The sequence below is a fragment of the Homo sapiens genome, chromosome 14 (assembly GCF_000001405.40).
Source record: "Homo sapiens chromosome 14, GRCh38.p14 Primary Assembly".
Classification (NCBI taxonomy): Eukaryota; Metazoa; Chordata; class Mammalia; order Primates; family Hominidae; genus Homo; species Homo sapiens.
Genome location: NC_000014.9, coordinates 43231903 through 43292850, shown reverse-complemented (window position 1 = coordinate 43292850; position 60948 = coordinate 43231903). Strand labels below are relative to the sequence as shown.

At 34.1% G+C, this 60948-nt stretch overlaps 1 pseudogene, besides 1 other annotated feature; it reads right to left on the bottom strand.

The window, feature by feature from the left end:
* Positions 17002–17883, bottom strand: TUBBP3 (tubulin beta pseudogene 3; annotated as a pseudogene).
* Positions 34662–34831: an enhancer, noted in NCBI's record as "experimental_33920 CRE fragment used in MPRA reporter constructs". NCBI's record gives its function as "activates a minimal promoter by MPRAs in K562 erythroleukemia cells, with activity observed for both the introgressed and non-introgressed 14:43727308 variant alleles {active_cell/tissue: K562}" and the evidence as "EXISTENCE:reporter gene assay evidence [ECO:0000049][PMID:34662402]".

Sequence of the window (60948 nt, the reverse complement as noted above, 5' to 3'; positions counted from 1 at the left end):
TTTTTAAATTGCAAATATACTTCCTTTGACAAACGGAAACACATATTCACTTGCGTACAAAATCGTTTAATCCACCTCATTTTTCTGAAACATTTATAATAGTCTGGCATAAATTATATTTCACTCATTCGCTTGTATGTATTGAGGGGTAGCACTTTTATTATTTATTTATTTATTTTGAGATGGCGTCTCACTCTGTAGCCCAGCCTGGAGTGCAATGGCTCAATCTAGGCTCACTGCAACCTCTGCCTCCCAGGTTCAGGCAATTCTCCTGCCTCAGACTCTTGAGTAGCTGGGATTACAGGTGCCCACCACCACCCCCAGCTAATGTTTTTGGTATTTTTTTAGTAGAGATGGGGTTTCACCATGTTGGCCAGACTGGTTTCAAACTCCTGACCTTAAGTGATCCGCCTGCCTAGGCCTCCTGAAGTGCTGGGATTACAGATGTGAGCCACCGCACCCGAACCTTGGAACATCTTTTTAAAGTCAGATTTATGGAGGCATAAATTGCATACTTTGTATCTGTACTGTACACTGATTTTTGATGAGGTACATAATCATGTAACAATCATCACCACTGTCCAACATTTGGATAATTTCAAAACTTCCCTTTTGGAACTATTAACTCACACCAAGCTCCTAACAGCCACTTTTTGGAAGTATTTGTATACATTTGTCTTTCAATGAATGGAATTCAATAGAATAATTCAGCATTTAGACTTCTTGTTTCTGTACCTTTTCGTTTAGATTAACAAATGTTCTTGCTCATATATATAGTTCATTTGATTTTGTTGCAGAAAACAATTTCATCACAGAGATACATCACAATATATTTATCAGTTGAACATTTGGGCTGATACCACTTTTGTAAATAAAACTCCTATAATCTTTCTTGTACAGATCTTCATGTGACAAACAATTTCTATTTTTAATTAATAAATATCTAGGAGTGAGATGACTAAGGCCAATGGGAAATATAGGTTTAACTTAGTAAAAAACTGCCAAAATACCTTTTAAAGTGGCCCTACAATTTTGCATCCCACCATATACATATAGAAATTTTAGTTGCTTCATAATTATCCCTATACTTGATAATTTTCATAACTTAAAGTGTAGCTATCTGGGAGAAGAATGTACCTGTATTTCCCTATGATTTAAATTTGTCTTTTCCTAAAGATGAAATTTTTGAGCATTTTTATATGCTAATTTACCATCCTTGTTTTGTAGTAAATTTCCTGTTTCAATCTTTCACCCACTTATTGATTTTTATGTTTGAATTAGCATTCAAAATATATTCATATAATCTATATATAATTAATGGAAGTATAATTTCCATACAATAAATTTAACTGTATATAAAAGTATACAGTTTTATGACCTTTCACAGATCTATAAAGTCATGTATCCACCACTATGTTTAACTTGTAGATTATGTCCTACAAAAATATCCCCATTCCATTTTGCAATCTGTTCCCTTTTCCCAGCTCTAGTCTCTGGCAACAACTAATCTTATTTATCTTTGTAAAGTTTGCTTTTAGAGAATATTATAAAATGGTATACAAATGAGGTTATATTGGCTTTTCTAGCCATTATATTTTACTCAGCATAAAGCTTTGAGATTTATATTTTTGTACATATGAATAATCCTTTCATTTTTATTGTTGGTATGAAGGTAACATAGCTTTTAGCCTATTAGCCAATTAATAGATATTTGGTTTTTGTTTTTATTATCATTTAGAAACTTGTGATAAACACTGACTAAGGTATTTGTGAGAAAATGTGCTTTCAATTCTCTTGGGTAAACATCTAGATGGGGGATTGTTGGGTCATATGATAAGCATGTATACATTTTTACAAGAAATTTATAATTTGTTGTACAAAATGGCTATACCATTTAGCCTTCCCACCAACAAAAAATGCAGGTTTTTAATGCTTTTCATCCTGTTGATATTGCCAAATTTTTTTGTTTGTTAAATATTTCTTGTTTTTAGCCATTCTGATTAGCATTATTAATCACAAAGTAATGTAGTCTGCATTTTCTGTTGTTGCTATTTTTTGGTTTTTGGTTTTTTTTTTTTTTTTGAGACTCACTTTCTTGCCCAGGCTGAAGTGCAATGGAGCAATCTTAGCTCATTGCAAACTCTGCCTTTTGGGTTCAAGGGATTCTCCCACCTCAGCCACCAGAGTAGCTGGGATTACAGACGTGTGCCACAGCACCCGGCTAATCTTGTAATTTTAGTAGAGACAGGGTTTCACTATGTTGGCTAGGCTGGTCTTGAACTCCTGACCAGGTGATACACCTGCCTTGGCCTCCTAAAGTTCTGGGATTACAGGCGTGAGCCACTGCACCCAGCCTGTAGTCTGTATTTTTAATGACTAGGGAAGTTTAGCTTATTTTTATGTTTTATTTGCTATCCATAGCTTTTTTTCAGTGAAGCGTCTGTTTAAATTATTGATTCCTATTTTTATTATCACCTCATTATTAACTTATATACTCTGTCTTTATATATTTGCAACACAGTTTTTTAGAATATATTTGTTTTGCAAATATTTTTACTAAATCTAGGCATATATTTTCATTTTTATAAAAATCTTTCAAATAACAATTTAACTTTTAATGAAGTCTAACTTATCATAATTTCCCCTTATTATTTGTAGTTTTGGCTCCTTTCTAAAAACAATGCATGTGTAACTCAAGATCACAAAGATTGCTAAATGGAAACGTTTCTATAAGTTTTATAGTTTTATACTTTTGTTTTACATTTGTGCTCCTGACTCTTTCAAGTTAATTTATTATGTGGTCAAAAATAAGGTCTTACATACTTTTTATGTAGATGTCCAATTTTTTCTATGTTGTTTTTTAAGAACATTATCCTTATACATCAAATTGCTTTGGCATCATTGTTGAACATCAATGAGTCATATATGTTATGTGTGAATCCATTTCCGGCACCCGATTGGTTTCTTTGACCTGTCTATTCTTATGCTAATATCGTGCTCTATTGATTATTATACCTTTACAGTAACTCTTGAAGTTTGCTGGTGAAACCAAGATAGGTAAGATAAACAGAAAACAAATGGTAAAAAGGTAGATATAAGCCTAATGTATCAATAAATATATTAAATATAAATAGACTAAATAAGCTAATATGTGCAAAAGTATCTGATAAAAGTTTAAAAACTATATTATTTATAATGGACAAACTGTTCAAACACATAGACACAAAAAGATTAAGAATACAAGGGTAAAAAAAGTTGTGTCAGAAAAAAAAGAGGCTAAAATAGTGTTGATATATTTGTATCAGGTAAGGTAAACTTTAAGGTAAGAAAATTTAATACAAATAGATAACATGTTATGATAAAATGGTCTACCTACCGCCAAGGTATAACATTTTTAAATATTCAGACACCAGTATCAATCACTTATGGCTTCAGTAATATTGTGAAACAAGCAAAAACGTAGTGGCACAAAGCAAAATAAAACACTAATGATTTCTTTCAACTCCATGGATTGGCTGGTGGTTATGAGTACTTCGCTGGGTCAACTCATCTCTAGTGGGCTTACTAATGTATTTGTGGTAAAGTTGAGGGGTTCTAATGGTATAGAGTGGACTCTGCTGAGTCAACTCAGCTCTTGTCCATGCATCTCTAACATCCCTCCAGCATGCTAGTTAATGTATATGGTCATGGTTGTTTCAGGGGACCAAATGAGGAAGAAAAAAAGCACAACATTTTTAAGCTCCTGCTTATGTCATGTTTGCTAAATACCCATTGGGTAAGTGATGGCCAAGCCAAGAGTCACTGTGGGAGAGCACTACAGAATTGTGAGGATACAGAGAAGTCTGAAAATATGGGGTCATGAGTGTAATCTACCAAAGCATTTAGTGACATAGCTTAACTTTAACACACAACTTTAATACCTGTGGAGAAGAAAGTAAGGAATATACCATACAAAATGCAGATAGCTTTTTAAATTCTGTAATAAAGCATAATTGAAAGGAACAGAGAACATTCTTCACAAGTTCTTCATACTGTAAAAGAGTATAATATAAGTATTAATTTGACAATATTCTGTAATACACAAAATATGCTAAAATGGTTAGGTAGCAAAGAGATTGAAAATAAAATGGTAATAAATATATTATTATGTTCAAATTCAAAGTGTTTTTGAAACAGGTAAACATAATATAACACACTGGATATTTTTATCCACCCAGGATTACATTGAAATCCTAACTCCACAATATGATGATATTAGGAGGTGGGATTTTAGGAAGTAATTAGGTCATAAAAGTGGAGCCTTCATGAATGAGATTAGTAACCTTATAAAAAATATTCTGGGCCGGGCGCGGTGGCTCACACCTGTACTTTGGGAGGCCAAGGAGGGCGGATCACGAGGTCAGGAGATCGACACCATCCTGGCTAACAAGGTGAAACCCCATCTCTACTAAAAATAAGAAAAGAAATTAGCCGGGGGTCGTCGCAGGCGCCTGTAGTCCCAGGGAGGCTGAGGCAGGAGAATGGCGTGAACCCGGGAGGCGGAGCTTGCAGTGAGCTGAGATCGTGCCACTGCATTGCAGCCTGGGCGACAGAGGGAGACTCCATCTCAAAACAAAAACAAAAACAAAAAAATTCTGAAGAGCTCTGTCTTGCTCTGCCTTTCAACCATGTGAGGATACAAAATGTTGGCAGTCTGTAACATGGAAGAGGCCCTAACCAGAACTCTACCATGCTGGCACCTTGATCTCAGACTTCCATCCTCCAAAACAATGAGAAGTAGATTTCTGTTGTTTATAAGCCACAATGTCTATGTTAATTTTTTATAGCAGCTGAACTGACTGAAGTGCAGTCTAAATAAGCGCATGCTCACATAAAAAAAAGCAGAGTCAAAATACATAAACAGAAATAGAGATAAATACATTTAACATCAATGAGATATATTGGAAAGTCAGTGTCTGATTATTTTCATAGTATTGAGCAGAAAAAACAAATAGTTTGCTCACAATTAACAGAACACAAATAAAACAGATCAAGAAAGGATTGTACAAATAACAAAATAACCCAGAATCCATCCATTCTATTAATTATAAACACATGGCAATACAAAGAGATTATTTACAAGCTTAATTTAGGCATGGGGTTAGCAACATTCTGATACTTTCCATCGGTGCAACAGATAGTCCCTAAGAAAAAACTGGGTGACAACATGGGTGGTAAAAATAAATGAAGAAAAAAGGACTTTTAAGGAGGAAATAAATAGCTTTTACCACTGCACCCTATTACCCTATTCAAAGGACTAACAGTTCAGAATCTGGCTGCAGATAAAACAGGTAAAGGGAAGCACAATTTACTTATGGTGAATCTTCTCCAGTGGAAATCAGAAATCCCTATTCCTAAGTGGGAATAGAAAAAAATCTGGCAGGTGCTCTGTGATTCATATTGCTTTACATTCCCAGTCATCTTTATTCTACCCTGGATTAGCTAAAAATCATAAATATATTGGCCCCAAAATGGAAGTTTCCTACTGCTTGTACTAAACAAACATGTTATGTAATAGAGAAATTAAAACCATATTCATTTACAATTGTTTCTATAATTTTAGTATAAATAATGTACAATGGAGGATTGAAGAGCTTCCTGAATCTGTCTGGAGAGGTCATGTAAACTTCCAAGGAGATATCAATATTGATATGAGATATAAAAATAAGAATGTACTTTAACTTCAGACAAGTAGCGTCTGCATAATTCGGATAGTGGAAGTATCAAGTTCAGGGCACAGAATCTACAGATATGGAATATTTTGTTTGTTACAAATGCTTAATTATTATAGGAATACATAAGGCAAAGAGGCTATAAGCAACAAAAATGTGATTAGAAGTCAGCAAAGACTTCCTATACTTCACTTTCCCCATTTGTAAATATGAGAAAATAACATTACTTCCTCATAGTGTTCAGTGTTAAACCTTAAATGAAGTAATATTTATAAGTTAAAACAGTATGTAAAAAATGTTGATAGGCATTTTTTTGTTAATAAAATCAGAATAATTTTAAAACCATATTCTATAAAGGATGCATGTTTCATGTAGTCAATAAATCTAGCATTTCTGTTCAGGAGAGTAATAAGTTGAGATTTGTTGTATATTAGGCAGTTTTACACTGATAGTTGCCTAGAATTCAACATTTCTTCTTTTCTCATCTGTGTACATTTTGTTCGTCATTAAATAATGCCACTTAAATTGCAAAAATTATGAACAGTTTAAATTCATCATAATTTCTAGTGTGAGGAAAATGCATTCCAGTGCATAATACTAAAAGTACAATAGGAGAGTAATATACGTAATTAAAATTAAATAATAATGTATGTACTAATTTTTAAATGTTTTAACATTAGAATATATTAAAATTAATGTATTTTTTCTCTAAGAATATCTCATTGTTTAAGATATGCCGTGAACCGTTAGTGACATATATTGTACATTGATCCACTAGATTAAGTTAGCATGCAAAATAAATATGTATATAAAACACTATTTAAAACAGTAACTATGGTGAAATTACAGTTTTGTAGCCCTTCAAAATCTTGCTCTTTCCTACTGACTAAAGTAGTATCGTGTGTGTGTGTGTGTGTGTGTAAAAATGAATAAATGAATTAATGTATGAATTAACGAATTGTCTTGAAAGTTCCTAGTTTTTTAAAGGGATTTTTGGTCATGTTATTGATTCAATGTAGAATGAGTTTGCTTTTCTTAAAAAAAAAAAGTGAATTGCTGAAGATTAAATTTCATTGGTCAATACCAGTTACCAGCTAATGTAATGAATCATCTTCTTTAAATATATCATAAAGATAAAATAGACGTCAATAAAGCCTTTCTATTAATCAAGAATCATTTTATTTTTTCTATAAGATTAACTTTTATTTTCTAAAAAGAATAGAAAAGATTTTGCATCAGCATTTGGTTGTTTGGAGCCTCTGGGGAAGTAGCCATATTATTCCTGAGTACTAGTTTGGAAATAGAAAAAGACTATTTTTTTGGATCCTGTTAAAATGTAGAGAGCTTAAATGTAAGAAGTGCAGAATATTTAATGCATATGATAAACTCCTCTTTGACACAAAATTAAAGAGTAGAAAAATATATTTTAATGAAATTGGCTCTTGTTGCCATCTGTTTTTCAAACTACTTTAAAATACACTGTTCAAGATCATATTACAAATTGCAGTGCAAGTAATTTGCACTTAATTTTCTTCTTTATTTCTCCATGCTTTACACATTATCTAAAGTAAAATAGATTCTAATTTCAAATATGAACTCCCAAATTTATTTTCTGTTATATATTTAAAAAGTATAATATATACTCACTTATTTTATTTACTTCCAACTCACTTTGATGCAAATATGGTTTCTTTAAATGTTTGATATCTATGAATCTCTGGGAACTTGATCTATTTACTTGAATTTAATAATATATCCTAAAGCTTGCTGATTAACAAAATAAAATCAGTAGGATATGGATAGTTTGTTCCAACTTCTCTATATCATTTTCAACCCCCTTTTATATTATCTCCTAACTGTGATAATGTTTTCAATCCCCTCCTTCGATTTCATGACTCTCCCAACCCTTTTTTTGCAGCCCAAAATTCTACACACCAATATACATGGTTCTAGTATACACATGCTCTGAGCTTTTCCAATAGCTGAATCTGGTTAAATTAAAAGCAATACAAACACTTTTTTTAGTACTATCTGAACATTTATTTAATATAATTTTCTGGAAACTCTAGGGTTATGGCACTACTCTGTGGAAACCAGATCTTTCTCATCAAAATAATACTTCGCTAAGGAAAAATAAATAGCCTTCCACAACATAATTGACAGGGAGAGGGACAAAGATTATAGTGCAGGGCACAGAAAAAGAGAAAAAAAGGGAGAGAGTTCTGCAAAATGACATTAAAAACAATGAGGAAAAACAAACCACTATACGAATTACAGGAAAATGATGAATAGTTTAAGAAAGGGCAACAACTGATCTGTTTTTATTTGAATAAATAGGTTTGGTTATGCGTACACAATTTTTATACATCACAGAGATGTGATAATTACATATAATTCCTTTACGTTGTTTTACATTTATGGATAATTCCTATTACTATTATGGGTATAATTCTTTCTAATATAGAAAATGTTATGTGATTTCTTCCTCAATTTTTATCATTCTATTGATTTTTTAAAATTATAGACAACTTAAAAACACGTTTTAGTGGCCTTTATTGTATGCATACATGTTATATTTATACCTTCATAATCTTATACGTAAGAAGTATGACTATAAAAAAGGGAAAAAGTTGCTTCAATTTATTTTTACCTTGGAATTCCAATAGAAATATGAGAATTTACCTTAGTTTAGAATCTATCTCCTAGAATCCACTCAGATAAAATAAAAGAATGGGAAGAGACTACATATTTTTTAATGAAACAAAAAATTAAATATAAAATAAAAAAAATCAAACTGTTATAAACCCCAAATAGCTGCTGTGTAAGAACAGCAGTAGCTTGAAATAGCAGAGTATATATGCAGCCACTAGAGAAAATTATAGTGGGAAGAATAGAGAAGAATGGTGACTTGAGATACATCCTGTATGAGTTAGATGTCTTTTTCTCCATCCCTGTCCATAGGGCCACCAGAAGCAATTTGCCTTCAGCTGTCAAACTCAGCAATACACCTTTACTGTTCTAAATCAGTGGTATGTTAACTCTTCAGCTCTAAGTCATAATCTTGTTTGCAGAAATTTTGATCGCTTTTTCCTTCTGTAAGATATCACAATGGTCCGTTACATTGGTGACATTATGGTGATTGGACCTAGTAAGCAAGAAGTAGCAACCACACTGGACTTATTGGTGAGACAGTCACATGTCAGGGAATGGGAAATAAATCTGACTAAAATTCAGGGGCCTTCTACCTCAGTGAAATTTCTAGAGGTCTGGTGGTATAGGGCCTGTCAAGATATTCCTTTTAAGGTGAATAATAAGTTATTGCATCTGGCCACTCCTACAACCAAGAAAGAAACACAATGCCTAGTGGGCCCATTTGGATTTTGAGGACATCACATTCCTCATTTGTGTGTGTTGCTCTGGCCTATTTATTGAGTGACTCAAAAGGCTGCTAGTTGTGAGTGCAGGAGAAGACTCTGCAACAGGTCTAGGCTGCTGTGCAAGCTGCGCTGCCACTTGGGCCACATAACCCAGCAGATCCAGTCATGATTGAGGTGTCAGTGGTAAATAGGGATGCTGTCTGGAGCCTTTGGCAGGTCCCCATAGGTGAATCACAGTGGAGACCCCTAGGATTTTGGAGCAATGCCCTACCATCTTCTGCAGATAACTATTCTCCTTTGGAAAGACAGCTCTTGGCCTGCTACTGGGCCATTGTAGAAACTGAACATTTGACTATGGGTCACCAAGTTACCAAGCAATCTAAACCGCCTTTTATGAACTGGGTGCTTTCTGACCCACCTACCAATAAAATTGGGCATGCACAGAAACATTCCATCATTAAATGGAAGTGGTATATATGTGATCAGGCTTGAGGAGGTGCTGAAGGTACAAGTTACATAAGGAAGTGGCCCAAATGCCCATGGTCCTCATTCCTGCTACCCTGCCTTTTTTCTCTCAGCCTGTTCCTATGGCCTCTTTGGGAGTTCCCTATTATTAGTTGACAGAGGAAGAGAAGACTAGGGCCTGTTTTACAGATGGTTCTGTAAGACATGCAGGCACCACCTGAAAGTGGACAGCTGTAGCACTATGGTTCCTTTCTGGGACATTCCTGGAGGACAGTGGTGAAGATAAATCTTCCCAGAGGGCAGAACGTCAAGCACTGCACCTTGTTATGCACTTTGCCTGGAAGGAGAAATGGCCAGAAGTATGATTATATACCAGTTCGTGAGCTATAGCCAATGGTTTGGCTGAATGTTCACGTACTTGGAAGGAGCATGATTGAAAAATTGGTAACAAAGAAATTTGGGGAAGAGGTATGTGAATGAACCTCCCTGAATAGTCAAAAATTGTGAAGATATTTGTGTCTCATGTGAATGCTCACTAAAGGGTGACCTCAGCAGAGGAAGATTTTAGTAATCAAATGGATAAGATAACTCATTCTGTAGACAACACTCAACCTCTTTCTTCAGTCACTTCTGTTATTGCTCAATAGGCTCGTGAGCAAAGTGGCATGGTAGAGGTTATGCATGGGCTTAGCAACATGAAGTTCCACTCACCAAGACTGACCTGGCCATGGCCGCTGCTGAGTGCCCAATCTGCTAGCAGCAGAGACCAACACTGAGACATAGATATGGCACCATTCCTCTGGGTGATCAACCAGCTACCTGGTGGCAGGTTGATTACATTGGACCACTTCCATCATGGAAGGGGCAGCAGTTTATCTTACTGAATAAACACTTCCTCTGGATATAGATGTGCCTTTCCCACATGTAATGCTTTTGCCAAGAGATGCTTACAAAAAGCAAAGGAAATATAGAATGGATAGTAGAAGAAGGTAGTTATCAAATACCAGCTGCAACCATGCAGCTAATTAAAGAAATGAAGATGGTAATTTTTATGAGTATTTCCTCCTTATTTTGTTAAGAATAAATTTGTGCATATACACACCTGTATTAAGTAAATATATTTGTTTTATTACCTTTATTATTATTTATTATGTAACAGATTTATTGACTTCAAATCAGCATTTAAGTATTGTTAATTTTATGTAATCATATTTAGGTTAGTGTATTTTTGGTTGTATGAAGGATAATTTTATTATCTTAGCAGAATTATGACCTTGTTATTGTCTTTATTTGGAGATTGAGTATGATTTAAGAAGATGTGTATGGGTGCCAAGCTGACAAGGGATGGACTTGTGATAGTTAATATTAGATGTCGACTTGACTGGATTGAGGGATGCCTAGATGGCTTGTGAAGCACTGTTTCTGAATGTGTCTGTGAGGGTGTTGCCAGAGGAGACTGGCATTTGAGTCAGAAGACTGGGAGAGGAAGACCCACCCTCAGTATTGGTGGGCGCCATCCAATGGGCTACCAGTATGTTAGAACAAAGCAGGAGGAAGAAGAGGTATAAGCTGGCTTGCTGAGTCTTCTGACTTTCTCTCTCTTTTCATGCCAGATGTTTGCTTGCTCTCCTCCTTCTCATGTTATTTGGCATTTGGACTCTGGGACTTTCACCAGGAGCTTCCCAGGGGCCCTCAGGCCTTTGGCTTCAGACTGAAGGCTGTGCTGTTGGTTTCCCTAATTTGGGGGCTTTTGGACTTGGACTGTGCCATGCTACTGGCTTCTGCTTTTCCCAGCTTGCAAACAGCCTGTTGTGGGACTTCACCTTGTAATCGTGTAAGCCAGTTATCCCTAATAAGCTCCCTTTTATATATACGTATATCCTATTGGTCCTTTCCCTCTGGAGAACCCTGACTAATGCAAACCACACGTAGCTGGTGTTTAAGAACAGCAGTAGCTTAAAACAGCAGAATTATACATGCAGACACTGTAGAAAATTTTAGTAGGAAGAACAGAGAATGGTGACTTAGATTAGAGTTATGATTAGATTTAGATAACTAATTAAATCTGATTAAAATGATTAAAACTGATTAAATGATTAGAGTTAGGTAACTAAAATACCCAGCAAACACACCTTCCCAGAAGTCTCAACCTATAGTGGAAGTTACTTTGATCAGATATACAACTAAACTGCATGCAGGCACCTGGGAGGATTGAGAAAGAAGGGATACAAGTTACTGTGGAGTGTGCAGAGATGGTTAAACTCAAGAATATTAGTAAAATGCACTTTCTAAAAGTGAGAGGATCATTTTAGAGGCTAGAAATTGGTAGGGGCTAGTAAAGCAAAGATATAGTCTCAAAAAAAAAAAAAGGCGGAAACAAAGAAAGTACCAAGTAAACGGCACAAGTGGAAGAAAATTTAACCAAAAATTTCATGATGAAATTAAAACCAGCAAACTCAATGAAGAGAGCCCAGCAAACACACAGGAATTCAAAGACACGGCCAAACAAGTGAGGGTGCCACACATAGGAAATAGCAGACGTTAGAAATGAGCACTAGATTAGAAGGCACACAGAGCAAATAGACACCAGACAAAGCACAATAAGAGGCAGAGAGGATAGAAATGGGAAAAAGAAAGAAAATAAGGCAAAATTAAGGAGACACTTCAAAATCATTTAAAATGCTAGAGGACTCCGGCATAGAAAATGTATTGTAATCATAGTCGGAATCCCTAAAAAATAAAATCAAAGATACAGACACCTTGTTTTGTTCTTGGTCAGGTTTTTGGAATCTATTTGAAGCAAAATCTGCCCATTTTAAAAAATATAATCTGAGCTTTAACAAGCATATACGGTTTTTAAACTTATACTAACAACATAATTTATACAAGTTCCGTCACCCATGATTAACTCATGACCCCCTGGTGTCAATATCCTCCCCAATTCCTGGTTTCTGGCGAACACTCATCTATTTTTAGTCCCTATAAATTTGCCTGTTTCAGAGGTCATATAAATAGAACTTTATAGCGTGTGGTTTTTAGAATCTGGATTCTTTCACTTAGCATAATGCTTTGAAATTCGTCTATGCTGGATGCATGTATTTGTAGTTCATTTTTTTAATTGCTAATTAGAGCTCCATTGTAAGGCTGTATCATTGTTTATCCACTCACTAGATGAAGAATATTTGGGTTATTTTCTGTTTTAATTATGTACAAAACCTCTATCATCATTAGTATACATGTTTTTCTGTTAACGTAAGTTTTCATTTTTCTTCAAGAAATAGGTATTTCTTGAGTGAGATGGGTGATAACATTTAACTTAGCAAAAGAGAAAAAAACTGATAGCCAGGATATATAAAGAACCCCCACAAATCAGTGTAAGTAAAAAAGGCAAAATTTTAATTAGGCAAATAATATGACTAGATTTTTTAGCAAAGAATGTATGTGTGTATGTATATACGTATACATACATATATAATAAACACATATGGGTGCTCAACATCATTAGTTGTTAAAGAAATGCAAAGTAAAACAAAATGCCACTATGCACATCTATTAGAATATATAAAATTTAAAAGACTGAGAATATTAAAAGCTTATAAGGATGTAAGCAATGTGAACTCCCATCAACTGTTGCTTGAAATGCAAAATGGCACCGTCCCTTCAGAAAAGTTTGGCAGTTTCTTCTAAAACATAAACTTATTATATATTTATTGTGATTCAGTTGGTTGCACAACCATATAATTTAGAAATTTAAAGAAGGCATCATTTATTATATAACTAAATACGATAAAATTATGAGAAATAAATCTGACAAAATTGCAAAATCTACATTGATGTGATAAATATATAAAGACTTATGCAATTTTTATGGTTAGAAACTCTTATAAAGTTGTCAGTTTCTCCCAAGTTGATCTGTAGTTTCTGTGGAACTCTTACTAGTATACCTAAAGAAGTTTTCTAGGCCGTAGAATCTGAAATTTAAATTTGACTCAAGATAAGCTAAAATGCATCTGAGGAAGTGCAATAGTTTGGAGATATTGCCCTATTACAGATCAAGACTCACTAAAACATTGTAGAATTGCAAACAATGTGGAATCACACAGAGAAGACAGATGTATCAATTTAACAGAATAGAGAAGCAAACATATATTTACACTTATCAAAGTTTTATTTATGGCAAATATTGTATTACAATTCACTAGGCAAAGAGTTGAATATTCCTGAAAATAGTACTGGGATAATTAGGTGACCATATAGAAGATCTTGCCTGAAAACTAAACAAAAACAAATCTGTTTAGACTGATTAAAAAATTAAAATTGGCTGGGCATGGTGGCTCGGCTTGTAATCCCAGCACTTTGGGAGGCTGAGGCGGGCAGATCATCTGAGGTCATGAATTTGAGACCACCCAGGCCAATATGGTGAAACCTCATCTCTACTAAAAATACAAAAAATTAGCCAGGCATGGTGGTGGGTGCCTGTAATCCCAGCTACTTGGGAGGCTCAGGCAGGAGAATTGCTTGAACCTGAGAAGTGGAGGTTGCAGTTAGCCGAGATCATGCCATTACACTCCAGCCTGGACAATAAGAGCGAAACTCTGTCTCAAAAAAAATAAATTAAATTAAATTAAAATTAAAAGTCAAAAATATAAAGCTCTTAATAGAGTATAAGGGACAATAAACTTATTAACTGTAGGTTGGAACAATTATTCAAGTAAGAAAATATATAATTTATAAATTAAACAATTTTAAAATTTATCTACTTTGAAATCAATAAGTTCTGCTCATCAGAGACCACCTAAAGAATGATACAAGGCAAATTACAATATAGAAAAAAAATTAAAATATAAATATACTAAATTCATAAATATCTCCTATGAGTCAATGAAAATAAAAAAAGGAATTATATGAAAAAGATTTATATATAGTGCCTATTGAAAAGAAAATAAGGAAATTGCGATAATTTAACAAAATGAAATTCTGTATATAACATTAAGAGAAAATGAACTATAGTAACATAAATCAACAGATATTTTCAACCACACAATGTTGTAAAGAGAGCATGTTCAAGGACTTCATACACTATATATAGAGCTCAAAAAATAAGAAAATATGAACAACCTATTTTTTGAGAATGTATGCACATATGAGAGAATTAAAGGTATAAAAAATAAGGCACAGGCTAATCATATCAACCTGATTAGTGGTTACTTCATGAGTTTTGGAGAGTTGGAAGGTGAAATAATTAGGAAAAAGACATGTAGATTAACAATGTCGGTGATATTGAGAGAGGAGGAAGGAAGAAACCAGTCAGGCGGGCAGTTAGGGTGGCTCCTTGGCAAAAGTCCTTCCAGCCAAGGACAGCCTAAAAATCAAGCTGCAGGCCTCAGATAAGAAAGAGCATGTGTCCTTCAATGGAAAGGCCTATTTTGTGAGCTGAGATGAACAAATTCCACTTATCTTTTGGATACATTTCTCTCTCTTTGGTTCATCTTTGTCTTGCTTCTTCCATATTGGTCCTTACCTTTCACCCATTTTATATATGCCTATCTCCTGTGATTGTGGGCCAAATCTTCATTTGCATAAAGTGTAAGGTCACATCAGCCCCTGATTGGTCCAGGGCCAAGGCCCTAGGCCAAACCTTCACTTCAGCCCCTGATTATTCCTGGGCCAAGGTCTCAGGCCAAGCCTTCACCTCTGCCTCAATTGATTCTTTTCACTATCATGTCTGTTTCTGAGTGGTACTTTCTTCAAGACAGCAGGCAGACCAGTCAGCACACACTTCCCCTGTCCCACTCCATAAAAACCCCTGAACTTTGCCCTGCAACTGGCAACCCTCATTTGGGACACCACTTTTTCTTAGAGCATTTCTGTCACTTAATACATTTGACTCTGCCTTACTCACTTTCTGGTGTCCGCCTGCCTTATTCTTCTTGGTCTTGAGACAAGAACCTGGAGTTTGCCAGTGGTGAGTGTAACCAAAAAACAGGAGTGAAAAAGCTGCAACAACATCCCAGTAATTTCAGTTGTTGGTGTTTCCCAGGTTACTTCCAATATGTTCTTTTTCTTATTATACTTAACATTTATATAATTATGTAAAATGATTAAATGAAATATGCTTTGGTTTCATATCATCCTTAGTTAAAATATCAAGGTACAATACATGTAAAGGGCATAATTTATTTTTAATACTAGTAGAAGATTACTCAGAAATTCATATTTCAGATAATCTTTTGATGATGCCAAATGCTGTATCTCATTGCCACTTTTGATATTTCAATTTAGATTGCCATTATTTTTATACCATAATATGGCTGAGAAGAACACTTTAAGGAGTAGCAATACCAGCTGTATCAATTATTTTTGCTTCTTCATATCAGTATCATCATTACATTGAGGCCTCAGTTTCTAAACAGGAATCATTGAAAACTACTCACCTACTATTTAAGGCCAAATTTCAGTATTGTAGATAATGGAACCTATAGTCAATTGAAGCAGTCTTAGGGAGAGAAAAGAAGCATGATAAATTTCCACTGCAATTGTCTATCTTGTAGATCTCTCACTTTACTTTTATTTCATTTCAAGTGTTAGTGTGGCCATGGATTCACTTGCTACTATCAGTTAATGCATTACTCATTTATAAAATTATTGCCTTTCTTATTCCTTAGATAAAAAGATGACTATAAATAAGATCTTTAACAATTTGTTTTCAATCCTCAACAAATCATCTTGAGCACTCTGCTCTGGAGACCACTGATATAGCAGGTTGAACTTTTTCATTTATCAGAATATCTTTACAATTTTATTTTTATTCAGCCTTCGTCTCTGCCTTCTTTTCATGTTTCAGAACTGAGGATAAATATCAACTCAGTAGATGAACTTGTGTGACTACACTAAGTCAGGGCCTTCCAGTTTTGCTATGATTTTCATAACACCTTGTTTATTTGTCATTACATTTCAAAATCCCAAATTATTCATGTGTTTTTTTATTTTTGCCCATAATATGTCTTTCTAATTGGATTACATAATATGTGAAGACTAGAACCATGTTTAGTTTATCAACTTTTGTGTCCACAGGACCTAGGTCAATGCTTGGCACATGGAAAACATTTATTACCTATTTATTGGAAATAAATAAATGAACAAAAACATTATTCTCACTGGGAGGCCACTCAAATTTCTTAAATTAGCTAAACACTCAGTGACATAATGCCTGGATTTTTAAAATGAAATTTGACTTTCTGTAATCCTTATGGTCTAAGTAAAATTTGTAATATAGATGAGAAATAACCTGATTTTCTTTAATTACAGCTAGTCTATAAAATTGTTTATGGGGCAATTTTACATGTAATACCCTATAGTTATCTTTTAAAAAAGCATACCACACTTTATATTTTTCAAGTAACCTTCTTTTTTTTTCCTATGAGAATGCTTTATTAGGCAAAACCACATACCATGAAAATGCTTTAAAATGCAACAAGTTGTGAGGTAAAGACATGAACAACAAGTGCACAGTGATACATGGCTATCCCAGAACACACTGTGAGTAAATAGAGAATCCCCATACTCCTTCTACTATTACCCAGTAACAGAAGGATCTAGGCCACCTCCTCCTCAGCACACTCCTCAAACTCTACCTCCTCCTCAGCTGTGGCATGCTGGTAGTACTGTTGGTACTTGGACACAAGATTGTTCATGCTGCTCTTGGCCTCAGTGAACTCCATCTCATCCATGCCCTCACTCATATAGCAGTGCAGGAAGACCTTGCACCTGAACATGGCTGTGAACTGCTCCGAGATGTGGCCTGAACAGCTCCTGGCTGGCCGTGTTGTTGCTGATAAAGGTGTCAGACATTTTTAGCCCCTGGGGTGGGATGTCACAGACAGCTGTTTTCACATGGTTGGGGAGCCAATAAGCAAAGTAGCAGCTGTTTTTGTTTTGAACATCGAGCATTTGCTCATCCACTTCCCATGTGGACATGTGGCCTCTGAAAATGGCAGGAACTGTTAGGTAGCAGCCATAATGAGGTGAGGTGTCACAAGCAGCTGTGATATTCTTGGTGTCAAACATCTGCTGAGTGAGTTCAGCCACGGTCAGGGCCTGGTACTGCTGACTGCCCTGGCTGGTCAGTGGGGCAAAGCCAGGCATGAAGAAGTGCAGGTAGGGGAATGGGATGATGTTCATGGTCAGCTTCCACAGGTCAGCATTCAGCTGGCCTGGGAATCACAGGCAGGTGGCGAACCCATTTATGGTGGCAGATACTAGGAGGTTTAGGTCACTCTAGGTGGGCATGGGCAGCTTTAGGGTTCTGAAGCAGATGTCATAGAAGGCTTCATAATCAATGCAAAAAGTCTCATCTGCATTTGCTATGAGACTTGGAGGGTGACATTGTGGGGCTCTAGCATGGTGCCTGACACCTTGGGCAAGAGCAGAATGCTGAATGTGTTTATGATCCTATTTAAATGGTCTGAATAACTGTGATGAATTTACTTGTATAATCAGAATTCAGATTAAAAATTAAGACAACTCTTTTGTTTCCAACAGAAAGAAAAGTAAAATAAATGAAAAAAAGGAAAAAGGCATTTTTTAACCACCTTTGAAATGTTCCTTGCTCTAGGTTGAAAGTCTTGTTTTTAGATTGCATAATGACTGATATTTCTTAAATTTCTTTTCCTTTCATTAATATTGCTGTTGTATATGGGTAAACATTGTCTTGCTTTCATCTTAAAGAACAGATATAGATTACCAAGTATCTGCATTCTATAAACACAGATTTGTATACATAGTGAGTATACATGGAAATGTAATTGCTCAGAGAACTTGTTAATTATAATTTACTTTTTATGCAGAATTAAGATAAATTTATTGTATCTGTGTTCACATCAAATGCCTTGCTACCTTTCATAACACTGGCATTATTGATTTCAAAACCAAACAATTATTTCTTGGGGTGGAGCATCTTCTGTTTATTGTAATATGTTTCATAGTATCACTGGGTCCAATCTGTCAGATGCCAGTAGCAATCTTAGCCCAAAGTGTGACAAGCCAAATTTTCCCAGATATTGCCAAATGTGCACTGTAGGGCACAATTGTCCCTAGTTGACAATTGGGGGCTGATTTATATTTATATTTATATTTATATTTATATTTATGTTTATATTTATATTTATATCTATCTCTGTGTATTCATTTATGTCTGTCTATATATCCATCCATTGAGTAAAATTATAAATGTAGAAGCAGGTTGCTTTCATTTATTTCTATTTTTAGTTTCTCTCTATTTCTTTACTATATTCTAATTAATTGTTGGTGAGTGTAGGTCACCAAAATATAAAGTTAAATTCCTCATTTCACAAATTTGCTCAGGTTTACTCACCTAGGTATATGCTAAGATAAGTTTTGAGTACTAACTCTGCATAAGCCACCATTATAAGTTATAGAGATACTTTAAATATTACTGAGAAGTAGTTGTTCCAATCCAGGAGTTTTTAACATGGTGTAATTGTTGCTATCACTTGTCTTTCCAGCACCAGTCAAGGTGTATGTAGTCTAACAGAAAGATGAAAAGTTTAGACATATTTCCACCAATACATTTTTAACTTAGAATAAATGCCAGTATGTAGGGAAACTAATTGAGAAAATATAAAAATATAGCTTTACTTTTTCTGAATATTCATAATAAAGAATTTAAAAGTTAGACTCCTTGAAAATTATCCATGTGGTAATTGTGTTTGCATGGCCTCTGAAATGTGGATAGGCTATTCTGCATACTGTAAGATCCACATGAGCAGGGACCACATCTGCAATATAGTCTTAGCATTTTAACTTTGAGATCTGAACAAGGCCTCAAACATAGAATATTCTCAAATTTTCTTGAATGATTGAATGAATAAATGAGTAAATTAATAAAACAATATTCAACTTAAAAGAAACTGAACTTGAAAAGAAAGGAATGCTTCTACAGATCTTAGAAAATATAGTTAATTAAAGATATAATTTCCTGTGAAAATTATTGAAATACAAACAATTTCAAATCCCCCCCAAATTTTTTTATCTGAGCAAAGATTTTATAAAAACAGAATTAATGGAAAACAATTGACAGTTTTTACATAAGTTTTATACAGCTATTTCACTTACACAGGAAAGCCTTATAAATGACTTTTTTAGTATACTATTATATAATGATTTTCACAAATGAAATAGTTACATAATTTCAGAATCCTTATGGATTTTATAGTTTTATTATAATTGACTAATAACATTTCCCTTTTATTGTTTTACCCTTTCTTAAAATATAGTATTTTTATTTGCCAATTTTCATGAGGCTAAAAATATAAAGTTCAGCTACTGTTTAATTCACAGTCATTAACTCTATCATCCCCCAAGCCAAATTTTATACTAAGGACTTAAAAATTTGTTGTTGAATTAATAAATTCCATTCAAACAGAACTAAACTATTCTGCATTGAATTATTTCTTATGTTTCCTGGTTCCTGAAAAATTTACATTAAGTAGATTTTTACTTCTTCTTACCCAATTTCCATCCATTCTTCTCAGCTTCTATTTCAGCATACTCAGTTTATTAACTTCAGCTTGAAATTAATCTGTTAGATTGTTTAATTTGGATAAAATATTTGCTTTTTTTTCTTGTACTTGAGCATATACAAGGTTCTTAGCACTTCCACTGGGAAACATCAAGCTAAGTTCTTATGATTTAAACATTGCAGTATCTGTGCAATATACTGGTCACTTTAGAAGTTGTTTTAAAACTGACTTCTCATTGCAATCATTATATTTCAGTATCTCTGCATTATATTGTTCACTTTAGAAGTCCATTTATGACTTTTCCATTGTGAAAAATAAACTGTATATTCAAGTAGTCAAATAGCTAAAAACATAAAACAGCTATAACTGAAGAGTAGTGGAGACAAATAGTCCTTTACATTTTTTTGTGTGTAAAAGTATTCATTCAATTAATTAGAAAAAAAAATGAACGTTTGCAACATATTAGGATATAGATAAATTTATTTTATTCCAAATTACCAAGTCTAAAAATATTGTCATTGTTGCAATTTACCACTAATGAAATAATATATTTTAATTTTTTTTTCTATTTTCCCCCTTCCTCCCGTCTTTTCTCTTTTTCTCTGAGTGTATTACCTCATGGGGTCACATCCTATAGAGATTTGCCACAAGAAAACACCCTGTGTAAAGGGCTGCTTCCTCTTGTTGCCTGCAGTTCCAACACACGTTGAATCTGTCTGCAGTGTTAAAGCACTTTGTTAAAAAACTTTTAGGACTTTCTTGTGGGCTTCAATAATTTCTTATTAAAAAAGACTTACTATGTGGACCTGAAGAAATCAGAAAATGAAGCAAATGCATTTAAACTACTTAGCAAGAGTCATACTCCTCCCAGCCCTATCCCAATGGCATAAATCAATAGAAGTTTATTTCTCACTCTCAAAGTGTCTGATGCAATTCTTGTGCCCTTCCTTGATTTTAACTGGATAGTCTGGACCATTTGTGTCTTAAAGGCAGTGTTCCAGCAGAAAAGAGGTAGGGATGAGACATGCACACATTACTTCAACTTAGAGGTGACTGGCCAAAATTAAGCCCATGGTTCCAAGACTTCTACAAAGAAGGCCGAAATACACAGCAATAGCATATCAAATATTTGGCTTAGACCGTCAATTCCATATAGGGTTTAAACAAGTTATGAATAAAATTTATGTATTAGCAAATTTTAAATTGGTTTTAAACTGACAGTAAAATAGCATTGTTTTAAAGAAAATATTGATCTCATTTGTGTATGTGTTTATGTATGTAATACAAGGATGATACTATCATGATGTTTCTCAAAGTTCTTTGGGATCCAGGCTTCTTTCAGCTTACTGCACAATTATCCTTATTATGTGACCAAAATCACCAACATGGTAGAGAAAGGAACAAAGTAATAGAGAGAAGGGTATGAATGCCAACTAGATTTTAAGAAAGTCTGTTCAAACTGATACATGACATTTCATTTTCATCCCATTGTTCATTGTCTTGTCACATGACCAAATCAAGAAGCAAAAGTGTTTTGCAAACAGATTGTTGGCTAAAATTTCTATAATTATGTAGAGGTAGAAACAGACACTTAGGAAAAAAGCAATCTCCATCACCATTAATCATAAATTAGTAGAAAATGCAGGATCAAATTATAAGAGGCAGGAAAATCAAGACATTAAGTTTTAATTTCTGAAAAGTGTGAAGATTATTATATTAATTAACAAAAAATTTTCATATACTATGCAAACAACTAAAGATGTTTATTCCTTATATTTTCTTCTGTGGATGGACCAATGTTTTTCTTTGACTAAGCTGATAAGTGGTATACAAACTTAGAATTTACTAATTATTTTGTCTTAATCTTGAAATTATCAATTTCATCTATGTCTGTATTTCACTTTACTTCTGCATTTTATTTTCTGTACTTACTCTTTAAAATAGGGAAATACTTACATAATGGCAATCTTTCCTTTCATATATTTGTATAAATCTGTTTTTTGAAAGTAGTACTTTTAAAATAACATTACTATACAAACCATTTGAATATCAAGTCTTTTTTTAAAATAATGAATGAAAATATTTTTAGTTGTTTTCAAAAGGTTACATTTCTGTAAGAGAATAAAGAACATTGATTAGCGTTCCTTTGCTTTACAGATATATGACAGATTAATTACAGAAAATTCATGTAAAAACCTGCTATTTCTGTTATTATAGTTGAAATTATGACACCAATCCTATTTTATTGCTTTATTTTCAAAGGACAATAAGTCTAGAAAGTCACAAAATTTGTCAAAGTTGTAAAGTGATATATGAATATAGAAATTCTCTTGGCATTATCTAGCACTTATCTGAGCCAAAAAAAGATTTAAGCACAAAAACAATAGGGAAAACATAAATGATGATGATGGTAGTAAATACATGGAGCAGTTAATTTCCATTAGGCACTGTGCTAAGCATGTAAAATGTATCAATTATTTTAATACATTGCATATATGGTGGGAAAATTTAGACTTCTGTTTTATGTTTGTTATATTAAAGCACATATAAGTAATTTTTTTCAAATTCCACAACTAATAATTAAGAAAAAAATGAATAAGTTTGAAGACTAGCCTAGAAAATATGGTGAGACCCCATCTCTATGAAAAATTTAGAAATTAGCCAGCTACTAAGGAGCTACTACTTAGTAGCCAGCTACTAAGGAATAAGCCAGCCCAGGAGTTGGAGCCAGCAGTGAGCAATGATTTTACCACTGCACTCCAGTCTAGGCAACAAAGTCAGACCCCCATCTCTAATGTATATGTCTGAATAAGTTTCAGAACACAATGGTATTATCTAAGAGACAATAAAAGACCAGAATATGAAATGCATGTAAGTTGGGAAAATGGTTCAAAATATGTACAGCAAAACAAATGTTTGAGTATTTGTGCTTGTATGCACATATGGTACAACTTTTAATTATTGTTATTATTATTTTTTCTGAGACAGAGTCTTGCTCTGTCACCCAGAGCTAGAGTGCAATGGTGCAATCTTGGCTCCCTGCAACCTCCACCTCCCGGGTTAAAGCAATTCTCCTACTTTAGCCTCCCAAGTACCTGGGATTACAGGTGTGTGCCACCACACCTGGCTAGTTTTTTTTATTTTTAGTAGAGACGGGGTTTCACCATGTTGGCCAGGCTGGTCTAGAGAAACTTTTATTGTTAATATACAAAAATATCATTAATAATATAAAAAAATAATTACTTGGGAAAAAAAAGAATTGTATGACAAAAAGAGTGTGATATAAAACAGTTCTAACAAAAAGCTGAAGTTTTCCAAATATGTGAAAAGTTTCTCAGAGAAATAAAAAGAGTAAAAAATAAGTGAAATTTTAAAATGTTATTGTTAATAAAATAAAAAATAAAAATAAGATCTTAAAATGTTAAGAAAATAAAATAAAAATAAACAATAGTAATAGGTATGATCAGAGACTGGCAACTTCACATAGGGCTAGAAGTAAACTGGCTGACAAATCCAGTGACTACATATACCTTTGATTATTAATTTTGTATTCTAGGAATCTAATGTATATAATCACTAAACAGAGACAAAAAGATAAATAATTTTTAATTAGCATGTTAGTTATAATAATTATATATAATCTTTTACATATTCAAAAACAAGGTAATAAAATTAAGCTTTATTTATACAATTGATTCATAGTATTTCACTTTACCTTTAATAATATGTAAAAGTGTTCTAAGCCATAAGTGTTCTAAACCACATATTAATATGAAAAGATAATCTTTCAGTTAAGATGTCAAAGTAAGCCATGTGTTTCACACACCACTGGCTAATTCATAAATAACTAAATAATAGCTGGACACAGAGATAGTTATAAATATAGGTAGATAGATATCTAAAGGTTTTTTTCTTTAAATATGAATCTAGTTCATTGACATTGAATATAGGCTATGGTTTATCCTCCTACCAAATGCATCTCAAAAAAATACATAATATAAATATATGTCCAGAAGAAAAGAAGGCTGTATATGCAAGTAAAAAACATAACTTCCAAGAAAAAGAGAGTCCCTAGAAAATAATTTAAGAAGACCCACACTATTAGTATTTGTCCCTTGCATTCAATGACTGAAACATTGTTAATATTACTTATTACAAATTTTTAAAAAGTTATATATATGTCCATAAATATTTCCATTGTATGTCTCTATATCCTGCAATTGAATGTATAAAATATATACACATTTTATATATAGGTATGTGGGAATTTATACGTACATGTACATACATATGCTCTAGTTTGACTTGCTTTTTATCCCCATAGTGCAGCCCTCATCAAGTGTGCTTGATACTCTTTTCAAGTAATTCTTTTTCTTAACTTAAATATATCACGGCTCCTCATATGTTTCAGTATGTCTTTTGTCTTTATTCATGAAAACCTGTGAGTTGTAGCCAGCTTCACTAACAAACATATCTGGTTCTCCTTTTCTTCCTATGCAAAAGGCAAACTTCTTAGCCCTATTACAATTAGATAGAGCTAATTCATTTTTCTCCGGACAAGGAAATGTATTTGAAGTGTTGCATGTCTTTTGGAGGGTAAAACTATAAAACCCCCAGTGAATAGTCCAGTTCCTTTCTTCTTCTTCTTTTTTTTTTATTAGTTTTCTTTTTTATTTATTTATTTATTATTATTATACTTTAAGTTTTAGGGTACATGTGCACAATGTGCAGGTTAGTTGCATATGTATACATGTGCCATGCTGGTGCGCTGCACCCACTAACTCATCATCTAGCATTAGGTATATCTCCCAGTGCTATCCCTCCCCCTTCCCCCCAACCCACAACAGTCCCCAGAGTGTGATGTTCCCCTTCCTGTGTCCATGTGTTCTCATTGTTCAATTCCCACCTATAAGTGAGAATATGTGGTGTTTGGTTTTTTGTTCTTGCGATAGTTTACTGAGAATGATGATTTCCAATTTCATCCATGTCCCTACAAAGGATGTGAACTCATCATTTTTATGGCTGCATAGTATTCCATGGTGTATATGTGCCACATTTTCTTAATCCAGTCTATCATTGTTGGACATTTGGGTTGGTTCCAAGTCTTTGCTATTGTGAATAATGCCGCAATAAACATACGTGTGCATGTGTCTTTATAGCAGCATGCTTTATAGTCCTTTGGGTATATACCCAGTAATGGGATGGCTGGGTCAAACGGTATTTCTAGTTCTAGATCCCTGAGGAATCGCCACACTGACTTGCACAATGGTTGAACTAGTTTACAGTCCCACCAACAGTGTAAAAGTGTTCCTATTTCTCCACCTCTCCAGCACCTGTTGTTTCCTGACTTTTTAATGATTGCCATTCTAACTGGTGTGAGATGGTATCTCATTGTGGTTTTGATTTGCATTTCTCTGATGGCCAGTGATGGTGAGCATTTTTTCATGTGTTTTTTGGCTGCATAAATGTCTTCTTTTGAGAAGTGTCTGTTCATGTCCTTCGCCCACTTGTTGATGGGGTTGTTTGTTTTTTCTTGTAAATTTGTTGGAGTTCATTGTAGATTCTGGATATTAGCCCTTTGTCAGATGAGTAGATTGCACAAATTTTCTCCCATTTTGTAGGTTGCCTGTTCATCTGATGGTAGTTTCTTTTGCTGTGCAGAAGCTCTTTAGTTTAATTAGATCCCATTTGTCAATTTTGGCTTTTGTTGCCATTGCTTTTGGTGTTTTAGACATGAAGTCCTTGCCCATGCCTATGTCCTGAATGGTAATGCCTAGGTTTTCTTCTAGGGTTTTTATGGTTTTAGGTCTAACGTTTAAGTCTTTAATCCATCTTGAATTGATTTTTGTATAAGGTGTAAGGAAGGGATCCAGTTTCAGCTTTCTACATATGGCTAGCCAGTTTTCCCAGCACCATTTATTAAATAGGGAATCCTTTCCCCATTGCTTGTTTTTCTCAGGTTTGTCAAAGATCAGATAGTTGTAGATATGTGGCGTTATTTCTGAGGGCTCTGTTCTATTCCATTGATCTATATCTCTGTTTTGGTACCAGTACCATGCTGTTTTGGTTACTGTAGCCTTGTAGTATAGTTTGAAGTCAGGTAGTGTGATGCCTCCAGCTTTGTTCTTTTGGCTTAGGATTGACTTGGCGATGGGGGCTCTTTTTTGGTTCCAAATGAACTATAAAATAGTTTTTTTTCCAATTTTGTGAAGAAAGTCATTGGTAGCTTGATGGGGATGGCATTGAATCTATAAATTACCTTGGGCAGTATGGCCATTTTCACGATATTGATTCTTCCTACCCATGAACATGGAATGTTCTTCCATTTGTTTGTATCCTCTTTTATTTCATGGAGCAGTGGTTTGTAGTTCTCCTTGAAGAGGTCCTTCATGTCCCTTGTAAGTTGGATTCCTAGGTATTTCACTCTCTTTGAAGCAATTGTGAATGGGAGTTCACTCATGATTTGGCTCTCTGTCTGTTGTTGGTGTATAAGAATGCTTGTGAGTTTTGTACATTGATTTTGTATCCTGAGACTTTGCTGAAGTTGCTTATCAGCTTCAGGAGATTTTGGGCTGAGACAATGGGGTTTTCTAGATATACAATCATGTTGTCTGCAAACAGGGACAATTTGACTTCCTCTTTTCCTAATTGAATACCCTTTATTTCCTTCTCCTGCCTGATTGCCCTGGCCAGAACTTCCAACACTATGTTGACTAGGAGTGGTGAGAGAGGGCATCCCTGTCTTGTACCAGTTTTCAAAGGGAATGCTTCCAGTTTTTGCCCATTCAGTATGATACTGGCTGTGGGTCTGTCATAGATAGCTCTTATTATTTTGAGATACGTCCCATCAATACCTAATTTATTGAGAGTTTTTAGCTTGAAGCGTTGTTGAATTTTGTCAAAGGATTTTTCTGCATCTATTGAGATAATCATGTGGTTTTTGTCTTTAGTTCTGTTTATATGCTGGATTCCATTTATTGATTTGCATATATTGAACCAGCCTTGCATCCCAGGGATGAAGCCCACTTGATCATGGTGGATAAGCTTTTTGATGTGCTGCTGGATTCGGTTTGCCAGTATTTTATTGAGGATTTTTGCATCAATGTTCATCAAGGATATTGGTCTAAAATTCTCTTTTTTGGTTGTGTCTCTGCCCGGCTTTGGTATCAGGATGACGCTTGCCTCATAAAATGAGTTAGGTAGGATTCCCTCTTTTTCTATTGATTGGAATAGTTTCAGAAGGAATGGTACCAGTTCCTCCTTGTACCTCTGGTAGAATTCGGCTGTGAATCCATCTGGTCCTGGACTCTTTTTGGTTGGTAAGCTATTGATTATTGCCACAATTTCAGCTCCTGTTATTGGTCTATTCAGAGATTCAACTTCTTCCTGGTTTAGTCTTGGGAGGGTGTATGTGTTGAATTTATCCATTTCTTCTAGATTTTCTAGTTTATTTGCGTAGACATGTTTGTAGTATTCTCTAATGGTAGTTTGTATTTCTGTGGGATCGATGGTGATATCCCCTTTATCATTTTTTATTGAGTCTATTTGATTCTTCTCTCTTTTTTTCTTTATTAGTCTTGCTAGTGGTCTATCAATTTTGTTGATCCTTTCAAAAAACCAGCTCCTGGATTCGTTAATTTTTTGAAGGGTGTTTTGTGTCTCTATTTCCTTCAGTTCTGCTCTGATTTTAGTAATTTCTTGCCTTCTGCTAGCTTTTGAATATGTTTGCTCTTGCTTTTCTAGTTCTTTTAATTGTGATGTTAGGGTGTCAATTTTGGATCTTTCCTGCTTTCTCTTGTGGGCATTTAGTGCTATAAATTTCCCTCTACACACTGCTTTGAATGTGTCCCAGAGATTCTGGTATGTTGTGTCTTTGTTCTCATTGGTTTCAAAGAACATCTTTATTTCTGCCTTCATTTCGTTATGTACCTAGTAGTCATTCAGGAGCAGGTTGTTCAGTTTCCATGTAGTTGAGTGGTTTTGAGTGAGATTCTTAATCCTGAGTTCTAGTTTGATTGCACTGTGGTCTGAGAGATAGTTATAATTTCTGTTCTTTTACATTTGCTGAGGAGAGCTTTACTTCCAACTATGTGTTCCGTTTTGGAATAGGTGTGTTGTAGTGCTGAAAAAAATGTATATTCTGTTGATTTGGGGTAGAGAGTTCTGTAGATGTCTATTAGGTCTGCTTGGTGCAGAGCTGAGTTCAATTCCTGGGTATCCTTGTTGACTTTCTGTCTCATTGATCTGTCTAATGTTGACAGTGGGGTGTTAAAGTCTCCCATTATTAATATGTGGGAGTCTAAGTCTCTTTGTAGGTCACTCAGGACTTGCTTTATGAATCTGGGTGCTCCTGTATTGGATGCATGTATATTTAGGATAGTTAGCTCTTCTTGTTGAACTGATCCCTTTACCATTAAGTAATGGCCTTCTTTGTCTCTTTTGATCTTTGTTGGTTTAAAGTCTGTTTTATCAGAGACTAGGATTGCAACCCCTGCCATTTTTTGTTTCCCATTTGCTTGGTAGATCTTCCTCTATCCTTTTATTTTGAGCCTATGTTTGTCTCTGCCTGTGAGATGGGTTTCCTGAATACAGCACAGTGATGGGTCTTGACTCTTTATCCAATTTGCCAGTCTGTGTCTTTTAATTAGAGCATTTAGTCCATTTACATTTAAAGTTAATATTGTTATGTGTGAATTTGATCCTGTCATTATGATGTTAGCTGGTGATTTTGCTCGTTAATTGATGCAGTTTCTTCCTAGTCTCAATGGTCTTTACATTTTGGCATGATTTTGCAGTGGCTGGTACCGGTTGTTCCTTTCCATGTTTAGCGCTTCCTTCAGGAGCTCTTTTAGGGCAGGCCTGGTGGTGACAAAATCTCTCAGCATTTGCTTGTCTGTAAAGGATTTTATTTCTCCTTCACTTATGAAGCTTAGTTTGGCTGGATATGAAATTCTGGGTTGAAAATTCTTTTCTTTAAGAATGTTGAATATTGGCCCCCACTCTCTTCTGGCTTGTAGAGTTTCTGCCAAGAGATCTGCTGTTAGTCTGATGGGCTTCCCTTTAAGGGTAACCCGACCTTTCTCTCTGGCTGCCCTTAACATTTTTTCCTTCATTTCAACTTTGGTGAATCTGACAATTATGTGTCTTGGTGTTGCTCTTCTCAAGGAGTATCTTTGTGGCGTTCTCTGTATTTCCTGAATCTGAACATTGGCCTGCCTTGCTAGATTGGGGAAGTTCTCCTGGATAATATCCTGCAGAGTGTTTTCCAACTTGGTTCCATTCTCCCTGTCACTTTCAGGTACACCAATCAGACGTAGATTTGGTCTTTTCACATAGTCCCATATTTCTTGGAGGCTTTGCTCATTTCTTTTTATTCTTTTTTCTCTAAACTTCCCGTCTTGCTTCATTTCATTCATTTCGTCTTCCATCACTGATACCCTTTCTATCAGTTGATCACATCGGCTCCTGAGGCTTCTGCATTCTTCATGTAGTTCTCGAGCCTTGGTTTTCAGCTCCAACAGCTCCTTTAAGCACTTCTCTGTATTGGTTATTCTAGTTATACATTCTTCTAAATTTTTTCCAAAGTTTTCAACTTGTTTGCCTTTGTTTTGAATGTCCTCCCATAGCTCGGAGTAATTTGATCGTCTGAAGCCTTCTTCTCTCAGCTCGTCAAAGTCATTCTCCATCCAGCTTTGTTCCGTTGCTGGTGAGGAGCTGCATTCATTTGGAGGAGGAGAGGCGCTCTGCTTTTTAGAGTTTCCAGTTTTTCTTCTCTGTTTTTTCCCCATCTTTGTGGTTTTATCTACTTTTGGTCTTTGATGATGGTGATGTACAGATGGATTTTTGGTGTGGATGTCCTTTCTGTTTGTTAGTTTTCCTTCTAACAGACAGGACCCTCAGCTGCAGGTCTGTTGGAGTATCCGACCGTGTGAGGTGTCAGTGTGCCCCTCCTGGGGGGTGCCTCCCAGTGAGGCTGCTGGGGGGTCAGGGGTCAGGGACCCACTTGAGGAGGCAGTCTGCCCATTCTCAGATCTCCAGCTGTGTGCTGGGAGAACCACTGCTCTCTTCAAACTGTCAGACAGGGACATTTAAGTCTGCAGAGGTTACTGCTGTCTTTTTGTTTGTCTGTGCCCTGCCCCCAGAGGTGGAGCCTACAGAGGCAGGCAGGCCTCCTTGAGCTGTGGTGGGCTCCACCCAGTTCGAGGTTCTCGGCTGCTTTGTTTACCTAAGCAAGCCTGGGCAATGGCGGGCGCCCCTCCCCCAGCCTCGCTGCCACCTTGCAGTTTGATCTCAGAATGCTGTGCTAGCAGTCAGCAAGACTCCGTGGGCGTAGGACCCTCTGAGCCAGGTGCGGGTTATAATCTCCTGGTGCGCCATTTTTTAAGCCCGTCAGAAAAGCGCAGTATTTGGGTGGGAGTGACCTGATTCTCCAGGTGCCGTCTGTCACCACTTTCTTTGACTAGGAAAGGGAACTCCCTGACCCTTTGCGCTTCCCCAGTGAGGCAATGCCTCGCCCTGCTTCGGCTTGTGCATGGTGTGCGCACCCACTGACCTGCGCCCACTGTCTGGCACTTCCTAGTGAGATGAACCCGGTATCTCAGATGGAAATGCAGAAATCACCCATCTTCTGCATCACTCATGATGGGAGCTGTAGACCGGAGCTGTTCCTATTCGGCCATCTTGGCTCCTCCCCCGACTTCTCCCTCTTCTTCTTCTTTCATAAATATGGAGACCATATGTGATGGCTAAACTATTATCAACATAACATGCACAGTATGTAATGCTTTGGTCTTGATTATCCTCTTTGCCAACTGTCCTAGAATTGCTGTCATGTTTAATTATTTTTAAACACTCACATTAATGGAAAGTCAAGCTCTGTCAAAATGATCTTACCAATGTTCCTTACATTTCCCCTCCTTTTCTCTTCCAGAGATACTGATCAGATTATTGAAATTATTACTTGCTTTCCAATAGACTCCTCACTATTCAATTCTTTCAATATATGGCTGTGAAAATAAAATTTCCAGACATTGATGTTGAGGTGTTTGTCTCATACTAAAGAAAATTTTTTATGGCTTCCTATTGATTATAATATACAACTCAAATTCCCAAGTGTTCATGATCTTCTCAATGTGGCCCCAGTCTACATTTCTAATCTTATAATAACTCACTCCCCAAAAGCCCGGCTACTATAATCTTTACTGCACAAGAGACTGCTTTATATTCTATGGAATTGCTGTGCGCTAATACAGTTTCAAACCTTTCTATTTCCTTACGCAGTATGCTCCTGCTTCTTTGATTTATCAGTTATAACTCTCACATTCACTCAGATGTCACTCTTTCTGTTAACTTTCCAAGGCTCCAACTCCCACTCCAAAAACTAGTTTAAAAAATTTTCCAGCAGTCCACATATTTAAGAGATGTACATGGTGAAAAGGATAATAAAGCACAGAATTCCATTTTTAGTTTATTTTGAAAGATAAAATGAAGTTCTAAATTATTTTTAATAATTTGATACAATAATTATTGGAACAAACATAATTTCATGTAGAAATTCAATGTGTAAAAAGATAGAGTGAAGAAGTTGTAACAAAATTAAAGCTATGCCTTGGCCCTTAGTAGGATAAAATAGTATGACTTGTGTTTATAGCATAGAGGATGTTTTATCATAATCTCCAACGTTTTATCACAAAAATAAGTGAAGCATTGAAAGATTTAAACTACAGTTATTCATTCTCTTTCAGGAACATATTGTCAGACAATACTCCATATAATAGAAACAACTGTGAATGAGAGTAATAAATCTTCATCCTTGTAATGAATTCTCACTATATTAAAAGCTGATAGATTAAAATAATATAAATATTTCACTTGTCTTTAAAAATCATTGCAGATCCTGTGATCAAGATATGGGATGTGATATACAATATAAAATAATACTGCTATGCAGATAAACAAAATTTGGTGTAATTCCCAGTTTGGCAGCTTTTTCATTTGGTCTCTCTGGTCTTATTTTTGTTTAAATCTGACTATCATGAAGTAACTGCTAACTATACCTATCTGTTGTTTTTGTTTTATAAAGCACCACATTTAATTTCTATAACACAGCAGTGAGTCTAAGTAGCTACTTCAAGTATCTGTGCTTTTACAATTTTTTTTTACTTCAGCAGGCTTCTTTGGTGCTGTTCCATCTCAGAAGTCCTTGCAATCTTTATAATGTTTTCAAAGAAGAAACAAACAAACTCAAAAAACTTTGAATACACTTTAAGAAAAATGCTTATTCTTAAAAGAATGCAGACTTTTGAATTTGGTTGGTCTTTAAAAATAAGATAAGTTCTTTTTCATATAATAACCTGACTACAAAACTGAATGTAGTTTTATATTGTTGTAAGAAAAAAAATAACTTAAAATGCCTTGTCACTTCTTCTAAGATAATGAAAGGAAAGTTCATAGAAAAGTTTTCTAAAATAAAAGAACACATTAACAGCTTGTATTTCTCACAGGCACACTCAACGGCGCTCTCTCAAGTATTCCTCTGTCATAATGTTTGTATACTGGTGAAAATAGTTGTTTTTAGAGGATCTTGTTTTGTCCCCATTGAGCAAGTTTGCCGCAGTGAAATAGGTGCAGATAATTGTAATGTAGCATAAGAATCACTGTCGCATTTGTGGATTTAAGATAATTGCATAATTAATGCAGAGTTTTAGCTTATTAAAATTTAAAAGATAGTGGGGAAAGTGAACAGAAATACTAACATTTAAAAAGTTGCTCCCTCTATTTATATTTTTCTACCTTAAGTTATATAAAGACAAGTCCTTGATTTACAATTAATTTCAAAAACAAACACCAGTACATCAAAATGTATGTTAACAAGAAAATACGCATGCTATTAAATGACATTAGTACATAGAAAATGAGACACCAGAGAAGATATTATAACCTATTTGAATACTACACACTGATATTTAATACCTCTGTAAGTAATAAAGCTTATAAATAAGTCATGCATAATTTATTTTCAACAAAGACATTTCTATGTAATTTCATTCCACTATTGCAAGCTATAAATGTTCATTTCTACTAAGAAGGTAATGGCATTTATTATTTCCATAAGTGAAAGAGTATGCTTGATGTCATCTAGGAAATAGATAAGTAAAGGTAGTGCTTTCATGGTATGCTGGGCCTGCATGTTCCCTTTTGAAATAACACCCTACTTTCTTAAGTTTCAAAGTACTTGACATGATACTCAAAATTTGCAATGTGGAACACCATTTTATTTTTTATTCTCATAACCTATAATCACTGTATATTGTTCTTGATTCAAAAACAGTGTTGCAATTACGTTATTCAGCTAAGCTGAAATACACTGAACATCTACTATGCTTGCCAGTCATGTGGTTCAAAGTAAACAAGATATTGTTACCCATTAGAGAGATGTAATTTAACAGGGAGACAGACATCTAACTAAATTATAACTATAAAATTATATGTGTTATAGTAAAAATATATTAAAAATTACAGTATAAATGTGGGGGAAAAAACCCGTAAACTTTCTGTGGTAGTTTATATCAGACTTTACAAAAGAAATGGATTTTGAGTTGAGACGTGAAGTGAAAATTCATGAAGAGCATGAACAGCTGCTTTATCAAGTTGGAATCCCTATGAAGGAGAGATGCTTATACAGTGGCTTGACGTTATCAAATAAATTTCCTTATTTCTCAAACTGCTATAATGTTAATTGCATTAAGTGGCATATTTTTAAAGATTAGGCTGAAAGGGCAGGGAGCAAACTGCAAAGCCAAATCTCCTAGACCCCTTCTCTTCCATAAATTAAAAAAAAAAATTAGTCTGGGTAGGTAAACTAAAACAAATATACCTATTAATCATTCAATTTAACTTTATGGTTTGTGAACACTGTTTTCTTTGACTTCTACTACTCCTATCCTGGCCAAGCTGTCTCCGAAACATATAAAGGTTGTTTCTATCTCAATAATTTGCATTTGTGCTCTCTGTACCTGTTCTGTTCTTACATCTGAGAGTCATGTGTCTGGCTCTTAATCACCATTAAGCTTTCTCTTGCCCAATATCTTCTGTAGTTTTCCACAGACAAGCATACACTATTGTATTCATGGTTTGTATTTTCTTAAGAGTCTCTTACCAGTGAATCCATTTTATTCATTTGTTTGTGAAAATGTGTATTGTCTACATCTTTGCCCTAAGCAAAGGGAGAAGCATATGCTTAGTGTCAGTAGGTGATTAGTTTACATCATTGTCATGTATATTAGACAGTCAAACGTTTCTGTTGATGACATTTTGGACAGAATAAAATCAGTTTTTTCCGTTAAATTTTTAAGGTCAATATAAAGATAAGTATATTATTCCTTAACCTAATGAGAATAAATTTAAAATGAAAAATATTTTATTTTTAATCTTTTAAAAATTGTTTTTCAATTCCTAAAGGAACATATGCAAGTTAATGACTTACTTCTACTAAAATTCATAATAGAATATATCAATATTTAAATGATAGTAACGTAAAATGTATATTAATAAAATGTTTTTAACATATTGTAAAAGCATTTTAATTCATTTTCATTGCCAATCAGAAATATAATTCTAACAAGCTTTATGTTTCCCAGAAGCATATCATACATATTAATATTATTATGTATGAGTAGTCAAGTCTGATGCCATTTCACACATAAATAATTGTAATCAGGAAATCAAAATTCAGAACAAAAATATATCCTCTTCCTTATGCTATTTTAAAGAAGAAAATCAAGGGAAACATCATTTATTCCACATATGACCTTCCCTTCATCTATGAATATATGTATTGCTTAAGAAGATATTAGGATTCTTTTTTTTATTATTATTATACCTTAAGTTTTAGGGTACATGTGCAAAACGTGCAGGTTTGTTACATATGTATACATGTGCCATGCTGGTGTGCTGCACCCATTAGCTTGTCATTTAGCATTAGGTATATCTCCTAATGCTCTCCCTCCCCCTCCCCCCACCCCACAACAGTCCCCAGAGAGTGATGTTCCCCTTCCTGTGTCCATGTGTTCTCATTGTTCACTTCCCACCTATAAGTGAGAATATGCGGTGTTTGGCTTTTTGTTCTTGCGATAGTTTACTGAGAATGATGATTTCCAATTTCATCCATGTCCCTACAAAGGACGTGAACTCATCCTTTTTTATGGCTGCATAGTATTCCATGGTGTATATGTGCCACATTTTCTTAATCCAGTCTATCATTGTTGGACATTTGGGTTGATTCCAAGTCTTTGCTATTGTGAATAGTGCCGCAATAAACATACGTGTGCATGTGTCTTTATAGCAGCATGCTTTATAGTCCTTTGGGTATATACCCAGTAATGGGATGGCTGGGTCAAACGGTATTTCTAGTTCTAGATCGCTGAGGAATCGCCACACCGACTTCCACAATGGTTGAACTAGTTTACAGTCCCACCAACAGTGTAAAAGTGTTCCTATTTCTCCACATCCTCTCCAGCACCTGTTGTTTCCTGACGTTTTTATGATTGCCATTCTAACTGGTGTGAGATGGTATCTCATTGTGGTTTTGATTTGCATTTCTCTGTTGGCCAGTGATGGTGAGCATTTTTTCATGTGTTTTTTGGCTGCATAAATGTCTTCTTTTGAGAAGTGTCTGTTCATGTCCTGTGCCCACTTTTTGATGGGGTTGTTTGTTTTTTTCTTGTAAATTTGTTGGAGTTCATTGTAGATTCTGGATATTAGCCCTTTGTCAGATGAGCAGGTTGTGAAAATTTTCTCCCATGTTGTAGGTTGCCTATTCACTCTGATGGTAGTTTCTTTTGCTGTGCAGAAGCTCTTTAGTTTAATTAGATCCCATTTGTCAATTTTGGCTTTTGTTGCCATTGCTTTTGGTGTTTTAGACATGAAGTCCTTGCCCATGCCTATGTCCTGAATGGTAATGCCTAGGTTTTCTTCTAGGGTTTTTATGGTTTTAGGTCTAACGTTTAAGTCTTTAATCCATCTTGAATTGATTTTTGTATAAGGTGTAAGGAAGGGATCCAGTTTCAGCTTTCTACATATGGCTAGCCAGTTTTCCCAGCACCATTTATTAAATAGGGAATCCTTTCCCCATTGCTTGTTTTTCTCAGGTTTGTCAAAGATCAGACAGTTGTAGATACGCGGCGTTATTTCTGAGGGCTCTGTTCTGTTCCATTGATCTATATCTCTGTTTTGGTACCAGTACCATGCTGTTTTGGTTACTGTAGCCTTGTAGTAAAGTTTGAAGTCAGGTGGTGTGATGCCTCCAGCTTTGTTCTTTTGGCTTAGGATTGACTTGGCGATGGGGGATCTTTTTTGGTTCCAAATGAACTATAAAATAGTTTTTTCCAATTCTGTGAAGAAAGTCATTGGTAGCTTGATGGGGATGGCATTGAATCTATAAATTACCTTGGGCAGTATGGCCATTTTCACGATATTGATTCTTCCTACCCATGAGCATGGAATGTTCTTCCATTTGTTTGTATCCTTTTTTATTTCATGGAGCAGTGGTTTGTAGTTCTCCTTGAAGAGGTCCTTCACGTCCCTTGTAAGTTGGATTCCTAGGTATTTCACTCTCTTTGAAGCAATTGTGAATGGGAGTTCACTCATGATTTTGCTCTCTGTTCGTCTGTTATTGGTGTTTAAGAACGCTTGTGATTTTTGTACCTTGATTTTGTATGCTGAGACCTTGCTGAAGTTGCTTATCAGCTTAAGGAGATTTTGGGCTGAGACAATGGGGTTTTCTAGATATACAATCATGTCATCTGGAAACAGGGACAATTTGACTTCCTCTTTTCCTAATTGAATACCTTTTATTTCCTTCTCCTGCCTAATTGCCCTGGCCAGAACTTCCAACACTATGTTGAATAGGAGTGGTGAGAGAGAGCATCCCTGTCTTGTGCCAGTTTTCAAAGGAAATGCTTCCAGTTTTTGCCCATTCAGAATGATATTGGCTGTGGGTCTGTCATAGATAGGTGTTATTATTTTGAGATACGTCCCATCAATACCTAATTTATTGAGAGTTTTTAGCATGAAGCGTTGTTGAATTTTGTCAAAGGCCTTTTCTGCATCTATTGAGATAATCATGTGGTTTTTGTCTTTGGTTCTGTTTATATGCTAGATTCCATTTATTGATTTGCGTATATTGAACCAGCCTTGCATCCCAGGGATGAAGCCCACTTGATCATGGTGGATAAGCTTTTTGATGTGCTGCTGGATTCGGTTTGCCAGTATTTTATTGAGGATTTTTGCATCAATGTTCATCAAGGATATTGGTCTAAAATTCTCTTTTTTGGTTGTGTCTCTGCCCGGCTTTGGTATCAGGATGATGCTGGCCTCATAAAATGAGTTAGGTAGGATTCCCTCTTTTTCTATTGATTGGAATAGTTTCAGAAGGAATGGTACCAGTTCCTCCTTGTACCTCTGGTAGAATTCGGCTGTGAATCCATCTGGTCCTGGACTCTTTTTGGTTGGTAAGCTATTGATTATTGCCACAATTTCAGCTCCTGTTATTGGTCTATTCAGAGATTCAGCTTCTTCCTGGTTTAGTCTTGGGAGGGTGTATGTGTCGAGGAATTTATGCATTTCTTCTAGATTTTCTAGTTTATTTGCATAGACGTGTTTGTAGTATTCTCTGATGGTAGTTTGTGTTTCTGTGGGATCGGTGGTGATATCCACTTTATCATTTTTTTTTGCGTCTATTTGATTCTTCTCTCTTTTCTTCTTTATTAGTCTTGCTAGTGGTCTATCAATTTTGTTGATCCTTTCAAAAAACCAGCTCCTGGATTCATTAATTTCTTGCAGGGTTTTTTGTGTCTCTATTTCCTTCAGTTCTGCTCTGATTTTAGTTATTTCTTGCCTTCTGCTAGCTTTTGAATATGTTTGCTCCTGCTTTTCTAGTTCTTTTAATTGTGATGTTAGGGTGTCAGTTTTGGATCTTTCCTGCTTTCTCTTGTGGGCATTTAGTGCTGTAAATTTCCCTCTACACACTGGTTTGAATGTGTCCCAGAGATTCTGGTATGTTGTGTCTTTGTTCTCGTTGGTTTCAAAGAACATCTTTATTTCTGCTTTCATTTCGTTATGTACCCAGTAGTCATTCAGGAGCACGTTGTTCAATTTCCATGTAGTTGAGCGGTTTTGAGTGAGTTTCTTAATCCTGAGTTCTAGTTTGATTGCACTGTGGTCTGAGAGACAGTTTGTTATAATTTCTGTTCTTTTACATTTGCTGAGGAGAGCTTTACTTCCAACTATGTGGTCAATTTTGGAATAGGTGTGGTGCGGTGCTGAAAAAAATGTATATTCTATTGATTTGGGGTGGAGAGTTCTGTAGATGTCTATTAGGTCTGCTTGGTACAGAGCTGAGTTCAATTCCTGGGTATCCTTGTTAACTTTCTGTCTCGTTGTTCTGTCTAATGTTGACAGTGAGGTGTTAACGTCTCCCATTATTATTGTGTGGGAGTCTAAGTCTCTTTGTAGGTCACTCAGGACTTGCTTTATGAATCTGGGTGCTCCTGTATTGGATGCATATATATTTAGGATAGTTAGCTCTTCTTGTTGAACTGATCCCTTTGCCAGTATGTAATGGCCTTCTTTGTCTCTTTTGATGTTTGTTGGTTTAAAGTCTGTTTTATCAGAGACTAGGATTGCAACCCCTGCCTTTTTTTGTTTTCCATTTGCTTGGTAGATCTTCCTCCATCCTTTTATTTTGAGCCTATGTGTGTCTCTGCCCGTGAGATGGGTTTCCTGAATACAGCACAGTGATGGGTCTTGACTCTTTATCCAATTTGCCAGTCTGTGTCTTTTAATTGGAGCATTTAGTCCATTTACATTTAAAGTTAATATTGTTATGTGTGAATTTGATCCTGTCATTTTGGTATGAGAGCCCCTCGGGGCTCGCCCCACCCACCTCACCGGGTCAGTGAAAAAAGAACCTTTGAGATTTTTACAGAGAGATGCACTGTTATGGAAGGAGAAAAGCATTTCAGTAGATTTAAAAAAGTATCTGTCTTTCTCTACTAATAGAAATTAGCATCCTTGGAGAAATAACTGATCCCAAGGCTGGGACATGGAAAATATATGAGTTGGTAACATATCTTGTGACACAAAGTATGGAATTATTCAAACATGTTGAATGCATTTTAAAAAGACATAAAAGTCAGCTTGAAGATGTGCCTATGGTGAAAAAGGAACACTTTGAATAACTAAAAGAATATAGTGAATAATGATGTATAGTGGTAGATTTTTGAAAAAACTGTAATTATACATCCAGTTCTGTATAAAAATATAATTAGGTTGGTAGATATGAAGGAATGTAGATATATATATATATATACATACATACATGGATAATAGGTACATGATGTGTAGGTAGATATAGAGTGGTCAGAAAAGAAAGTGATTATTTATAATCAAATTTTTGCACTGTTTTGTAATCATAATGCTACTTGATTTAGGCAAGGTTGTTGTAAGGATGCTGAAATCATTTTGTCTTAGTTTACTGAAGAACAAATTATTAACATGGTTTGAAAATCTTTCTAAGTCGATTATGTATTAATCGCAAACGTTTAACAAAATCTTTTCTATAAAGTCATTTGGGCTTTATTGAAGTAAATCTCATACCACGTGATTGAAGTTAATATCGTCAATAATGGGGCAAACTGACATCCCGTGCTTCTTTGTGTGACACACTGAGAAATGCAATATATCAATCACTTAGGTCAGATTCCTGCTCAGAATGCATTATCTGAATTTCTTTATAAAGAAGCAATTGATCAAAACCAAATTGATGAAATTGGACTCAATTCTTAAAAAATACTAATGTCTTGAAAGATGAAGAAAGAATGAAGAACAGCTCTAGATTAAGTGAGAGTGAAAAGTTACAACTGAATGCAATTTTGAATTAAGTTTGGGATTTGGAAGCAGGAAAATAAAGTGTTAGAGTATCATTAGAATGAATGATGAATTTGAATATTTACTATTTATTAGGTAGAAGTATTGTGTTGATGTTAAATTCCCTGAACTTTTAAATTAATGTTGGCGATGAAAGAGAATGCTAATATTATAAGAAAGACCTGCTGAAATAGGTTAACAGTCATGACATCTGCAGTTTACTTTCCAATGATTTAGCGCACACACACACACACACACACACACATAAACACAGACACAAACATACCACAGAAAGCAAATGTGCTATGTGAATGTAAATATATCAACATATACATAGCATATGTACCATTGCATAATTATATAATGCATTAGATGTTTTAATATTATTACATATATTATATGAGGTGTATGATATATACTACCTGATATTATATATTCTATTTCTATATAAATATAGAAGCAAATATAACAACATAATAACAACTGATTAACAGGTTAAAATCATACAATACTGTATCAGTATTATTTCAAGTTTTCTGCTAATGTAAAATATTGTTTTCAAAATTAATTTGTAATAGATTAGGAAAGAAAAGGAAGAGTGTGGATTGTAGGTGAAACTATGATGACAATTCAAGTGTTGTATAAGTTTTGTTATTAAGTTTTCTGGAATATTTATGTATTATTTTATTAAAATATTTTTATAATAAGTGTTTCTTTCTACTTTTAGTATATAATTTACAGCTCCTTTATATGCATAATCAAGTTGCTGGAAAAGTAACATTTCATTCAGTTTCAAATTTCTTATCTTCTGTTCACTCTTCAGCACACTGCACTATGAATTTTTCCCTAAATATTCGGCTTAAAATGCTCTCACTAGTTCTTACAAGTAACTTCCTTTCACATCATCTAAATTGCTTTCCTTTTTGAGATCAAAATTTTAGATACACTTCACTCCACCAAATCATATGATTTATATTGGATAAAGTAAATATAATTTAAGGAAAAGCACATTTGGGAAGGCAAACTTTTTAATACCAAATACACATATTTACAATACAATATGTGTGTGTACACAACACATTTGTACTTAAACTATAATGTCAAAATATTTTCAGCTTTGAAAAAAAATTCATAAACTTATTGATGTAAAATAACTTCCAGATGAGCATACATTATCCTTTACACTTGCAAAGTACATGATACATTTTCAAGCAAAATATAAGCCAGTCTGTTCTATTTTACGTGATAAATGGCCCAAAGCAAGTAAAAGGTATCTTCAGAGTATAGATTATAGTGCTCCTCATGCCCAACAGATAGCATTATTGGTCAGGAAAATCAGAGAAGTTACAGAAGAAACTTTCTTTTAACCATAAATTTGCTATAACAATTTAATGTATATGCCATAGCATCTATTCTAAAAAATCAGAGACACCTGTATTTATGCCAATATTTAATTTAAATAACGTTTGGACTATTCACTAATTTTTATTATGCATTGCATGAATTACATAGCACCTTAACACAAATAACAAATAATTGATTGTATTTTTATTAGGACTTATGCAAAGTTCTAATTTGGGTATTTAAAGCAGGAAATGAAAAATTCAACCATTTACTATTTCTATTATGACTATGAAACTTTGCCACAAAATATTTTATCTTATGTCCTATTACAAATAAATAAGCTAAAAATACATAACAGCTTCAGAATCACAAGGGTGCCAAACAACCATTCTCTTGATTTCAGAAACCATTCTATTATTTACTTGCTATTACCTCCCATTGTATATGTCCATTCTGTGAGAATACATGACTTCATGTGGTAGACCTAATGGGACTATCGATAAGTGGGTGATTTTTCAATGTTATGTTATGAGTGATAACAGCCTGCTAAATTGTTTAAGAAAGCTGGAACAATAGACTCCTGTCAGCATGAGTTGGATGCATTGATGAAATCTACATATCAGCTTTAGAACACTGAGTAATGAGGCAAAAGAGTAGTTTCCAACCCCTAATGGACTTAATTATAATTTGTTTTAGATTCCAGATTAAACTCCAGACCAAAACATGACATCTAAAATTTTATTCCATGAGCAGCTAGAGACAATGGGAAATGGTGTGCATTCTTTTTCTTATTTCTTCCATAACTAACTACCTAAAACTTAGTGTTCCTTTTTTCTTTGCTGACTGTCCTCACGTGGCTATCCTCAGCACCAAGAGCCTTCTCACCATTTTTGTAGCTTGATCTTTACAGTTCAGAGCCAGCAATAATGCATCAATCCTCCTTGGGATAGTTAAGTGTAAAGTTTGTGATATACTGTTATTCAAGATTATCTTTCATTTAAAAATTGTTGAAGATATGATATTCTACACAGTTTATGTATAAAAATCAAACAAGGCACATCAATGAAAGTCATTTTATATTCATTAACATCTTCCTGATGAAATAAATTGCATATATGTCGTAAAAAAGGTTTTAGTTACTTAATGAGTAATTTGTTTTAAAATGTAACTTTATATTATTTTTCTTGACAAGATGCAGTAACAGAAAACTGATTTACACTTCTGTTGGAAAAAATTGTAAAATAAAAGTATATATAAAGCAACAGTATCCAAAATATTTAACATCAGACAAAGAACAATGGTTGCTGACAGACAGCAAGCAAAGAGAGCAGTATGATTGCTCCGTTCTTGGCCTCCAGTTTACTAGGCAGAGTCCAGGAATATTCCTGAGTTGAAAAGACATTGCTGAGAGTATGAAGAGGCCAAGGAGGAAAAAAAAACTTAATGCAGAGAGTAATAGAAGGAGAAAACTGCACAGAGAGAATCTTTCACAGATTTGAAAATTTTTCTCCCTCTTAATATTAATTGAAAACTTACTGGAGCATATATGCCAAAAAAAAAAAAAAAAAAAAAATACCCAAGGCAGGAGGTAGAAGAATGAAAAAACTCCAGAGCTTAGTAGCTTGAAAAAGTTGCTCGTCCCAGCAGCCAGTTGGAAACCCTCTTAATTAATGAGGCATCAGGTAGAATAAACACCACAGTTTGGCGTCAGCAGTAAGCCAAAGTTTTCTCGAGCAGATATTTCTCTGGTCCCACATACCACAACTTAAGAGTAAGACCAAAAAGAAAAAAAAAAGTAATGGTAATTAATCCAGAAATAGTATAGATGACATAATTAGTACATAAAGACATTAAAGCAGTTAAAATAACTTTATTCTGTGTTGCCAAAAAGCTGCAGAAAGTTTGACCGTGCTAAGTCAATAAATAAATATATTTAAAAGACCAAAATCATATCCTGAGAGAGAAAATATCATATTAAAGTACATGAAAAATAAAAATTATAAAATTTATTCCATATGAAATATTCCAGATAAAAATATTAGTAATTCTGAAAATATAGCATCATAAACTATACAGACTGTAACCTAGAAAAAAAGAAGAATGAAAAAAAATAAACAGAGGTTCAGTGAACTGTGAGACAAAGCATGCAAAGCAAGTAGCCTAAGGCATGTGCAATTGGATTCCCAGAAAATAGGGTGTGGGCAGAAAATGCCACAAGAAATAATGGATATTTTTGCATATTTTATTAAAACTGTAAACTCTCAGATCCATGAGCTCAATAAAATATGACATAAACTAAAACAAAGTACATCTTTATTGAATTGCTTAAAACTGGCATTAAAGAGGAAATTTTAAAAGCAATCAGAAAAAAAAATACACAAGACACAGAGAGAAAGAAATTAGAATGATAGATTACCTCTCATCAGAAAAAATGCATGGTGGACAGTAGGAAAATATCTTTAAATAACTGAAAGGAAAATAACAAAAATGAGCAAACAATACAAGTCAACCTAGAGTTGTAGATTCAATGAAAACAATTATTCACAAAAAATAAAGGCAAAAACAAGACACAGGCAATTGATGAAATCATTAATTACCAATCATCTTACATTATGAAAAATGTGAAGAAAAGTCCCCCAGGCAGAAGGAAAGTGAGGAAAATGATAACAGATTGAAATCTGCATTTATTAAAAAAAAGAGCCTCAGATGGCATGCCTTAGGGCTGATATAAAAGACTTCTTTCTTAACATTATTATTTTTATCAAAAGTAATATAAAATGTAGATTGTCTAAACAACAAAACTAAAACTTGTGGATTGTTAGAATGAATACAAAAGCAAAATGTAATTATCCACTACCTACGAGAAACTCACTTTAAAGAAACAAAGGGGTTCAAGCGTAAGAACAGATAATGACATCTAACAATAATCATACTAATACTAATTTTTGAAAGTTGATATTAAAAGAAAGCTGGAGATGCTACGTTACTGCTTAACAAGTTTGATTTCAGAGAAAAAATATTATCCGGGAAAAAAATGTATCCTTTAATAATATTAGAGGGTAAATTCATCAAGAGAGCATAGCAATCTTAAGCAGTATACACATAGTAACAGAGACTCAAAATATCTGAAGCAAAATCTAATGGAATGTCAAGAAGAAATGCACCAATCTGAAGTTGCAGTGAGAGTTTTTAATACTCTTCTATCAATAATTTTAATTAGAAAAATTAATTCAACTTTAGTAGACTACCTATTATTTTCAAGCACAAGTGAAATGTTTATGAATATAGACCCAATTATGAGCAATAAAACAAGTCTCAATATATTTGAAGTGAATTAAATCATAGAAAGGAAACAAAGAAGATGGAAGAAAGAAAGGAAGGATGGATGGATGGATGGATGGACGGAAGGAAGGAAGGGAGAAAAGTAGGGAAGGAGGGAGAAAGGGGAAGAGAGAGAGAATAGGCCTTACTTTGAAGACCCAACAATTATTTTTGGAAAAAAAATAGAATTTATACATTGCTGGACTAAAAGCAATATATAATCTGAGGGAAATATAAACTAATTGGCATAAACCTAGTACTACCAACAATAAGGTTGGTATGAGGGAAGAAATCTTAAATAATCATTTTGAAGACTCATGTCTCTAATGAAATATCATGTCAGGATAGGAATCATTTTCTATTTTATTAAATATTTTTTAAAATTAACCAAAATATAAAATGATTAATATTTTTTGAAGCAAAAGAAAATAATCTATATAAAGATAATTCTCTCAGGTACCATGCAGATGTACATTTCAGTTAACAATTTATCTGAAGTTCAATTACATAATAATGTTGTTTATATGAGTTAATGTCTAAATATAATTTCTTATCTGATTCTATCATGTAGATAAAATAATGCAAATAGTATACCCTCATTGGTAATGCAAAATGGTACATTCTTAAACTTAATAAACCCTTATGAAAACAGGCTTCATTCAAAACAAATTGTAAGTTAATAAAAATCTAGAACTTTTTCAATCCTGTTTCTGTTCCATCATTTTCACATGTACAACACATTCACAGTAACATATACACTTTTCTTTTTTGATATGGAGCCTTGCGTTTTTGCCTAGGCAGGAGTGCAGTGGTGTGATCTCTGCTCACTGCAACCTCCGCCTCCCAGGTTTAAGTGATTCTCCTGCCTCACCCTCTTGAGTAGCTGGGGTTACAGGTGTATACCACCACACCCAGCTAATTTTTGTATTTTTAGCAGTGATGGGGTCTCGCCATGTTGGCCAGTCTGGTCTTGAACTCCTGGCCTCAGATGAACTGCCTGCCTTGGCCTCCCAAAGTGGTGGGATTACAGGTGTGAGCCACTGCACCCAACCAACATATAAAATTAATGGGGGAATTATCAAGGGAGAAGAATAGCCTTTAACTAAGTAACAGAGTAAAGTAGTCTGACTATAAAAAAAAAATTGTAAGGTTTTCTGACATCCTCATTTAAAATGAACTTATATATAAAAAGCAAACATTTTCTTATTACTTTTTATTTAATTTTATATTGCAAGTACAAGTCATATGCTTTATGGTAAAATAATACAGAAACATGAGAAAAAGTTAAAAATAGTCTTTTCCTTCAATGTTTTTTACTACACAAATTAACATTTATTCACCTTTTGACAATTTTCTCTATGATTATGAAAAATATAAATCTACTACAGATATAAATGCTCTATGTTAATATATGAACATAAATGACTATATAGATATACATATACATGTACATACATATATAAAAAGAAGTTTATACCATTGTAACGCCTAAGGTTCTTGCCTAGCCATGCTAAAGAACTGGTGTGGCCTCTGACTGCATTGAGTGATAGAGACGAACTGAGAGAGAGAAAAAGCTGTAGGCTTTATTGAGCAAAGTGAAAGGACAAAGCTTCCGCAGCATGGAAGTGTGTCCTGAATTGGTTCCTTCCGGTGGGTTCTTGGTCTCACTGACTTCAAGAATGAAGGCGCGGACCCCACAGTGAGTGTTACAGTTCTTAAAGATGGTGTGTCTGGAGTTTGTTCCTTCAGATGTTCAGATGTGTCTGGAGTTTCTTCCTTCTGGTGGGTTCATGGTCTTGCTGACTTCAGGAGTGAAGCCACAGACCTTCTCCGTGAGTGTTACACCTCTTAAAGGTGGCGCGTCTGGAGTTGTTTGTTCCTCCTGGTGGGTTCGTGGTCTCGCTGACTTCAGGAATGAAGCCGCAGACCCTCGTAGTGAGTGTTACAGCTCATAAAGGTAGTGCGGAACCAGAGTGAGCAGCAGCAAGATTTATTGTGAAGAGTGAAAGAACAAAGCTTCCACAGCATGGAAGGGGATCCGGCTGCTGCTGGATCTTGAGTGGCCAGCTTTTATTCCCTTATTTGGCCCTGCCCACATCCTGCTGATTGGTCCATTTTACAGAGGGCTGATTGTTCCATTTTACAGAGTACTGATTGTTCTGTTTTTACAGAGTGCTGATTGGTGCGTTTACAAACCTTTAGCTAGACACAGAGCGCTGATTGGTGTGTTTACAAACCTTTAGCTAGACACGGAGGGCTGATTGGTGCATTTTTACAGAGTGCTGATTGGTGCATTTACAAACCTTTAGCTGGACACAGAATGCTAATTGGTGCGTTTTTACAGAGTGCTGATGGGTACGTTTACAAACCTTTAGCTAGACAGAAAAGTTCTCCAAGTTCCCACTCAACCCAGGAAGTCCACCTGGCTTCACCTCTCAATATGGTAATATGAAAACCCTGAAGACGCCACCAAAAGATATATTTCCATTTGTTTGTGTCATCTTTGATGTCTTTCAGCAGTGTTTTGTAGTTCTCCTTGTAGAGACTTTTTACCTCCTTCATTAAGTGCATTCCTAGATGTTTTATTATTTTGTAGCTATTTGGAAAGGAATGAGTTCTTGATTTGATTCTAAACTTGGTTGTCTTTGGTGTATAGCAGCAATACTAATTTGTGTAACATTGATTTTGTGACCTGAGATTTAACTGATTAATTTATCAGATCCAGGAGTATTTGGAAGTCCATAGGGTTTTCTAGGTATAAGATCATATCATCAGCATACAGAGATCATTTGACTTCCTTTTTTTCAAGTTAGATGTTCTTTATTTTGTTTTTCTCTTGCCTGAATGCTCTTATTAGGACTTTCAATAGTTATGTTGAATAGAAGTGGTGAAATAAGATATCCTTACCTTGTTCCACTTCTTAGAGGGAATGCTTTCAGCTTTTCCTTGCTTAGTATGAGGTTGGCTGTGAAATATCATATATTGCTTTTATTATTTTGAGGTACTTATAGATTAGAAGAATCAATAATGTGAAAATGGCCAAACTTCCCAAAGTAATGTAGAGCTTGGATGCAATTTCTATCAGAATACCAACATCATTTTTCACAATATAAGAAAAGACAATCTTAAAATTCATATGAAAGCAAAAAAAGAGCCCAAATAGCCAAAGCAATCCTAAGCAAACAGAACAAATCTGGAGACACCACATTACCTGACTTCAAATTATACTGCAAGGCTATAAAGTAATCAAAACAACATGATACTGGCATAAAAATAGATATATAGACCAATGGAATAGAATAGAGAACACAGAAATAAGTCCAAATACTTACAACCAACTGATCTTTGGCAAAACATACAAAAATATAAATTGGAGAAAGGAAACTCTATTCAATTAGTGGTGCTAGGAATGTTGTATAGTGACATGTGGAAGAATGAAACTGGATTCCTATCTCTTACTGTATACAAAAATTAACTCAGGATGGATTAAAGACTTAAAGCTAAGACCTGAAGCTACAACTATCCTAGAAGAAAACCTAGGAAACACTTTTCTAGACATTGTGACTAAGATCCCAAAAGCAAACACAACAAAAACAAACATAAATAAATGGGACTTAATTATTTTGCTGCACAGCAAAATAAACCACCAACAGAGTAAATAGACGACCTATAGAATGGGAAAAAATATTCATAAATTATGCATCTGACAAAGGTCTAATATCCAGAAGCTATAAGGAACTTAAAAAACATTAAGAAGCAGAAAGCAACACCATTAAAAAGTAGGCAAAGACATGAACAGACACTTCTCAAAAGAAGACATACAAGCAGACAAAAAACTTATGAAAAAGTGCTCAACATCACTAATCATCGCAAATGCAAATCAAAACCACAATGAGATATTACCTCACACCATTTAGAATGGCTAATATGAAAAAGTCAAAAAACAAACAAACACACATGTTGGCAAGGTTGCAGAGAAAGGAAATGTTCATATACTGCTGGTGGGATTGTAATTTAGTTCAGCTCCTGTGGAAAATTATTTGGAGATTTGCCAAAGAACTAAAAATAGTATTATCATTTTATCCAGCAATCCCATTACTGGATATATACCCAAAGGAAAACAAATCATTCTACCAAAAAGGCATCTGTGCTCACATGTTTATTTCAGCACTATTCACCACAGCAAAAACATGAAATCTACTTAGGTGCCTACCGATGGTGGACTGGATGAAGGAAATGTGATACAAAAACACCATGGAGTACTATGGAGCTATAAAGAGAATGAAATCATGTCCTTTGCAGCAATGTAGATGCAGCTAGAGGCCGTTATTCTAAGTAAATTAACATAGAGACAGAAAACCAAATGCTGCATGTTCTGACTTATAGTTGAGGGCTAAACATTAGGTACACACAGACATAAAGATGGGAATAATAGACACTGGGGACCCAGAAATGGGGAAGGGAAGAAGAAGGTCAAGGGTTGAAAAACTACCTATTGGATACTATTTTCACTGTTTGGGTGATGGTTTCAGTTGAAGCCTAAGCATCACACGATATATCCATGTAACAAACCTGCACATGTACCCTTTGAATCAAATATTTAAGAAAAAAATAATAAAATAATACTTTAAAAATATGATTGCTACCTTGTATGTGAGGTAGTAATCATATTTTACTACCTTAGAGTTTACTACATTATATGTCATGATCCTTCCGTTTATTTCAGGATTTTCTCACTCTTTTCTTCAATTTTATTTTACCATTTAGGAATCAGCCCTTTTCTTCATTTCTGCTGATCTTGCTCTTTTCTACTATTTAGTAAGCTCATATTAGCTCCATCTTCTGTGTAGCTGCTGCTTTTGTGACTATCTCAGAAATATTGTTTATAGATATCTTTGTTATTTCCAGATAAATCCATTACTTCAATTTGTTTCATGCCTAACATATGCCTTCTCAATAGAACAACCTTTCTGTGTAAATAGTTGACAGTGTTTTCTAAAATTTTGAATTTTTTTTTGCTTACGTCTTATATTTAATATTTTCACTTCACTGAATCTGATCATCCTAGATCTCCTTGGTGTGAAGCAGGTGGCTTAAGGTTATCTCTTTCACTATTTTTTTTTTTTTTTTTTTTTACTAAATAAATCAGTCAAGAGTATTCTGAGTGGGAAGGCTAAACAATTAGCATATTGATGTGATGAAACACAAGCTCTGTTACCACAATTGTCTAGTAGAGTGGTTCATTCCTCAAGTAAGTTTATGCTTTTACTATTAAACTTCACTAAATAAATAGATGTTGGGTGCCCTCCCAATTAATATTACAATTATTTTTCTTCTATGAGTGTTTTTATGTCCTAAGAACATAAAAACTAATATTTAATAAGTTGCATTACATTTGGTAACAGGAATAATAACAACAATGGTTAATAGTCAGCTTATGTTCTTTTCTCACAGAGCTTGCGTATACATTTTGGTTTTCTTCTAATCTGGGATAAACCAACATCTTCAACAAGCTTAAAATTTTCTAGTATAGAAAGAACAATGAGACACTTTTACTTATATTAAAATATGTTGAAGAAGAAATACAAAATAATCAAACACAAGCTTAATGGGGAAGAAAACTTTTTTCATACAATATGTTTTGAACTGGTCAAGAATAAAATACTACTGTTTGTATTTTGTTTCCATGGAAAAGATGCATTCTCTAATGTTTAGATCAAAATTTACCTAAGAGAAAAATAGAACAATTTTCCAAACATCAGAAATGCATTATTATTTCGATATATTTGGTTTAGCAAAACATAATATTGACATATTTTTATTATTAATAATTAACATATCAATATATTTTTATCATAATTAACATATTAATTTTTAATATAAATTTAACATTAACATAATATTAATTTTTGGTAGTGTGTAAAAAACGAAAGGTTAGGCAATGTCTGAGGAGCTAAGTTTGACACAAAAAAGAGGAAAATTTTTACTAAAATTTTGTGGATTTTCAAAACTAAAAAAATAAAAACCATGAATTGTGGATTGCAGTGGGAAAACAAGCCTGAGCACAATGCAATAGGATGGGATTAAAAAAAAAAGATAAATGCTAGACACCTCACCAAAGAATATATGCAGATGGTAAATCAACATATAAAAAGATAATCTACCTCATATGTCATCAGGGAAATGCAAATTAAAACAGCAATGAGATACACATTGACTTGAATGGCCAATATCTAGAACAATGACACTAAATGCTGTTGAAGATGGAAGCATCAAGAACTCTCATTCATTGCTAATGGGAATATAAAATGGTACGGCCACTTTAGAAGACAGTTTGGGGGCTTCTTCCAAAAGTAAGCATACACCTACCATATGATCTAGCAACAGCACTCATCATTTTTTTTTCCCAAAGAGGTTAAAAACATATGTCCCCACAAGAATCTTCAACCTGATGTATATTGCCACTTTATTCATTGCCCAAACCTGGAAGCAACCAAGATGCCCTTCAGCAGTTCAATGGATAAGTAAACTCTGGTACTTCCAGACAATGAAATATTATTCAGCACTTAAAATAAATTATTTATTAAGCTATGAAAAGTCATAGAGAAAGCTTCTATGTATATTGCTAAGTGAAAGAAGTCAGTCTGAAAAGCCAATGTATTCAAACATATAACATTCTGGAAACGTAAAACTGTGGTGAGAGTAAAAAGATTGGTTGTTGCCAGGAGTTGATGGGAGTAAATATTACATGGTATAGGGTTTGACCAGAAGACTGACATTAGAGGAAAGGAGGTTTGGAAATGGGTCCATTACCACAGGATCCACTGGTCATCCAGAATAAGTCCGCCTGTTATAGCAATGGAAACACCTATACAAAACAGGTTTGAAATGACACCTAAAGGGAAAATCCTCTGAAAAGATGGTTTCCATCTTTCAAAATACAATAGCTGTAATATATGCACTTTTGTGCTGCACATGGACTATAGAAAGAATAACTGTGTCTGGAAACCAAAAGGAGAAATTCCCAATCACTTACTAGAAACTGCAAAGTTGGAAGTTCTGATCTCTAATGTAAGTACATGCTTGTCAGTGGACACAAGAGGTACACTATTTAATTTCAAGCCATATTACCATGTGGGCATATTGTACTCATGCCCAGGGACCAGTATTTATAAGAAGAGCCAAGATTTTGATGAAGATAATTGACTCTGATCAGCAGAAGCATGTAGTTGTTTTTACAAAAGAGGAATGAAGGGAAAGTGTGTGGAATCCAGCAAATTTCATTCAGACACTTGATGTTCCTCCGTGTAATTTTAACTATGAATGTACGCATAGGGGAAACTTAGTTTGAAATTATCAGATCATTACCAAAGTGTCAAGCCCTTTAGAAATGAGTGTTTAGGTCATACCACTATCTAAACCATCAATACCTGCTGAGCAGAGAGTAAGGAACATTTCAAGTGGATCATGGAGAAGCCAGCCATATGTAAATGGTCCTGAGACCAATTGCAGCAAAAGGGATTTTAATTTTCTCTAAAGGGATTTTAGAGAAAGGGTTCTCAATTAAAATTAAAATTAAGGGATTTTAATTTTCTCTACTAAATTCTGTAGTCTAGTTTTCTCCTGGAAGAAATACCTCACAGGAACTGTGGAAGAGCTCCTGCCTGAATCTGTGTGGTAAAAAAGATTTTTGTAGAGAAGTGAAATGGAATTGGTGGGCCTTAAAAATGTCCTACTTGGATTTTTTATCAATGGATCCCACTTAAAAAGTGTTGTTGCTTAACAGCCTTCAACAACTACCCATGTAGTTGCATGTATAAAACTTTTAATATCACTTATTAAATGGCTATTTTAAAATATTAAATATAATTTATTGATATATTAAAGGTAATATGTGTTTATTTGTGCCTATTATTATTTTTATTTGTGTTGATAATTGTTTATTGGTCTGAAATTTCAGGAAGGGAGACTGTCATAATAGTAAAGAGTAGAACATCTTGGCGGGGGATCTGTAAATGATAATAGCAAGGAAAAGTGGGTCACATGAAAAAAGAGAAGACTATAGACTGAGCAATGTTTTGTAGATTTAGACTTTTCCTGTAGATACTGGAACTCCTTCATCTTTTAAAATGTATGTAAATAATTCACACAAAAAATTATTTCAGTTAAAATTCTCTGGTTTTATCACTCGGCATCATGGCCACCACAACATGGTGGTTAAGGGTGTGGGTTTAGTAGCTACATAAAACTGAATCTGAGCTATGAATCTGGCACTTAGTTAGCTATGTAACTTTTGAGAATTTCTGTCCTTTCCATAAGCCTCTGCTTTTTCATTTTTTAATATTTTAATAATACCTCCTTCACAATATTGTAATGGAGCTATATTAAGAGAATGCATAGTAATTTACATTTACATATTTTATGTTCACAATACATTTTCAATATTTGGAATAACAACAATAACAACAGTAATAGTAATGTCAATAATTTGAAGTTATTTCTTTTGGTCAATCATTAGTCTATTGAAGGAAGCATTAAAATACTGTTATATAGTGTGATCTAAGATTTGTGATGTCTATCTTTAATGACGTATGACTAATTTGGAGATAAGAATAATGCACATAAGCATATAAGTACATATATTATATGATAATAACATTGTTTTAAGTAGTAAAATATCAGTAAGCATGAATACAACAGTCTACTGACAAGGATTTACTGTAAATTGCTAACACTAGGGACAAGTTTGAAATATTGCAGATAAGTAGACTAGACTCAGATTACGGAGTGCATTGACATCTCCGTAGATTGATTTCTACTAAACTCACTGAAAAGTTCACATCATTATGTTTTGAATATGTTTGAGAAAAGCAACTTGTGAGAAGAGATAATCAACCAGAATATGTGCAATTATTGGGAAGAAAGACAATGTCAGGTTAAGTACCTCTAATGCTCCTAAAACACTTAGTCAGAAAGAGATTAACATCCAGTCTAGATTAATGGGAGTAGTAATAAAGAATAAAATGTGTATCTAGTATATTGATGATTTAAATAAATTAGATAGAAGAAATAAATAATTAGTGTCTATTGTTGTATCATAAATGCTACTGTTTTCAAGTACTGTCAAATTATAAAATCATAGAAAGATGATGAGTAAAAGAGTTACCTTATTGCCAGTTACTGGATCCATATCTGAGAAAGAGGCTTGACCTACGATGAAAGAGAAGGGGATCTAAAGGATAGAAGAAATAGAGTAGGTTTGTCCAGCAAAATTTTGAGGATAGAAAATATAAATGATAGTTTGAAAATGCCAGAAAAATAAAAGATACTTAACAATATATACAATTTTAATAAAGGATAACATAAGAGACCAGTGTATTAAAGTTGCCTAAAACTGATTATCACTAATAATGACAGGTCTGTGATGTGTTTGGTTGCAGAGGAAGAGTAAGGTGGGGGTAGAAAGGAAGGCACATAAAATGGTAGAGTGATTTATCTTTATCAACAACTAGGAAGACAGCTGGTTACAAATAGCTAGCTCATACTGCAAGCAATTTAAACAATTCCCTAAATATAATAGCAAGAAGATGAGGTTTTATGAAACCTAAATTCAGATCAAATATGTAGACAATCTATCATAATTATTTATGTCACCATCATCTTTTATGTTGACATATGCTGAAAACCTGTTCCCTAAAATGATCACTCTGAACAAAATACTTCGGAGTCAACTAAAAATAAGTAATACATGCATTGAGTATTATGTAATATATTTCTTCAAAAATGGCTTTCAAATCATGCAGTAGTGAAGAGGGGAAGTAGCTAATAATTTGGTTTCTTGGGTATAAACTTTCCTCTGAAGCAAGCTTGTGTAATGTAAACACTTAACCTTTGAGCCTGACTTACCTAATTGGTAAAATGGAAATAATGATCCTGCCTTGAAAGCATGTTGAAAATTAAATCTTCACTATTATTAATGTTATTCACTTTAATATGTTGAAGTAATGCAGCATGGCCACTTAAAAAAGAGAAACTACAAATAAAATTATAGTAAATTTTTATTCTAATTAAATTTGGCTAGCAAAATAATACAATTTAATACGTGAAATTATTCTTTCAAACCGACAAGAGGGCATGTCCCTTATAAAAGTCTATTGGTCTGAATCTTACATATGCATGAAATATATTCATAATAGATATCTTTATGTATTACATAAACAGATGTGTGGTAAATTTCTATATAAATTCAATTACAAATCCACACAGATGTATAAGAAGATATATTAACAAAATATAAGTCACCATGAGAAATCAGACAAGTTCAATTAAAGATATTCTTTAAAATATGCCACTAGTAAGAGTTATTAGGTAGAATTACATTCACATAACACGTTTTGAAAAGTATGACCTTTAACAAAGGAACTCACCTCTAAGTTTCCTCACCAAAAGAAAAGAAAGAGAGGTGGAATGGATATTTGTATTGTGGACTTATAAGAAGGGAATGGAATGAGATAACATCTGAAAGCTGCAAAAACTGACATGTAGTAGGCAGCCTATAAACTTTAGCTTTGCTTTGTCTCATTTTAACTTAAGAAAAACTAAAGGTGGAAAGATTTAAAAAGTTACAATTGTCTTAACCAAGAATGTGACCTACCTTATATTATCATTCCATAGTAAGAATCCACAAAACTTTAGGAATGAAATATTCGTTGTAGGAGGGATCTGTTTAGATCAGTAATTTTCAGTGCCCTTGGACTTTCCAAAGTCACATAAGAGAGCACGGACCTAGATTTTTTTTTTTTTTTTTTTTTTTTTTTTTGATACGGAATCTCGCTCTGTCGCCAGGATGGAGTTCAGTGCCACAATCTCGGCTCACTGCAACCTCAGCCTCCTGGGTTCAAGTGATTCTGCGGCCTCAGCCTCCCGAGTAGCTGGGACTACAGGCGTCCACCACCACGCTCAGCCAAGTTTTGTATTTTTGTAGAGACGGGGTTTCACCATGTTGGCCAGGATGGTCTCGATCTCTTGACCTCGTGATCTGCCCGCCTCGGCCTCTTAAAGTGCTGGGATTACAGGCGTGAGCCACCGTGCTGGCTGGGGCCCTAGAGTTTTTAACCCATACCTCTCTAGTGCCCTTTTTTTCTTTCCATCTCCTCCTCATTCTACTTATCTACCACCAATAATTATTGTGATTGTGAAGCACTCTGAGCTTTTGGAATACTGCATTGCTCAGTTTTACTGCGTTGGATTAAACAGAGAGGCCTCACTCCAAAAATTAAGACTCTTCACTTTCTAGTTGATAAAATTCACAAACATCTCTTCAAGAAAAGTATTTTTTTGGTTCACATAGCTTATTCTGTACAAGAATTTACAGTGTTGAGTAGGTTTTTTCTCTTTACAATGCTTGAGTTTCTACTGCGGCATTAGTTTGGGACTGCTTGTTAGTTGGCAGGTTGGAGTAATTCAGAAACTAAACATAAAAATTTCTTCTTTATAGAAAGATAAAATCTAGAAAAAAAGTCATTTCTTTCTCACTAAAGACTATGAAATCTAAAGCAATCATGTTTTATCACACTAGTGCCTTAAATCTATCTGAATTTGACAGATAAATATTTTGAAATTTATTGTATATTTAAATAATGCTTTTTCCACTCACTAATTTTAATCTATGTTAACTTGAAAAGATATAAATTGGAAGATCATCTTCAATTTATACATAACTAAGTGAATTTGACAACTTTGATTATGACATTTAACCTGCAAGTGGATAGCATAATTGAGGACTAAAATGATAAATAGTTAACTATAGGCAAATTACAAATGTTTTCACAATGATTGTGTTAGAGTGGTATTCCTTATTTCTTTTCTTAAGCTGAAAAACATTTTTAATTACTTCTGACTTCTACTATGTTCCATTGTACATGTATATCAACAGTGCTTTAAGTTTAGTTTCAAATATGGCATAAACAATACGGCAAAATTTTATTAGTTTACACACTAGTTATTTAAACATAAATCCAAAAGAAATAAAACTTCATTACAAAGGGCAGATAGCAAAATGTAACACTATTAAAATTTCTACCAACTATCCTAATGTCTAGCATGTAATAAGTATCTGTTGAGCTATTAAACAAAGTTTTTGAAAATGCATGGCTATGCCCAAAAGGACAATTATTTGCTGAAAAATTATACAAATATAACTTAATGAACAAAATGTTTCTGTTTTGAAAATTAATATGTAATATTTCCTACTGTCATTGATAGGCATGCTTGTAATTCTTTGTCTTAAATTAAAAATAGTTATTAGAACTTATTAAAAGCTTGGTGTTACTTTATACATAGAAGCCTCTATAAATGTAGTTTCAGTTTAGATATTGTATTTTTATTTAATTAAATTAATCCATAAGAATTTCCTTTTATAATATATAATGTCTAATACCTGAATTTCAATTTAAAACTTCTTTTTCTATCATATGAGCATGCCTATATGTTATTTGACATTTGGATATGGCAAATTTATACTTCAAGTTAATGTTTTAACATATGTATTTTTTTTTCTAAATAGGGCCTTTTGTAGTTCAGAACACTAAAACTCACATATTACATGTATTGGTGTGCGTGTTTAGAGAAACCGTATTTAAATATAAAAGTATTTTGTTCTTCACTAATATAAACAATTTCAAAACTAAAAAACTTTGTATTATGGATACATTCTATTTGATTTTCTACAGATTAATGATTAATATTTTAAAATTTTGGGATTTTTGCATTTATTATGCTTCAAGTTATTAGTGAAAACCTTCAAGAAATAAAACTTAATTATCCATTAATTTTTTATCCAAAAAATTAAAAGATTTTTAACTTCATTATTAGTTAACTCTTTAGGAAGGTCTAAATAAGGTTTTAAATCCATATTTATTTGTAGAAAGGTAATATAGTAATCATGTCAAATATTTCAACTTGACAAGTATAAATTAAATTGCATTTAATTTTTAATATCTTTGCAATCTTAGTGAAACTGTTAATAAAATGTCTCAGGTAAATATGATTATCTTGTTTTCAAGTTTATCTGAAAAGAAAGAAATATACAATAATTCAGAAGGAAAATGATGTAACTGGACCAAACGGAAAAGGAAACTTGTCGTAGCAAAATTTAAATATTGAGGGAAATGATGGAAACTTAGAAGAAGTAGATTACTTTAAAAAAATGTGTGTTCAAATTATATATGTACACAGTGGCAATGATGCTATACGCTTATTTAAATTAGTTGTAGTTTGCCTAGATCCTAGTTAGACTCTACAGCTTTACAGTACATACTTTGCTATAAATTTAAATCTCAGCTTAGTTGTCATCAAGTTAACTTAACTGAAAATTTCCAAAAGTAACTTATTGAATTTTACCTAATTATCATGCATTCTCACAATTTATATAATGTTACTTTTATCTGACAGTAAAATAAAACCACCATCAGTATCTTAATTTCCCTTTCAAAACAGATAGAGGCTTTGAACACTCTCAATTTTATGTCTTGGTCTGGTATTTATCTACCACAATGACTTGCATAGAATCCCATTAAAACTGACACAATCCTTTGATATTTCAATTTTTAAAATTTAAATAATAAATTTACCAAATGCATATGGTACAGCAAATCAATACCAAAACTTAAAAAAAAATACTAGAGGTCTCTATTTTCCTCCTCTCACTCATTCAACTCAAATATAAACATGTTTTTAATCTCTTATTGAAATACACAAACAGAAATTACTTAAACATATTGCTATGCACTTTACTTTTTCACTTCATAATATTACACATTGTGTTATATACATTTTAAAATTTATTTGGCTTTATAAGCTCTTTTTTTAAAACATGCCTGGGTGAGGAATGATTTGTATCCCAAACCTCAGCTTCATGCAGTATACTTTCAGATAACAAACTCATTCATGTATCCCCTAAATCTAAAATAAAAATTGAAAATTAACAAAAAGTAAAATAAAATAAAAAAGAAATAAGCTTGATATCAAAGCTTGACGCTCTTTAAATTAAGTTGTTCAAAATCATGATCAATCATAGTATGAACAATATTATATTAAAGACTTTTTTTTTTTTTGAGACACGGTCTCACTCTGTCACCCAGGCTGGAATGCAGTTGCAAGATCTCAGCACACTGCAACCTCTGCCTCGCGGGTTCAAATGACTGTCGTGCCTCAGCCTCCCTAGTAGCTGGGATTACAGGCACCCCTCACTACGCCTAACTAATTTTTGTGTTTTTACTAGAGACAGGGCTTTGCTATGTTGGCCAGGCTAGTCTGGAGCTCCTGACCTCAAGTGATCAGCCCACCTCAGCCTCCCAAATTGCTGGGATTACGGGCGTGATCCACTGCACCCGGTCTGAAATCATTTTTAGAAACAATTTTCCACCAGTTTAAAGCAAATAAACTTATCATAAAGTAAAATGATGAAGAAAAAGATCATTTCGGTGAAATACTTAAATATATTCTCTTTATAATTTAAAGTACCTTTGTATGGTTCAGTGTTCTGAATAAACATTTCTATGGATAAAAAATGCTTGTATAAATTTTTTGTTGAATGGTTAAATAAATTAAATTTTTGTTAAATTACTGTGGCTTTAGGGAATATTTACTATATTAAAAGTGTATTTTAAATTTTCAAATGGGGATTTGGTAAGCAGCATTTTCCCTGCTCTGTTTATTATCATACCTTAATCATATCTATTACTAGCTGCTACCTATTAACAGCTCTTGAAAACGATTTCTAAACAGTTTACAAAATTCTCATCTAATTTTATTCAGAGTTTCTGCCATATTTATACCAAATATAAATTGGTTTTGCTTTTTAGAATGACCATTCTGCCCAATTCAGTACTTTTTATCATGATTATGTTTTACATTGAATGTAAATGAATTTCTATTGAAGAAACTCATAGAATAATGTCTGAATATATGTAAATCTAACATGCAACAACATAATTCAATTTTCATTTTATTTTATTTTTAGTTTTATTTTTGAGATGGAGTTTCGCTCTTGTCCCCCAGGCTGGAGTGCAATGGTGCGCTCTTGCTCACTACAACCTCCGCCTCCTGGGTTCAAGCGATTCTCATGCCTCAGCCTCCTGAATAGCTGGGACTACAGCTGTGAGCCACTATGCCCGGCTAATTTTATAGAAACAGAGTTTCACATGTTGGGCAGGCTGGTCTCAAACTCCTGATCTCAGGTGATCTACCCACCTTGACCTTCCAGAGCTGGGATTACAGGCATGAGCCATCACGCCCAGCCAATTTTCATTTTAACAAAGTCATTTTTGGGGAAAAATGGCCATTAGAATCAGCAAAGATTTTTCTAAATACACTATCCCTTGCTCTTTTTTGTGTGTGATTGAAAAATTTTGCGAGGGCATCTATTAGCATGTATATGTGTTAGAATTCCATGCTAAAACAAGAGAAACCAATTTGCTTGCTTATTGCTTGCAGAACTAATGAAGGAATAGACCTCAGGAAACATTGGAATGAAAAAGCTTAAACACTGACATTACTCTCTTCATTCATTCTTTTTTTTTTTTTTTACACATTAATTCATTTGTATTGTGACTCTTCTCTGCTCCAGGGACAATGGTGAGACATTTGACATACAATGGTCTGATGGTCAGTAAATTGTCCGGCTTTTTATGTTTTCTTAAGTTTTGGTTTTGCCTTAATTTATTCTTTCTTAATCTTCTGTCATTTTTTTCTACTCCCTTTTCCCTCTCTCCTTTGGTTTTTCTTCTTCTTTTCTTCCTCTCCAATCTTTATTGTCCTTTTCTTCTCTTAAGCAGAAAATATGATTACTGATAGGGCCTGAAGAAGATACAGCTTTGGCTATCCGAGAGAAAATTTTGTGCTTCCCCCAAAAAGTAACAAAATGTCCAAGAAAGAGAATATATGGTTCTATTTGGCTGAGGCTTATCTCTAGGCAATAAGCTGTGGCTGGTGGGTGATAATTGGAGTTGAGGACTACTAAAGTTTGAATTGTGTTAGATGACTGCTATTAAAGAAAATATTTAGAATGTCATAGTCCTAGGTACAATAATGTCTTAAAAATACTCATAATTTTTGTATAAGGTGTAAGGAATGGGTCCAGTTTCAGTTTTTTGCATATGGCTAGCCAGTTTTCCTGACACCATTTATTAAATAGGGAATCCTTTCCCCATTGCTTGTTTTTGTCAGGTTTGTCAAATGTCAGATGGTTGTAGATGTGTGGCA